This window comes from Varanus komodoensis, unplaced genomic scaffold (genome assembly GCF_004798865.1).
Source record: "Varanus komodoensis strain SLA01 unplaced genomic scaffold, ASM479886v1 scaffold1, whole genome shotgun sequence".
Lineage (NCBI taxonomy): Eukaryota > Metazoa > Chordata > Lepidosauria > Squamata > Varanidae > Varanus > Varanus komodoensis.
In genome coordinates, this window is record NW_025335268.1 from 113,078,450 (window position 1) to 113,150,538 (window position 72,089).

The 72,089-nt window shown below is 40.3% G+C and overlaps 2 protein-coding genes across 3 annotated transcripts in view; both read left to right on the forward strand.

The window, feature by feature from the left end:
• Positions 1–3,953: 3,953 nt before the first annotated feature.
• On the forward strand, positions 3,954–18,599 carry FPGT (fucose-1-phosphate guanylyltransferase). Its single transcript, XM_044440834.1, has 4 exons — positions 3,954–4,041; positions 9,055–9,222; positions 14,666–14,758; positions 16,403–18,599. The coding sequence occupies exons 1-4, from the start codon at positions 3,963–3,965 to the stop codon at positions 17,845–17,847; spliced, it is 1,785 nt and encodes a 594-aa protein (XP_044296769.1). The 5' UTR covers positions 3,954–3,962; the 3' UTR covers positions 17,848–18,599.
• A 15,236-nt stretch (positions 18,600–33,835) lies between these two features.
• The window catches only part of LOC123028671 (serine/threonine-protein kinase TNNI3K), a 133,991-nt gene continuing 95,737 nt past the window's right edge, over positions 33,836–72,089 (forward strand). For both annotated transcript variants that reach the window (XM_044440811.1, XM_044440821.1), the window contains exons 1-5: positions 33,836–33,985; positions 34,542–34,650; positions 44,114–44,199; positions 44,652–44,749; positions 45,858–45,968. In XM_044440811.1, coding sequence (XP_044296746.1) covers positions 33,946–33,985; positions 34,542–34,650; positions 44,114–44,199; positions 44,652–44,749; positions 45,858–45,968 — 444 coding nt within the window. In that variant the 5' untranslated portion in view covers positions 33,836–33,945. The remainder of the gene's footprint in view (positions 33,986–34,541; positions 34,651–44,113; positions 44,200–44,651; positions 44,750–45,857; positions 45,969–72,089) is intronic.

Here is a 72,089-nt window from a genome sequence, read left to right on the forward strand (position 1 = left end):
GGGTCTCAAGTTGACCTGGAGGGCGATAACATACCCCCACTGTCAGGTCTCTTTCCCTTTCAAAACCCCTAAGTTTCACCCAGACTGCCTCTACTGAATCCCCATCTGTGCTGCATTCTATCTCACTGCATCCTATCCCTTCCCTGATGTATAAAGCCACGCCCCCACCTCTCTTTCCCTTCCTGTCCTTTCTAAAAATGTGATACCCTTCTATGTTCACATTCCAGACTTGCCCTTCATCCCACCAAGTTTCTGTGATTCCCACCAGATCATACCCTCCTATTCCCAGGAGAGCTTCAAGCTCTTCCTGCTTATTACCCATGCTCCTGGCATTGGTGTACATGCAACTCAACTCCTTCCCACCACTTCCTTTCCTTGGAGTTCCCAGCCTCCTCCTTCCTCCCATCCTCCCTGATACCTGGCCCCTCTCTGTAGGAGTCCTGTCAGTCCCTGCAATACCTCTAAAACCCTGCTCCCAGAGCCCTGATCCTCTCCCCACACTTGCCCAGTACAGACCCATTACTGGGGAGCCTGAACACCCCCCCCCCCGGCTCAGTTTAAAGTCTTCTGGACAAATCTCGCTAGAGCATCTCCAAAGGACCTTTTCCCCATCCTCGTGAGGTGTAACCTGTCCCTTGCCAGAAGTCCATTGGCAAGAAAACGAGTGCCATGGTCGAGGAACCCGAAGCGTTCCTTTTGGCACCACACCCTAAGCTAATGCATTCCTGAGAGTAGTAGATAGTGATTTCATTAAGAACTGCATGGTTATAAGTAACAGAGGGAATGTGCCGATAAGGTATATTGTTTTAGTTGGGTCAGTTTATCTGCATCTACAATCATTAGGCACATTGAAGAAGTAGAAGAGCTGCATATTGCAGTGACTGTCAAGGTAAACGTTTCATTTTTTTCCCCCTTTTATTTTCCAGAGAGATAGATTCCAGGTTCAGAATTACAAAAGAATTTTCTGCACTGCAGAAACATGAAAGGCACTACAACTGCAGAAACCATATTCTTGAAGGTGTATGAATCAGTAGAAAATCTTGATCTGAGTTGGAATAAACTGAAAAGCATAACAACTGATGCTACAAGAAATATGACAGAAAATAAAACTGGTTTAGGTACAAGAATCAATTGAAGAGATATTGAAATTAAACATGCAATTTCACTACATCATCTATCAGAAAGCCTTGTGTGGTAATTCTTCAGTAGGAAAGTGTGATGTGTATTGTTGTATCCAACATTAATTACATCAGGTATTGTGGCCCTTTTCATTGTCAGTTTCAAAATTTTCTCTCAGAGGTAGATGCAGAATAGGGAGATGTACCATGTAGAAGCCAGGTGGCTTAGCAGAGCCAAAGTACTCAAACAGTTTTTTCAGTCTTTGTCATGAAGCTGACTTTTCCTTTCTCCTTGAGAGAGACATCAAGTAGTACTTTCTGACCCTGGATGGATTTTTGATTTGGCTTTCTTAAAAGGATATCACAGAGCATCTAAACACATTGACCTTAAGGTTGCAGGGAAAAAGAAAGCTTCTGTGTGACATGTATTCTGAACTGAAAGCTTTTGAAGCGAAACTAAACATTTTTGTGAAGCAAAGTAAAGTAACTTTTCAAACTTCTCATACTGTAATGAACTAAAATTTGAGAAGGACAGGAATTTACAATTCAGTGTTGAAAAACACACCAAAATCACTTAACCTCTGGCAGATGGAACTGAAGAAGAGATTCACTGATTCCCATAAGCATGGAAAGGAAATAAAAATATTTCAGAATCCATTTGAAGTAGCACAAGAATATGGAAGTAACTTTTTTCAGATGGAATTAATTTGATTTGCAAAACATCAATAATCTCAGATACATTTTATGAAGAAAATAGTCTATTTAATTTCTATTGTGGTCTATCTGGTGTCAACCTAAAGAAATCTGCTTCAGATATGTTCACAGTATTTCACACTGCATACCACTACCAACAAACTTTTTGCAAAATGGAAATTGTGACATTCAAGTGTAGGCCAAGACTTAAGAGATGAACATTTACATGACATTTTAAGGGTGTCTGTCACAAACCTTGACTTGGCTAATGGAAAAAAGCCACAAAAATCACACTGACTAGGCAAGCATGTATAGCTAGATAAAAGGATTCCACAGTAAAATATTGTTCCAAAATGGACTGCATTCAAGTTAACATTTCTTCACTGACCTCTGAATGTTTACTTTTGATCTAAAATGGTAGGTTGATAATTTTGTTACATTTTTATTTAAGATGTGGCCCTCTTTAGGCATTGGGCACTCTAATGTGGCCCCCATGTCCCAGAAGGTTGGCAACCACTGCTGTAGTATGTTGGGAATATCCTATTCTATTAGGATATTCCCTAATAGAATGTTATGTTGTTATGTTAGTTGCAAAGTCGTGTCCAACCCATCAGGACCCCATGGACAACATTCCTCCAGGCTCTCCTGTCCTCCACCATCCCCTGGAGTCCACTAAGCTCTCAACGACTGCTTAAGTGACTCCATCTAGCCACCTCATTCTCTGCCATCCCTTCTTCTTTTGTTGTCAATTGTTCCCAGCATTAGGGTCTTCTCCAGTGAGTCCTTCCTTCTCGTTAGGTGGTCAAAGTATTTGAGTTTCATCCAGTATCTGGCCTTCTAAAGAGCAGTCAGGGTTGATCTCTAAGACTGACTGGTTTGAGCTTCTTGAAGTCCAAGGGACTCGCAGGAGTCTTGTCCAGCACCACAATTCAAAGGCCTCAACTCTTCAGCGCTCAGCCTTCCTTATGGTCCAACTTTCACAGTCATACATTGCAACTGAGAAAACCATGGCCTTGACTATACAAACTTTTGTCAGCAGGGTGATGTCTCTGCTTTTAAGTATGCTGTCCAGATTTGCCATAGCTTTCCTCCCAAGGAACAAGTGTCTTTTAATTTCTTGGCTGCAGTCACTGTCTGTGATCTTGGAGCCCAGGAGTCCCTATTCCATATCCTATATCTAATAGAATATATCCTATCTGACTATACTTCAGGTATCTGGGGGCCTAAACTACTCATTAAATTAAACATGCTTTTAAACAAGCATGCTAATTTCCTCCTTCTCCTAGCACCAGGACAGGAGAGACTGGACCACAGTGCTATGGCATCCCCAGATAAATCACAAACCAAGTTTTCTGGTTAACCACAATTTTCACTGGCCTAGAAAGGGCAGCAATCTCATTCTCTCACCCAGACTCTTAACCTGGGTGTTACAGTGATCCTGCTCAAGAAGAGGCCAAGCAAGAAGAGACAGCCATTCCTCACGTCTTTTTCCTGGTAGCAAACACTGGGCAAGTAATTGTTGCTGCAGCCTTTAATCGCTCACTTGCCTCTCCCTCTGGAAGGCTCTACCTGCTCCCTTTGACTCATGAAAGACAAGTGAGCGAGAGACACCGGTAAGAGGCGGCTGCTTCTAGAGTGAGCGAGAGGGCATCAGAGGCATCCTTCTTCTGCTTACATGTTCCCCCACAACTCTTCCAACAGCAAAGGGTACAACTATTGGTGGCAGGGTCAGGGGCTTCTTGGCTATACGCACAGCTCGCTCTTCCCCAGTTTCTCGCAGGGGACGGAATAAAAAGATTTTTGTTGCTTGTTCAAGCACATTCGCTGCCTTCCTTCCCAGGGAAAAGCCACCAGAAGCTATACGCCCCAGCTTAGAACTGTCCCGTGGCCTTGGGCCGCCCAACAACCCTACAGTGGCTACTCTCCCAAAGGCTCAGCTTCCAAGCCTTCCTGCCCCCTCCCCGATCTCTTTCCCTTTTCACTCACCGGCTCCCCTCAAGGAACCCTCCCGCACCTTCACTCGAGCGGTCTCCATAGGGGACGGCGCTGCGACTTGCGCGCCTCCCAGTTACCCAGGCAACCGACCTCCCAGCCCAGCCAAGGAAGAAGCAACCGGAAGCGAGCGAGCGACGCGGCGACGGCGCCACCGCGATGCCTCTCGTAGGAGAGGCGGAAGCTTTCCTCCAACGAGCTACTCGGGAGAGACTGGAGAAGTTCGCCCGGCTGAGAGGTGGAGTTGAGCTGCTCTGCGGCGCAGCGACGGGGCTTGGCTGGCTTGGGATTGTGGCCACTGGTCAACTGTTCACTGCCCAGGATTTTTGTTTGGGGGAGGGGAGGGCAGGCTGGAGAGCTTTTCCGCGGCCTTGCGGCTGTTAATGTGACGAACTCTGAACTGTCAGAAACCCCACGGGTGTCTCATCTCCAAGGCACCGTCGCATTATCCCAACAAGCAGGGAAGATTGGGGAATGCTTTAAAGGTGCCCTACTATGTATGTTGTAGAGGAGTCCTATGATTCCTAGCATGCTGGAGTGCTGGCTAGGGCTTGCCGAGAACTGCAGGACTTTACCCCCCACACACACACCCCCAACACACACACACACACAATCGAAACATGCATAATATTGCGCCCTTAAAGTGTCCGTCCCTCGATACCTCGAACCTATCCCGATTTCGACAAGCAACACTAGCCATGTTTGTGTGGAATGGAGCGTGCACATTACTAGTCAGATAAACCTGTTTGTTCCTTTGCTGCGCCTTCACATTTCCACGCCCCTGGGAAAAACCTAGGCTGGATCTAAGTTCGAAATGTGCGGGGGAAGGACTTGTACGTTTGTTTGCTATCCAAGCAGCAGTGCAACTCGTAGAGAGAAACTCTGCAGAAAAAAATGCGATGGAGTAAGAGTACTTCCGAGTATAGAGCGTGCTTAGTCCCTCTCCGCCATTATAAGTCTCTATTGTCCAGGCGTCTCGATAGCAGCCGCGAGAATGAACCACGGATTCGGTGGGGAAAACCCCTTTCGTCTTGAACCTCAGCAGTTTATTGAAAGATCACTCAGGCACTCTGCAGAGAAACCCATATTTACAATAGCACTATCGGATAGATGCCAGACCATCTCTACAAGCTTCCAGATCATATACAGTGTTTTATAGGTTCTGAGTCACATGTTATGGCAACTGGTCAGGTGATCACAAAATAAGGGGAACACAGTGAAAAGAATGTGAGAGCTCTGCAGAAGAAACTTAATACAATAGTGTTGATTACAAGAGATTAACATAATGATCACTGAGGCACAAGGATTATTGTGGGTCTTGGCATGTAATTGAGGATGATTGCAATAATGCTAGAAAAACTTATCTGGCCTCCTTATCAGTTTTGTTTGCTGTTAGCCCGAGAATATCCAGGGATTAATTTCCCTTGGGAGCCACTTTCTGCAAAGGCTTTTCCAACCAAAGGTAGTATCCATCTCTTAAAGGAAGAGCTTTATAAATAATGCTAAACAGAAGCCTGCCTTGAATTCTGGTACTTTCTGAGAAACAGGCACGGAGATGTTGCAAGTTTGATTTTACAGCACAAAGGCACAAACAATCAACCTTTTTTCCCTAACACTGTTCAAGGAGTACTGTAAAATTGAAAGACAGGAGTTAGGAGAGGCAGTTGCAGTGAGCAACTGGAAATGCTTCTAGCTGAAGAGAGATGATAATCTAGTTTCCAATCATCTTGCTTGACTGGAATCTTGCTTGATTTCCCCACTGGAAAATCACCCTCCCATATCTGACTTGGCAAATAGATAACTTACTGGAGAAACTGCAATTATTTCTTCATCTAAAAAGGCTTCACTTTCTAAGGACATCTTGCTTGCAGGGTCCTCTTAACAGAAAATGTAGCTATACACTCAGTGCAAATGTTTCTAACAGTATCCTATATGAAGAAAATCGAAGTGTGTTCAAGGAAACAAATTCCTAGACTGTTGCCTAGTTGTGTCAGTAATGTCACAAAGAAATGTAGGATTACAGAACCGTTTTTCTCTTACTTATGCTAGAGCACAGAACATAAGCAAGCAAGATGCCCAGAGTCTCAATAATTTTGTTCACAATTTTTCTCCTATTTATTAGGATGAGGTAGGAGACATTCATACACATTCTTGTAGATGTCCAATGAAGACAGAGTCTGGGTTTAGCCAACACAATATTCCATACTCAAGGCTTGACTGTGGCTTGAGTGTGGTTTGTTATACCCATAGCTAACAAACTATGACTTGTTAACCACACATAATCCATGAAGAGAAACTATAGCTAGTTTTTGGGTCATGACCCTCATCATGGTTTGCTACCTTGGGTGGATTCCGGCAACATGATAACCCGTTTTTCAACAATTTAATGCCAACCCATACTCAACCCTTGTCTGAACCATATTAGCTTCTGACAGCCATTATATACTGACACTCTTCGGGTTACAAGCAAATTCTGTTCCTGATAAAATCTTTAAGTTGAATTTGTTACTAAGTTGAATCACATATATATGACTTGTATTGAGCATGAGTAAGCCAAATGTTGGTATACATATATATTTATGTATGCATGTATATATTTTCTATGCATATAAAACACTTAAAGAAACACTTCCATGGGGCATACTGTGAAAGTGGAAAAACCACAAATATCTCTACACCGCCCCCCCCCCAACCTTAATTCTTAATATTGTTGAATATACATGTACTCAATTGCTTCTCTCTTTCTCAGACCTTGGTCTTATCCAGCAGGGCCTCTCCTCTTCATTTATTGCATCTGTATGTTCCTATTCCCTGGTCTCCCTTTCACTGACCAGTCCCCGCTTTTTGCAGCAAGGAAATACTGGAAAGATTTCTCTCTGGATGAGCAGGGAAAGAAGGCATGCTTTGGGGGCCTCCCTCTCTCCCCTTTTGCTTTCTCTCTCTATGGTGGTAATGATTTTCCACAGTAGGCCACAAAACTTTTTTTAAATCCGATTTAATTATTGATGGCAAACTCACAAATACTCAAATCCATGAAAGTCAAAGTTTGCTTGTATACTAAAACATCTTAAACATAATAGAGTACTGTGATACAAGTTACAGAAGACAACACTAATTGCACATGACATGTAACACAGCAATGAACAATCAACACCATGGAACATTTTCATGAGCAAACAAACTAGTTCTGGTTTTCATTACTATGTACCATTTGGCTTTAACTCAAGTTTTTAAATTAATAGGTTTTATGACAGTTTTTTCATAAGTACAGATGTTCGTAACTAAGATACTTGTAACCCAGAGACTTGCTGCATAATGCTGAGATAAAGAGCATTGGTCCTCCAGATATTGGGGGAATGGATCTCCATCAGCTCTGGCCAGTAAAGCCATTGGTGAGGGATGATGGAAGCTGAAATCCAACAACATTTGGAAGACCACACATCCCCCATCCCTGATTTATAGTATGGTTTTTTTATCTCATCATGTTTCTACAAGTTCTCTGCATCTGTATTGCTGTTAGTAAAAAGTGAATGCATTTTTCTTACTATGGTATCAAATCATTAAAGCATGTTAGTAATGAAACATATACTAATATTTTACTAAATCGATGTAGAGGAGTAAGCAAATAGCTCCACATATACCATTGAGGAACATGAGGCTGTAACAGTGATAAAGTTCAGCAAGTCTAAGTATGACCAAAGGTTAGAGAAAACCTGGAAAATCCATGTCAATTGTTCTAAGCATCCAAAAAGAGGAGTAAATGCATGTCTTCTGTCTTCATCGCATCCTGAACACACTATAAATAAGTTTTTCAGTCTTGTAGTCTCTGGAAGAGCATCCCAGTCATGTCTCCTTGCTACAGTGTGGATGTCCTCTTTTTCTGGTATTTAGGGCAGACGGAAGCAAACTACAAAATCTTCCTGTTTGCCCCTGATAAACACTGGGCAGAAGGGAATAGAAACCAGAACAAAAAGAACTAGCATAGACACAATAAACATTACTCCTCTCAGACAAGGACCTAGATCTACTTTGAGTCACCAGGGTTCGTTCTTCTTCAGAAGAAAGGAAAAGGCTGAAGGTGGGAGAGTGTTTTCAGTCTTGTCTTGCCTTTTGAGGTAGCTGTGGAAGGAAGCACTTTGGGTTTCTAAACAGACTTTTAGCTATTTTTTTTAGGTTTCAGTCTTTGCTCTCGCATTAGTAGACAAATGAACCCTCTCCTGATATCTCTTCCCAAATCCCTTATCTATACAAAAGCCTGCAGCTTTAGTTTTGTAATCAGCAGGTGCTTGATTTTAACCAGTCAAGTTTTCCTTAGACTGAACTTCAGCTATTTTAAATGACAAATTTGCATGAATCTTTATTTTTTAAAAAATCTGCTTGTACCATCCTTGCCAACTCCACTTTAACTCACTTAATAATTATTATTAAGAAATAATTCTGACCAAGTTAATATGATGAAACCAAATACTTTCACAGTCCCAGCAATAGCACAAAAATAGTTTACCCTTGTACCATCTTACTCCTTTCTGTCGCACATTCTTTTCATTCACAGTCATCCTAACCAGGGCAAATCTTGATATTACAGCAACCAGAAGTAGCCACGTGTCCCCCACCCCTGTCCAAACTTTCCCATCCCAATCACCAAAGCAAATGTGGGGTAGGGAGACATTCTAAGAAACTGCTATGTGGTACTTGCAATAAAATTGAAACCCTGTCTCTAGAGCACACCAGGAAGTAGGCAGAAACTTTCAACCAAAGTTTCCTGCAGTGCTCTATGAATGTTTCCTGCATATGGCATGAAACTGCCAGTTTTTAATTCTCTTCTTTCTAGTACCCTTGTTTATTTCAGTGGTGACAGATATTGGGGGGTTTCACACAGGGCTTGGGGTGTCTTCCCATGAATCACAGTTTTTGTACCTGCTCTGTGAAGAAGGTGAGACTCGCTGGAGATGGCAATCACGATAGGGAAAGTCAAAGGCAGAAGATGAAAGGGAAGACTAAATATGAAATAGCTTAAACCCATAAAAGAACCACAGGCTTGAATCTGGAAGAGCTGAATGGAGCCGTCATGTACAGGACATTTGTGTGTGTGTGTGTGTGGGGGGGGGGGGGTTCATTCATAGGGTCACCATAAGAAAAATATGATGGCATATAATGCGCACACTATGGTCTTAGATAGTTTGGTAATTTAAAGCATTTTGGCACTCTTGAGGTTACATTTCTTGTAATAAAATGTCTTATGTTCAAACAGGTAAAGCAGCACAGATTGGAAAATTCTGGGATGTTGTTGTAATAACAGCAGTTGACAAAAACCAAGAAATAGCTTACCAGCAACAACTGTCAGAAAAACTGAAAAGAAAGGAACTCCCTCTTGCTGTTGATTATCATGTTTTTGTTGATCCACCTGGACCAAAAATAGGTAGGTTCTTATGGTGTTCCTTGTTAATATTATAACTTGACAGAGAAGTTATATGTGACAAAAGAAAAAAAAAGCACAATCCTAGCTGAAATAAGGATTTACCTATTGAAATATTTAGGACTCAAAATTTGTCTGAATTCTGTCTGCAAGTCTCAAACTTTTCAGTCATTTGGTTACCAAAAACCAACCAGTTTGTGGTTTACATACTCAGTATAATTTGATTAAATTTCAGACAGATAAAAAAAGTTCTCCTTCTGGTGCATGTTATGACAGATGTATCTTTTCACTGAAAGATTTCCATTATAAGCTGAAACACATTGATTAAACCCCTCAAAATGTTCAAATACTATTATTATGCTTCTTTTGATTCAAATGTGTAATTCCCATCATTATGAATTAGTTGAATGTTCTTTTCGATAGCAAAAGTTGAATAGATTCCTTAAAGTTTATCCTAGTTTAGCTATTGTGCCTGATGCATTCTCACCAGATTTTATGAGGTCCGTGATTTTGAAGTTCTTTTGTGTTTCTTACGAAGCAATTGTAATCAAGTACCTATCTACTTGAAGGTAAGCACCATTAAATTAAATGAGAATGGATCTGAGATTTTATTGGACTTGATTACATTGGTCTACAAGGAGAAACCCCTTCATGGATCACTGCCTTGTTGTGGCAAAGGGGCTTGTGTAGCTCAGTGAAGCTATGAGCTATGCTCCGCAGGGGATCCCAAAATGGACAGGTCATAGCAGAGAGTTCTGACAAAAGCTGAACCACTGGAGAAGGAAGTGGCAACCCACTCCAGTACCCTTGCCATGAAAACCCCATGGACAGTACCAAAAGGCAAAGAGATAATCACGCTGGAAGATGAGCTCCTCAGGTCGGAAGGTGTCCAGTATGCTACTGGGGAAGAGCAGAGGGCTACTACTAGTAGCACCAGAAAGAATGAAGCGACTGGGTCAAAGCCGAAAGGACACTCAGTTGCTGAAGTATCTGGTGGTGAAAGGAAAGTCCAATGCTGTAAAGATCTATACTCCATAAGAACCTGGAATGTAAGATCCATGAATCAAGGTAAGCTGGACGTGGTCAAATAAGAGATGACAAGACTGAACATTGACATCTTAGGAATCAGTGAACTAAAATGGACAGGAATGGGTGAATTTATTTCAGATGACCATCAGGTATACTACTGTGGGCAAGAATCCCCCAGAAGAAATGGAGTAGCCTTCTTAGTCAATAAAAGAGTAGGAAAAGCAGTACTGGGATACATTCTCCAAAATGATAGAATGATCTCAGTTCGAACCCAAGGCAAACCATTCAATATCACAACAGTCCAAGTCTGTGCCCCAACCACTGATGCTGGAGAGGCTGAAGTTGACCTTCAGGTTTATGGAGACCTGCAACACCTTCTAGAATTAACACCAAAAAAAATTGATGTCGTAATGATCATGGGGGATTGGAATGCTAAAGTAGGAAGCCAAAAGATAACCAGAATAACAGGCAAGTTTGGCCTTGGAGTACAAAATGAAGCAGGGCAAAGGCCAGAAGAATTTTGTCAAGAGAACATGCTGGTTATAGCAAACAATCTTTTCCAATAACCCAAGAGACGACTCTATACATGGGACATTACCAGATAGTCAACCCAGAAATCAGATTAATTTATGTGCTCTGCAGTCAAAGATGGAGAAGCTCTATACAGTCAGTAAAAACAAGACCAGGAGCTTAACATCCCTGATAACCACAATGGGGTGGTCACTGACCTCAAGCCAGACATCCTGGAATGTGAAGTCAAATGGGCCTTAGGAAGTCTTAGCAACAACAAAGCTAGTGGAGGAGACAGTATTCCAGCTGAGCTATTCAAAATTCTAAAAGATAATAGAGTTAAAGTGCTACACTCAATATGCCAGCAAATTTGGAAAACTCAACAGAGGTCACAGGATTGGAAAAGGTCAGTTTACACTCCTGTTCCAAAGAAGGGCAATGCCAAAGAATGTTCGAACTACCACACCATTGCACTCATTTCACATGCTAGCAAAATTACGCTCAAAATCCTACAAGCTAGGCTCCAGCAATATGTGGACCGAGAACTACCATAAGTACAGGCAGGGTTTTGAAGAGGCAGAGGAACTAGAGATCAAATTGCCAACATATGCTGGATGATGGAGAAAGCTAGAGAGTTCCAGAAAAACATCTACTTCTGCTTCATTGACTATGCTAAAGCTTGTGATTGTGTGGATCACAACAAATTATGGCAAGTTTTTAAAGAGATGGGAGTACCAGACCATCTTATTTGTATCTTGAGAAACCTGTATGCGGGTCAAGAAGCAACAGTGAGAACTGGACATGGAACCACTGATTGGTTCAAAATTGGGAAAGGAGTTCGGCAAGGCTGTATACTGTCGCCCTGCCTATTTAACTTATATGCAGAGCACATCATGAGAAAGGCGGGGCTAGATGAATCACAAGTTGGAATTAAGATTGCTGGGAGAAATATCAACAACCTCAGATATGCCAATGATACCACTCTAATGGCAGAAAGTGAAGAGGAACTAAAAGCTTCTTGATGCGGGTGAAAGAGGAGAGCGCAAAAGTTGGCTTGAAACTCAACATTAAGAAAACTAAGATCATAGCCTTCCGTCCTATCACTTCCTGGCAAACAGATGGGGAAGAAATGGAGGTAGTGACAGATTTTATTCTCTTGTGCTCCAAGATCACCGCAGATAGTGACTGCAGCCAAGAAATTAAAAGACGCTTGCTCCTTGGGAAGAAAGCTATGGCAAATCTAGACAGCATACTTAAAAGCAGAGACACCACCCTGCGGACGAAAGTGTGTATAGACAAGGCCATGGATTTCCCATTTGCAATGTATGGCTGTGAAAGCTGGACCCTAAGGAAGGCTGAGCACCAAAGAATTGAGGCCTTTGAATTGTGGTGCTGGAGAAGACTCCTGTGAGTCCCTTGGACTGCAAGGCGATCAATCCAGTCAGTCCTAAAGGAGATCAACCCTGACTGCTCTTTAGAAGGTCAGATACTGAAGATGAAACTCAAATACTTTGGCCACCGAATGAGAAGGTAGGACTCACTGGAATAGACCCTAATGCTAGGAACAGTTGACAGCAAATGACGAAGGGGACAGCAGAGAATAAGGTGGCTAGATGGAGTCAGTGAAGCAGTCATTGTGAGCTTAGGTGGACACCAGGGGATGATAAAGGACAGGAAGGCCTGGAGGAGTGTTGTCCATGGGGTTTTGATGGGTCGAACGCAACCTCGCAACTAACAGCAACAACAAGGAGAAAATCTTGGAAATGAAAGTAACTAAATTTTTACCAGAATTGGGTCAGTTATAAAGGAAATTTAAGTGCTATGTACTAATTGGCTCCAGTTTCCAAGATACAACTTAAGGTCAAAATTACATCAAAATAATTCAAAATTATGAGGGGGATGTGCAATTATGCTGCATAACTTTTCTTCAAAATATGATAGAGCTATGAGAATTGTGTCACACCAATCATTTTAAATTTTCATGCTTTTTATATGAAAAACTGGATCAGCTGCATTCTGCTTATCATCTTGGTCAGCATCTTGAGTGTAGAAAATAGGATTCTGGTGGATCTGGAATTGGCAAGTCACCACCATGGGGTATAGAATGCAGTGTTTTGATATTCCAGTGTTCACTTCTTCTTTCTTGAGATCCCTTTTGCAACTGGGGGAACCATGCAGAAACAGCCACTACTGTGATTGGTAGGTTCACTCCACACCATTGGGACTGCAAAAGGCATGGACTTTTTCTTCTTGTTTAGCCAATGATGCAAATAAGTTGCACATGTAGTGCAACAATAATGAGGGACTCAACTCTTGTCCTGATCCCTATTTTGCACCCAAAATATAGGTGGTATGCCTTTTTTACAACTGCCGTCATACTGCACTTTTGAAATGCAAATGTAACCTCACCACAAATGTAACACAAGTTATCTGCATTGTTTACACAGTTTTGAGGCATCTCGGCTTCCAAGGGAAAATACCACACAACTGTTCCTTGGAAATGTTAGTCAATGACTCTTTCACAATCTACCAGATGTAACTGTATGATGCATAGATCAGACCAAAACAAATATACCCTGCAATAAAAGAAAAATAAATACAGTTATGTAATAATCTTTAGTCTCAAAGTGAAGATAAATTTATACACTTCCATGTGGTACCATTTTCATTATTCTACCATACTTTGTTGAGAAGTTATGAGGCATCATGATCATCAGATGCCTCCCTCCCTTGTAGGCAAATATACTCGCCTTTGTATAAATCTTTATTGTGAAATATCTTGAAAACTTTAGCCAAACAGCACCTTTATCACCTGTTTTCTAATTCAGCTAATCAAAATATGTAAGAATTAGCACATTTTATCTCAGAGATCGATAATTTCCCAAAATTTGTAGACCAGTGTTAACTAGTGACTCTGCTACACCAATCATGGAGCTGCTGTTTGAATATTAGCCCTATGATCAGTTTCACATCTGGTTTGAATCCCTAAGAAATAAGAATTCAAATGTGTTAACAACATCACTGTGGTATTTTCAAACCACTCTAATTTCAAAGTTTTTCTTTGAAAAATGTCAAAACATTTCTCAATGAGTTCTAATTTTACAGAAAAGAGTACTGCACACTGCAGTGAATCATTCAGATCTTGAGAAGATTGTTGTTCTTCACATTTCTTTCATGACTTGAAAAATAGCTGACTTTTACATGGCTGACATTTGATTTTAGAACTGAGTGAGAAAGAAGTCACAACCTTGTGAGTCCACATGCGAGAAACCAAGGCCTATCCTGGCCAACTGTGGATGAGTAAACAACCCATGGGTGCTGGGACTCACGATTTCAGCCATAAAAATTGTTGTGTCCTTTTTTGAAATATGTTGTATGGTTATTGTATTCTTATGTAAATGTTGTATGGTGTAAAATGATGTAAAACATCTTGTACCATTGGTCTGATGATGAAATTGATCTGTAAAGGTACATATTTGAATTAACTGCCATGAAAAGAAGTTGCCTTTGTATCAATAGACTATATAGGTCTAAAATCAGACTGATGTATCAACAAGAGCAGTGCTTTAGAAGAAAGTTTCCCTTATATGAAACTTTATTTTATTTAAGCACATTTGCATCCTATTGTTCTCTCCAAGACCTCATGAGTGCTCCCATTTTAACCTCACCATAACTCTGAAGTCAGTTATGCTGAGATAATTATTGGTCCAGGTTCAACTGATAACCTTCATGTGTTTGTGAGGATTTGAACTAGCCTTGTTTCCAAAAGTAATACATTTCTCATCAACATATCTCCAGAGAGCCTAAGCCTTGTGCTGCAAATATGTAAACTGAATTTCCATGGCATATTAATCATCTCTTGCTGTTATTCTTTCTAAATTGAAGTATGTGTTGAAATGTTTTGTAGGAAATGGCGGATCAACACTTCACGTCCTTCAGTGCTTAGAAGAGCATTATGGTGACAAATGGGATACTCTTACTGTCATGTTAATTCATTCTGGTAATCTTTTCCTTAAAATTACCTGGTCATGTTATATAGGCTTTTTTATAGTGAAGGTAAATTGGATTTTTCTCTTCTCTAAAATTAAACCTAAATTGGGTTGGTTTATTTGGGTCAAATTTTCCCTAGGATCAGAAGCTGGAAAGCGAATTAAGATTGTACTAAAACATCCTTGCCATATATGGAAAGAATGGACATAGAACGATCAGTATCAATATCCATTAAAATCTCATTGAGTGTATAGTTCACCTGACATTAGAGAGGACATTGTATAACTTATTTATGATGCATAATACTGTGAGCTCCTTGGAGCATAATGAGTTTACAATGCACCAGAAAGTAATGTTCACTATGTTAGACTGTCTATGTGATGACATAATATGCATAGCAACATCCACTTTAATATGGGCTTGCCTTGGATCAGAATATATGGTAAAATGTGCATATTGCTAGGAACCCTTTTCACATATTGAATATCATGAAGGCCATGTAAAGTATAAATGTTTAATTCAAGGAGTTAGTTATAGTTAAACAAGTAAGGGTATAATTCTCTGGCTACTGGACACTGGTTAGATGACTTTAGGAAAAGTAGGCATCCTAGTGCTGACCTCAGAAAAGTGCTTCAGATATTCCAATTCAATATTGGAATTCTGACTTTACTGAGTTCTTTCTCTGCCTTCACAATCACTTCTTTCCATGCTGGTTATGGCTCTGAAGTTGAAAAAGTGACTTTAGAGCTGGTGCTTTATGTGTGTTTGAGCAGGCGTTCCATGAAGCCACAAGAGAAGGAGCAAGGCACCACTATCCTATGAGGAATCGTAGTGACAGCTCCAGCCCCTCTCTTTGCAAGCCTGTCTAAAACACTTCGACATCTCAAGTTGGACATATTAGGTATTTTGGAGAATGAAGAATGGAGACAATCTTCAACTCCATGCCCCTTCCAGCATTTTGGGGTGCCTATAATTTGGATGATGCTATAAGCACATTGCCACTTACTCTCTGAGCAACATGCCTGAGTTTCTGATCATGACATAGGCTTGGAGTATCAGAAAAAAGTTATTAACACCCCATTTTTTCTATCATTTTCTCCCTGTGTTCCTAAGTAGTGGTACATATATTAAAATGTATTTTTTTAGACAGCTCTTATTTAAGCCATAAATTTGGTACTACAAGGTGTAGTACCTTGTGTGAGTGTGTATGATAACACTATCTTAAAGCATGCATTGTGTTACAGTTTCTAAAAGAAAGATTTAGACATGACTGATAAGTAAAAATTCTAGCAAATTCTTAATCTATATAGGTTGAGGTGGCAATTTAAATAGGGAATATCAAGATTGAATCTATGTTTTATTAAACATGGACTGAGATCTTGGGAATAGGATGTGCTATAAATCTAAATAAATTCCCACTATATCTCATGGCTTTCTGCCACAGATTTCAAAGATTTAATGTTCTAAGTTTTTCAAGGATGTGTTGAAACCTAGCATGGGTGTTTTTTTACAAGAACAATTTATCCAGTAATGTGGACATATGCAGTATTATGTGTATCAGCCCTGACTAAAATCTCTAAACTAAAATCTGTGTTTAATTAGTAACACATGTGCATATTAAACATTCTTTTATTTGTTTTTGTTTTTTGTAAAGGTGGATATAGTCAACGTTTACCAAATGCAAGTGCTCTGGGAAAAATTTTTACTGCTTTGCCTTTTGGGGATCCACTTTACCAAATGCTGGATTTAAAATTGGCAATGTACATCGATTTTCCCTCCCATATGAATCCTGGCGTTTTGATAACTTGTGCAGATGATATTGAACTTTATCATATTGGAGCAACAGAATCCATAAGGTTCGATCAGCCTGGATTTACTGCATTGGCTCATCCTTCCAGTCTGACCATTGGTACAACTCATGGTGTATTTGTATTGGAGCCACTGTTGCATTTATCGGAAACAGGAGAACTTGAATACAGATCTTGTCATCATTTTTTGCACAAGCCTAGCATTGAAATTATGCGTCATTCAGGAGCTGTATATAAAAGAAGTAATTATAAAGCATCACCTTCTGAAGGACTGGCAACTTCAGTAGCGGACTCTGAGTATGTATATACAGATAGCTTATTTTATATACATCACAACACTGCAAAACTCCTGTTGACATTTTATAAACAAATAGGTATGCTTTGCTGTGAAATAGATGCCTATGGTGACTTTCTTCAGGCATTAGGGTCTGGAGCAACACAACACTACATAAAAAATACAGGAAATGTCACAAAGGAAGAATCAAGTCTAATGGAAATAAGGCAGAAGATATTTACTCTTCTAAAAGGATTGCCTCTCAATGTTATAGTCTTAAAAAACTCCAAATTCTATCATATTGGGACTACTCATGAGTGTTTGTTTCACTTCACTTCTGACAGAAAGCTAAAACTGGAAATGAGTTTGCTATCAAATGTTTCCAGCATCTGTCCAAGCATTCCAGAAGGCTTGGGGAAATCAGCATGCATCATTCATAGTATAGTCAGTTCAAAGTCTTCTATTGCACCTGGCTCTTTAGTTGAATATTCTAGACTTGGACCTGACATTTCAGTGGGAACTAACACTATTATCAGTGGCTGTTGTATTAACACTAAAGCAGACATACCACCAGACACTTTTTTAGCTACCCTAAGCGTGAGGATTGATGGGGAACTAATGCATGTGAGCATGGTGTTTGGTATAAATGACAACTTGAAAAAGCATGTGACAAATCTGGCAGATACAGACTTGCTAAGTTTTTTTGGAATCAGGCTTGGACAGTGCTTAGAGCTCTGGGGTCTGAGAGTTTCAGACAAGCTCTTTTCTGGTGACAAGATGGGTTTATGGACAGTTCGGATCTTCCCTGTTTGTTCCGTTTTAAGTGATTCAGTGGAACTGTCATTAGGGATTTTGTACTCTGTACAGAACAAGTCACCTTTTACATTGAATTGTTTTAAGCTGTTGTCTGTTGAAGAAATGCTTTGCTCCAAAGACGTAGAAAACATGTTGAAATTCAGGCAGCAACTTTATGAAGAAATCAATCTGCATAAACTGAGAGAGAAATCTGATTTATGAAACTGTTGAAAAGTGGTACATTCTCCCCATTCTTTAATTTGAAGAGGATTGATTGCTTTCATGCTTACAGAAATCCAGAAGCAAGCACTATACACATTTTGTGTGTTTCATTGAAGTAGAAATAATGAAACTGCACTAACAGTGTTATTGTAGCATAACATTATTAATGCAACAATGCAGATAAACTATTCTTTTGATGGAAAAATTAATGAAATATTTCAAATCTATAAAAACACAAAGAGGCAAATTTTCTTTGCTTCCCATTATTATTATTATGTTTTCCATTTTTATTAATTCAAGTGGGGACCAGAATTTATTAATTAGCAGTCTGATTGGAAACCACTTAAAAGTTTTTCAAAGAAGAATGCTACCTCTGGCAACATTTTTCCACTTTTCAGGTTTGTTTTAAGAGGGCAAAACATTTAAACATGTTTTTTACAGCTTTGCTAGTCGAGACATCAGAATGACAGTGAGAATGTTCACAGTACATTCAATATACAATCCCAACTCCATCCACAGACCTATTCAAGGTAGAGGGCAAAGGAAGCAAATAAAGTTAAATGAAGAAATGCTTCCCATCTATTGGTTCAAAGGTTACAGTAATTTTGATTAATCAGAAATGTTTTCTACATGATTATCATACTTTAAGTTTGGGGTCATATTCTCATAATTGTGAACTGTGATAAGTTTAATAAAGGAACGCCTTTTTCCCTATATGCCCTCCCGCCCTCTAAGATCATCAGCAGAGGCCCTCCTCCGGGAACCCTCTTTGAAAGAGGTCAGGAGACAGAGTACTTGGAGAAGAGCTTTCTCCGTGGTGGCGCCCTGACTATGGAATGCACTCCCTAGAGAGGTCCGCCTGGTGCCATCATTATATGCTTTTCAGTGCCAGGTCAAGACCTTTTTATTTGACCAATATTTTAAAGTTAATTAATTTTAATTGTATATTTATTTATTCATTTAATTCATTTAAACCATGTTATTTTATGCTCAGTCGTGGTGTAGCCAATTTATTTGTTTAGGATTGGATATTGCATTTGGGGTTTTATTGTCTGTAAACCACCCAGAGAACCCTTTGGGCTATTGGGGTGGTATATAAATGCAGTCAATCAATCAATAAAATTAGATGTTCTATTTTTATAATAACTTAGATGTTCTATAGAAATATCTACCATATAGTACTAGTTATATCATGAAATTTTGCGTTTGCCTACTTATAGAATGTCTGACTCCACTTGTGTAGTGTTTGCTTATAAGCAGGTTTACTTTGAAGTAAAGCCTTCATAGTTCCATCACGCTTGCTCCACAGGAAGTGTGGATAGAACTACAGCTGTACAGAGCATTCCTACTTACATTTAGGAGTGTAGCTATTGGAAAGAGTGCAATGCTAATGGACAGCTTTTATAAAAATCTAATAAATAAATTTAATCAGAAGTATGTTCCACCAAGGTTGTTATGATTTGCTTCCTAATAAAAATGCTTAGCACTATAGCCTTAGAAAGTAATCCTGTAGACTCTAAACATCCTCTAAGGAGCCATAGGATACTTTGGATTCCCCAATCCAAGGTATGGAAAGAGCACCTGTAACATGTGTATATATCAATATTAGCACCAGAACAATAAATTCCCAGCTTGCAATTAATCTAGCCCAGCCTTCATCTATAGTACCTGGCAAACACAGACAAAAGAACTCACCTCTTACATAAAGGAACAAGCATTAAGGCTATCAAGACACTATCAAGTACCATTCCAACAGTTAGCATAAGATTGGGAAGCTCTTCTTTTTCCAAAAGCCACTTGTTCAGAGAGAAATGGTATAAATAGCAGGGCATTAGAGTGGAGACTCTTTCCTTTCTCCCCTGCAGGTGTTCTAGTCACACAGGCTCTACTGCTGATGGGCAGATAATGCCTTTCCCTACCCTTCTCTTTCTGGTAGTCTCTTTCCTGTTAGGCAAGAAGGTATTTCTCTATGTAGAAACAGTAAGATTGGGTTGTAATGGAAATATTTGCTGTCTGGACCACATGAAGCTAAAGCTTATGCCTGTTCTACATTTTTCTGATGAATAAACATTCCTTTTCCTTTCTAAGTGCTGTGCATATCAGTGTGAATTCAAAACCAAGGACTTATTCTTTCTGATCATGCATGTTAAACCCCAGCAAAAGGTCCCAAACCTTTCAGTGCAAACTGGAGGGCATACACCTCCTCTTGGGGTATAGTATTACCCAAAAGTACATGGCATAACACTCCAACCACACTCTGACCCTCCTTCCCACTTGCAGCTAATGCAGAAAAACTGAGCCATTTCCCTCTGTAGGATTGGGAACTCAACCTCATGGGTGAGAGTTTTCCAGTGAGAAGGGAGGAAAGGAGACTACAATATATCATGTGTCCTCTGTGGCCTGTTTCCCTTCCCCTCTAAAGCACTTCAACTAGATGACCAAAAATGGCCATTTAGGCAAAAATGCAGAGCAGGTTGGTGAAGATCATTTTCACTGTTACTCCCATTCTGCATTGACTTGCTGTCAGCCTCTATGTTTGGTTAAATCATCTCAGTTGGATTGTACCCTTATTCGCTAAACTCTTTGCAGGTTTCAGTTAAGCATTATGGTTGGGAGTCTGGACTTCTGACTTTCTGATGCAGCTGCTTTGTGAACTGCTATGTGTAGTTATTGTATCAACTTTAGAATGTATTTAACTGTCTTGGGTATTTAAGATAATAACAATATCCCAGATGTTTTTAGACTGCAGCTCAACTCAGTTAACATCATTGTTAATTATTGGCCATTCTAGCTAGGCTGATGGAACTTTGAATGCAACAAGATCAGGAAGGCCACAGATTCGCCAACACTGCATTAAGCAAATCACTATTTCTGTTTCACTTCACTTGCACAATGTTCACATTTATTATTTTATTCTTAAACTTCTATGCTAAATGCAACATTAGTGGTTACTGAGATTGGATAAATTTTAATTTACACAAGATAAAACTGAAGGCAAAAATCATTGATCCTAAACAAAGCATACTAAATGGAGGAGGAGGAGCAGGAGGAAGAGACATGGCATTCATATCTTATCTGTCTGTCATTAAGGAGAAACATCGGACCTCAGCTTCCAAACATCCCACCCACCCAAGCCTGAGGCTGACCCGTGCTATGATGCCCTGACCTCAGGGGATGCCAGCCCAGTGTCAATCCCCACTTTACCCACACTGCTCCACACAGCCCAGCAGTCCTGGAAGGCTCCTGCGGGGCCACTGGCCACCTCACACAGGGCTGATTTCACCTACAAGGTGACCATCAAGGCATTCCCTCTCCTGGTCCAGCACTTCAAACCCAACTCCATCATTGTGGAGTTGATGCAGGGTATGCCCCAGAAGGATCAGTCTACTATGGACTAAGGAACTGGGCGGGACCCCTCCCCCCCGGATGAGGGTGGGTCTGGGCTCCCACCGACTCCATGGTGCTGAGCTTTGGAAGTTTTTCCAATCAAGGCCTTGTACTCTGCAGCAAAGCCCATGTGTGTGAATGCACAGATGACCACTTGAAGAACAGTTACAGGTAAGTAACCTGCCTTTTCAGAGAACTAAAACAGTCATATCTGGACTATTGCACTACTGTAATTTGCTGTGCTGTGCTTTAAAGACAACTCAGACACAGAATACAGCCACTTAAGCCCTTGCTGGATATCATATTACATCAATCCTGTATCTGAACCTTTTTTGTGTATTTTTACTGTATTTTAACTATTTTAAATTAATTTTAAATTCTTTTGACGTTGTTTTATGTTATTTATATTGGGTTTTTGTTTGGTTTTTTTGCATTATACATTGTGGCATACATTGTTTCAAACCAGAGAGTTTTGGCTATGGGGCAGTATAGAAAAAATATCAGATAAAAAGGGATGAATATAATTATTTCAAACATATATATGAAATCGCTACTTGAGCAAAGGAATTTTTCATGGGCTCTGTGTATGTGTGTGTGTTTAATCACCTTTGATATAAATGAATGCTGGATAGTACAGTTTCAGCAATGAGTTTTGCACTGTGGCTTTGGCCAACAACTCGATTCCAAAGTGAAAATACTAATCTTATGCAAAGTCTTGGATGAAGCATGACTCCAAGGTGAAACTATTTAGAGATCCTCCAGATAAAGGCAGCCTAAACTAGTCCAAGCATTAACAGAATATTACTTTCAAATCATGAGAATTAGTAGTTCCTCTATACTCCTCACTAGTCAGACCTCACCTGGAATACTGTGTCCAGTTCTGGGCACCAAAATTTAGGAAAGATTCAGGTAAATTAGAAAGGGTCCAGCGGAGGGCAACAAAAATGAACCAGGGTTTGGAAACACTGCCCTAGTAGGAGAGACTGAGAGAACTGGGCATGATACTCCTCTATAGGTACCTCAAAGGCTGTCACAAAGAGGAAGGTCACAATCTCTTCTTGCTAATGCCAGAGTGTAGGACACCGAATAATCAATTCAAGTTGCAACAACCCAGATTCAGCCTGGACATCAGGAAAAGCTTCCTCACTGTCAGAGCAATACAACAGTGGAACCAGCTGCCTAGAGAGGTGGTGGGCTCTCCCACACTAAAAGGTAAAGGTTTCCCCTTGATGTTAAGTCCAGTCATGTCTGACTCTAGGGGGTGGTGTTCATCTCCATTTCCTAGCCGAGGGAGTCAGCTTTTGTGGTCATGTGGCCAGCATGACTAAACAACGAGGTGTGCAGAATGCTGTTACCTTCCCACCAAAGTGATATCTTTTTATCTACTTGGATTTGCATGCTTTCGAACTGCAAGGTTGACAGTAGCTGGGACGGAGGAACAGGAACTCACCCCATTGTGCAGATTCGAACCAGCGACCTTTTGATCTACCAGCCCAGCAACACAGCAGTTTAAACCACTGCGCCACCTGCATTCCATTCTCCCACACTAGAGACATTCAAAAAGAAACTGGAGAGCTATCTAAGAGGATAGTGTAAATTGGTGTCTGCAACAGCAGGGGTTGGACCTGATGGGCTTATGGCCCTTCCAACTCTACTATTCTGGGATTCTATGCTTCTGTATCCAGGCAGAAATCTGTACACCATGCATCTAGTATTGGACCTAGACCTTCTTCCTTCCATGTTCATTAAGTCGTATACATGCCTTTTCTTATATATGAAAAAGAATGAGTATATCTATAGGCATCTCTGTGATGTTTCTCATTGTGATTTATAATGACATAATACAAAATCATATTATTGTATTAAGACTACTTGGCTTGTCCCTTATCTATCTCACTGCCTGGGAGTGGTACAGTAATTTACCAAACTTTCCCAGAAGCCAAATATAGGTACCAATTCCAAGTGAAAGTGCAAATCCTGAAAAACGGTTTGGGGCAACAACTTCCAAGTGAACTAAATCTACCAAATTCACCAAACCACACTTTGTTTGTTTGTTTGTTTAGAGTATTTGTATGTCGTCCTTTCACATAGCCTCAGGACAGCTTACATAAATAAGAGGAATAAAATAAAACATAATACAAATAAAATCCAGATCTACCCTGACTGCAGATTAAAACCTATATAGCTAATATTAAAAGTTATTAAAATATTGTTGAAATAAAAAGGTCTTAGCCTGGTGCCGAAAAACAAATAATGATGGTGCCAGACGGACCCCTCTGGGGAGCGCATTCCATAGGCAGGGCGCCACCACAGAGAAAGCCCTCCTCCAGGTACTTTGCCTCCTAATGTCTTTCATGGAGGGTTCCTGGAGGAGGGCCTCTGCTGCCAATCTCAGGGAGCGGGAGAGCAAATATGGAAGAAGGTGTTCTTTTAGGTATCTAGGTCCCAAGCTGTTAAGGGCTTTATAGGTAATAACCAGCACCTTGAATTGAGCCCAGACTTTGATGGGAAGCCAGTGAAGCTGGTAGAGGATTGGGGTTATATGAGAGTAATGCCCAGTCCCCATCAGCAACCTGGCTGCTCTATTTTGCACCATCTGAAGTATCTGGACTGTCTTCAAGGGCAGCCCCACGTAGGCACATTACAGAAATCCAACCGGGAAGTAACCAATGCATGTGTCACTGTCGCTAGGCAATCGTCCTCCAGGTAGGGACGCAGCTGACGGATTAACAGAAGCTGAAGGAAAAGGGCTCCTCGCCACCGCAATCACCTGAGCTTCCAGAATAATGAAAGCAGCCTTGATGGCTCCTTCCAACTCTACTATACTATGATTCTATGTATATTTCACCTACTGGCTAAACTGAAAATACACATTTTTCAGGGGGCTGCATATTTTTGGGAGTGCAAATGTGCATAAATGCATGTAAACACATTTGCACAAAATCTAGTTTGGTCAGTCAGTGAATGAAAACTGCTATGAAACACAGAACGAATGGATTTTATGTCATCTGTATATCCCTACTCAGAAGTAATTCCATTAAGTTGAGCCTTAAAGAGTGTTACTAAATGTGAACACATACCAGGAATTGCAATGTAGAGTTTGTTTGGGTACTGGGGCTACCAATAGTCTTCTCAGTTTGTATGCTTATATAGACTCTTGGGACAGATTATGTGGTCAGAGGAGACAGTTGCCACATCTCCACACAGGGAAGTGAAGCTGTCTCCTGAATCCTGTTGTAAAATGCATTAGAGTTGTTTACTAATACTTTTTTTAACATTACTTCCACTCCAGGCATGTAGCATGGTAGACAGGTTTTGTGAACACAGCCCTTTTACATAGCCAAAGGGTATCTATTAAATCTCACTTCAGATTAAGGGATGATCCTATTTTTGATTTGACTCTGTGCTCCTACAATCTGCACAGGATTCCTGCACCCAACTGTGAGTTTCATAAGCCCATAAACAGACTCTTTGATATGGACAAAAATACCCAAAGAAATATCATCCCAGGCAAGTGATACATAGAGATGTTAAGTCAAAAACAAAAATCATGACTACAGAAGAATTACGCAGCTTTAATATCAACATTGAAAACATTGAAATTGTGAAAGATTTTGCATACCTTGGTTCAATCATCAGTTCAATGAAGACAGCAATGAAGGAACTAGAAAATATTAAATGTATGGATGTTTCACTCAAGACCAAGGCCAAGATCATTTACACCATTGTATTCCCAATATGTATGGGTAAGAAAGCTGGACCTTAAAGAAAAGTGACAGGAAGAAAGTTGATTCACTTGAAACATGGTTCAGAGAATTTTGAAAATAACCTGCACTGACAGAAAGACTAACCAGTGGATCCTAGATCAAATCAAGTCAGAACTTTCCTTGGAAGAAAAAATGATGAACTTGAATCTGCCATACTTCTGGTATATCATGAGAAGAAATTAATGCGGGAGGAGGAGGAGGAGGAGGAGGGAACAAAAATAAGATGGATCACATCCTTATGTTTAGAAAAGCTGAACAGGTCTGTCAAGAACAGGAAAGTTTAGAGGACATTCATTATCAGCATCAGCATAAATCAGAAATAAATCGATGGTACATAAAAACAACAAAAAGTATTTCCAAAGGCCACTTGTTAAAAAATGGAAAGTTTCATTAAATACTCCACCCATTGTGTAATAGAATGAATTGGAATCTATCTTTCCAATATTAGTCTTTTAACTTTTTATGTTGATCTTGCATTAAATTCCAAGAGATAGGTAATTCAAAAGAATATGTGCATTCTTAAATATTAAAGGTCTTTCCATCACAGGATGTATTGGAATAATTACCTCTTTGCTGGAAGCTACCATTGGGCATTGCCAAAAGATATGAAAAAAAGTTTTAAGAAATACTGATTACAGGTGTATTCACATGGTTTGTTAGACAGGTAGAGTATTTGCATCCTGAACTGACACATACAAATGGGCTGTGCTCATGATGAAATTATGTTATGCAGACTTGTGCAATTTTAAATAAAGCCAAGATTAGTGTTCTATTCATGTCAGCTTCCTTAAATTAGTCTTGTTGTGCTGGAAAATAACAGGGCTCATAATGAACACCATCTTACTGATTTTCCTGAAAGGTTTTGGGAACATGCCCCAATAAACAGATTTAAGCATGCTAACATTTAACAAGATGACCCTGGAAAGAGAATGGTATCATTGCAGCAACCTCTTTGGCAGGAAATTGGAATCTGAAAAACAGAGCCCTTATTAAATGCAGGCAATGCAGATTAGAGAAACAGACAAAAGCTGGATGGATAAGAGCTAGAGATCTGGGAGGAACTGAGGATGCTGATTCTTGGAAAGCACTGAAAATAATTTGGATAGCAAAGGAAAATCTGTGGATTGGAGAGGGAATGGATTTGTTGCAGAAAAGCTTGCTGACTCCATCCTCTTCTTGTCCCTGAACTTCAGCACTAATTTTTTTGCCAGTTTAGTGGATGGCATCTAGAAGAGTAATACCTGTGCAAATGGCATTCTTATGGAGTAGTAACAAAAATAGCAGAAAAGGCATTTTGTACATTTATTTTAATCTGCCATCACTTTTGAGATGGTGTAAACATCTGTTTAGGTATAAGAGATATGGATTCTCTGAATATCACTTTCTTCATGTGTTTCATTTTAGAGTTTTGGTACACCAAATTATAACTAGGACACAATCAAAATTAAAGTTAAATCACATCTTTTACATACAAGTGATGGCTTGATACAGTTGCAGATCAGAAAGGAATATAGTAATATTACAAGATCAGTTCTCCTGTAATATTGTTATATAGTGTAATGTTTTAACCAACATAAAACCAGAAATGAAAAGTCAGCATCAATGGAATAAATAAATTGAATTATAAAATTACATCTGCAACCTATATGCTTTCAGAAACAAATTAATCTTTAAAAATTATCAGAGAATTGCATGAGTATAAACACATCCATTTTGAAGATAAGTTCAGTAATAAATATTCTGATAAATATCTATTAGAAAATGCTCTGGTTTTTAAATAAAGTTCTTTTGACTGTTTCCTGCAAAGTTTCTGAAAAGTGGGAGAAAGTGTCAGTTGTACAGTGCCTTGTAAAAATAGCCAAAATAATTACCTGACTCACTTTCTGTTCTCCTTACATTCTTAGAAATGCTGTGATGAAATTAATAATTAAGCACGTCAAATACTCCTCTAGCCTTCTTTAAACATCACTGGGCACTTTCCTTCACTGAATTCACATTTTGTTCTGAAATTCACACACAGTCCTACAATCTAGTCTTTCTTGGATATTGTCATCCACACAGTAATATACTATGTCCCAGAATTTCAGCCACCAACTTTTTACATTTCTTGGGCAAAAGGTATCTCTAAATCTGCATAACAATGGCCACAGAGGTGTTTTTGTTGTCCCACACATTGCAAATATAATGAGGCAAAAAATGTTACATGCATTTCTGAGGTTACTGTAAGACATCTTATTTTGTTTTGAATGCCAAAAGAAAAACAAATTCTCCTTGACCCAAAAAATATGAACCTGTAAGGCTTTGTAACATCTGAAATCCAACATTAAGCTGATTGGAAGCTGAAGAGGGAAAGCATTGTTGGAAGCCGATGATGGAAGCATAGACACATGGAAAGGAGATTGGTCTAGTCCAGCATTCTGTGCACACAATGACAACCAATTGCTTGCAGGAACACTCAAGAAGAATGGGTGCAAGACCTTCACCTGCCTGAGCCCCTCATCAGCTGCTGTTTGCAGGCATGTCACATCTGATGAAAGAGGGAGCATATAACCAGTAATGCCAGTAGCCACAAATAGTCTCTACTTCCATGAAACTGTGTGATCCTTTTTTAAAAGTCTTCTGGTTTTATGATTACTAGATTACATGATTACTTCCCTTGGCAGTGCATTCCGTAATTTATATGTTGTGTCAAGAAGTATGTTCTCTTGTCTGTCCTAAACCTTCCCCCAGTCTGCTTCATAGATTCACCCTGGGTTTGGGTGTTGTGATAGAAAGAGAAAAATGTCTCCCTCTCCTTTTTCTCCACTCTGTGCATGATTTTAAACATTTCTATCATGCCACCCTTTACTCATCTTTTTTCTAAACTGAACGTTCCCAGTTTTTGCAGTCTTTCCTCATGGGGGAGATGTCACAGCCCCATGATCATTTTCACTGTCCTTTGCTGTATTTTTTCCAATTCAATAATGTCCTTATTCAGGTGAACTGACCAGAACTGAACACAATATTCAGTGCAGTACAGTGGATTTGTATAAAGGGAGCCATATCTTGACAGGTCTATTTTCTATTCCATTCCTAATTATGCCTCACATAAGAAAGATTCAATCTCAAGTGAACTGACCTGTACTAGATGAAACCTAGAATTCATTGTTAGATTGATTGGAAGTTGTTGTGGGGAAGATTCAATCAAATGATGATCTTTCATGGTAACACAGAATGATGGACTCCACTTATAGGAAACCAGATTCTGGCTGAACATCAGGAAAACCTTCCTGACTGATAGAGAAATATGACAATGGAGCCAATAACTTAGGAAAGTTGTGGACTCTCAATGGATGAAGAAGGATGTCCACAACATCCAACGACCCCTCAGCTTCCCTCCCTGTGAGCTTTAGGTTGCCATGCCAGTTTAAACGGGGAAAACAAATCCTATATCTCCAAACATGCCCCAACCACAAAGGCTGACTTTCCCCCTTTAAATAAAATGCCCCAAATGGAGTAATCCTTTTCTTTAACGGCCAAATCATCCCAGCTCTTGTTACCCTTGTCTCTTTTGGATCTTGGCCGAGCAGCAGAGGCAGAGAGGGTGTGCAGAGAGTGGCCAGGGAACTAGCGAAGGCAAGATAGGAGCTTGGGGGGTGGGGAGCAGGAGCAGTGGAGACAAAGGGAGGCAGGATTAGAGAGACCAGAGAGGCCCAGGAGGAAGCAGAAGGGGCAGGGCCAGCAGTCTCTGAGGCTTATTAGACTGAACTCAATGGATGTGGTGCCAGTGGGCATCATTCCTTGTCTGTGTCCCTTAGCAGCAGCCCAGGCTGCCTGGGGACTCACTTCCCCTAGATCTTTGTTGTTATTGTTGTTCTTCTTGTTGTATTTAATCGTTTGTTCTGTTTTTCTTATATTATTTTGTATATTATTATATCTTATATTATTGTTGTATTTAATTGTTTGTTCTGTTTTTCTTGCTTGGCTTTCCTCCCACCTAATTGGGAGAATTAGGTGAGGAAAGCCAAGCAAGGGTAGGGTAGATCAGACAAGGTGGGGGAAGAAGGTAAGGCCTGTGAGGGGTGGCCTATGTCAGGCCAGGAGACAGCCATGGTGGGAACTGCAGGAGTTGCTGCCAATGTGACACCTGTGTCATGTTTGTGCACCTCCCTCAGGAACAGCAGGGATACATTTGCCCTAGGTGCAAGCTGGTGTTCCTCCTAGAGAAGATGAGGGGTCTGGAGGATGCCCTCACCCCCCTCTGGGAGATAAGGGTGGGTGAGCGATTCCTGGACATGGCCGAGTGAGTTCTGCAGGCTGACTGGAAGCAGCCACTTCTGGGCAGAAGGATGGGGGAGGGCCTGAGTGGGAAACATGGAAGCATGACACCCACAGGAGTCCTAGCACTGACCTGGAGCTGGGAAACAAGTTTTCACTGTTTGGGGAGGCTGGGACTGAAGAGGACATGGGGAACCGACCTGTTCGGAAACTCCAGCCTGCAGTCAGATGAGGCCAGGGGGCCACTGCAGGAGTGGTGAGGGGCAAGCCATGGCCATCTGTCACCACTGGGAAGAGATGGTGATGGGTGATCAGCATCAGGGATTCCCTGATAAGGGGTACTGAGGCAGCACTGTGCCACCCTGACCCTGAGGTGAGGGAGGTCTGCTGCCTGCCAAAAAGCATGCATCCAGATTGCAGCATCTCCTTCCTTTGGGGTGGGTCACTAGCTGCTTTTGGTGATCCATATGGTGATGAACGACATGGCCAGGTAGTGGGTGGGTGGGAGTGCTAGGGACTTCGAGGCTCTGGGCAAGAAACTCAAAGACCTAAAGGCCCAGGTGGCCTTTTCCTCTATCTTGCCTGTCTGGGGATTTGGGCCAATTAGGGAGAGGAGGGTTGTGTAGATGAATGACTGGCTCAGGGAGTGGTGTCGGAAAGAACACTTTGAGTTCCTCAATCACAGCACCCAGTTCCTCACTAGTGGACTTCTGGCAAGGAACAAGATGCAACTCACAAGGATGGGGAGAAGGTCCTTTGGAGATGCTCTAGCGAGCTTCATCCAGAAAAGTTTAAACTGACCTGGGTGCAGGGGCTTCAGGCCCACCAAAACTTTCCTGATTGGACAGGTGTGGGGAGAGGATCAGGTTTCAGGGCCAGGGCATTGGAGGTAATGCAGGGGAAGGTTGGACTTCTACGATGAGGGTTCTGGTACCAGGGAAGGAAGGAAGGAGGAGGAGGCTGGGGAACCTGAAGAAAGGGGGTTGTGGGAGGGAGCTGAGATGCATGCATACTAACACTAGAAGCATAAGAAACAAGCAGTCGATGTGGTTTACCTGGATTTCAGCAAGGCCTTTCATAAAGTGCCACATGATATCCTGGCTGAGAAACTGAGGAGTCTTGGAATAGACCAATGCACAGTCTGATGGATTAGGGCAGGGGTCCTCAAACTTTTTCAACAGGGAGCTAGTTGAAAGGTGCCGGTGCTGGGCATGGGCCAGCAAGGGGGTGGGGCAGGGGTGGGGGCACAGTGAGTCCCAAACCTCTGAGGTGGGCCGAATAAATGGGCATATTGAATTGTATTATTATATTTTATTAATTGCAGCCAGAATGGGTCATCAATTTATTTATGCTGTTAGCCATCCAGAGACGTTAGTAATTGGACAGCATACAAATTTTATAAATAAATAAATAAATGTTAAATAGATATAAAGCAATGGTTTTTGCTCAGTGAGATTTAACCTGAGATCCATGGGCTTTTCAGATACAGCAATTAAAACAGTAATCTGTTGGGACAATCCTCAGGAAGGAACTTCTAGATACAGCCAGTGGAGATGATGCACAGATATTCATAGAACTATGATCTGAATCTTTACAGGATGCATATTAATGCACAGCAAATATCTAATAGCTCAGTTATTTCCATGCCTTGGTCTAGCTAGTTTAGCAAGTGTGACTACATGTGAGGTTGGAAAGAATCCTGCATATAGAGAACAGGTCAAGAGTAATGATGAACCAGGCCAAGGATGCCTGCCATAAGGCAAGGCAAATGAATGGTGTAAAGTGCTTTTGATCAAAGGCTGAAAGCCTCTGGATAACTGAGCACAGACTGCAGTTGTTAGAATGCTCAATAAATGCACCAAGTTGAAAAGAACCTTATGGCTCTTGTGATCTTAAGATGCAGAATGGAACAGTTGCTGGGGGCAACAGTCCTGTGCTTAGCAACAGTTGCATCAATACAATTACAGTTTAATCTGTTTATTAAGCTAATACAATTAGTGTAAACACACAGGCATTATGCTACTAAATTCATAACTCTTCAAGTTGCCTAGCAACTATGTGTTAGGTATATGTTATACATCCTCTCACTTTCCCCTTCTCAAATGTTTAAAAAATAACTAAATGGCTTTGTAAATTACATGTTACCATTGGTTTATGAGCAGTGAAGCACTAAAATACCAGTGCACTTGTTTTATGAAACACATGCTGTATAGAAAGCAAGGACCTCTTTACTGTTGGTAGGGGTATAATATTGCAAGTTCCCATTATCTTGGTTTGTATCTTTGAAGTGAAAGCTTTTTATTCCAAGCTACTATCAAGGTCAATGTTTCTAACATTGACTATTGTCATTTTAAATATTTTATCTAAAAAGTCTAGCATAAATAATAAAGACCCAAACAAAATATTAATAAAGTATTAAGAGTAAGGAAATGGTTCATACTATCCATATGTGAAAGAAAAAGTAGAATCCCAAGCCCAAATATACATGATCTTTTCACATTGTAGTATTAATGCAGAAATGGTAACACTGCATTCATATCTGACAACAGACCAAAATCTTCACTGCATTGTCCTGTGCATGATGCAGGAGCAGATAAGCAGCATTCCACATGCACAATAGCTATAAAGTTAAAAAGTGTATTACAGGCATAGACAAGCAAATATTAATATACGATAGGGTAAATTATATAATAAAACACACATCAATGCTTGCCACTAGCTATTCATTTGCAGAATACTTATCAATAGGGGTTCAGCAGAACTTAGATTGTACTAGCAGATGTTTAGGTGGTTTGCAGTTGATAAGCAAGAGTTTCTGATGCATGATTGTATAATAATAGAAGCAACTAAAAACCTTTCCCTCTAAATTAGATCACTAGAAAGGAACTTTTGTAGAAATCATAAAGTAGAAGTGTTGGAATGGGCCAAGAAGGCCATCAAGTCCAACCCCCTGCTGTTGTAGGACACCAATTTACTCCATCCCACTCAGATGGTTGTCCAGTTTCTTTTTGAATAGTGTGAAAGATCCCACCATCTCTCTGGGCAACTGCTTCCACTGTGTTATTGTTCTGATAGTGAGGAACTTTTCCTGATCTAAATCTGTGTTGTCACCACTTGATTTGATTATTCTGTGTACTACACTCTGGTATCAGCAAGAAGAGATCTTGACCTTCCTCTTTGTGACAGCCTTTGATGCACTTTCAGAGGGATATTTTCCCCCTCAGTCTTCTTATCTCAAGGCAGAACATGTCCAGTTCTCTCAGTTTTAGCTCATATGGCAGTATTTCTAAGTCCCAGATCATTTTTGTTGCCCTTTCTAATTTTTCTACCTCTTTCTTAAATCTTGGTGCCCAGAACTGTGCACAGTGTTCCAGATGGGGTTTGACTAGTGAGGAGTATAGGGAAACTACTACTTCTCATGATTTGAGAATAATACTTCTATTAATGCATCCCAAAGTAGCATTTGCCCTTTTTGTGGCTTCATCACATTGTTGATGCATATTTACCCTGTTGTTCACAATTACTCTGAGGTCTTTTTCTTTTTCTTACTTTCTTTTCTGTAGAGCCATGTATTCCCCATCTTGTATTGATCCATTTGGTTTCTTTTTCCTTGGTGGAGGACTTGCCTTACTGAATCTTATTCAAGTTTATCAAGATCGCCCTGGATCTTCCTTCTGTCTTCTAGGGTGCTTGCTATTCCACCCAGTTTTCTATCGTCTGTAAATTTTATTCTTTCCTTATACTTCCTCATCCAAATCATTAATATAGATCTTGAAGAGCACTGGGCCTAGGACTGAACCCAACAGCACTGCACTAGTTACCTCCCTAAATTATTCTGATGGGATTTATTTTTGATAAATCCATGCATTTTTAAAAACCACTACATTTTGTTCAAGATGCTTGCAGACAGATTTTTTAATAGTGGATCTCTGCATGAAAGGACTTATGAGATTGGTTCTTTTACTGATCAGGAAATACTGAGCTAAGCATGTGTTCCATAATGTTCTTTTCCTTAATGATAACTGTACATCTGCCTACGTGAGCCTCCATTTTGCATCTTACTCTAGATGATAGATCTCAGGTTTCTCATAAGAACCAAAGTAGATCTCACTGCTCTAGTAGAATCGGTTAAAACAGATCCTGCAGGAATAACTTCTGTCCATTCTTAACTTACTTAATACACTTGGGCAGCTTCCTTCAACTTGATGCCCTCCAGATATTTCGAACTGCAGCTCCATTCAGCCTTCCTAGCATGGCCAATGATCAGGAATTGTTATTCAAAACATCTGTGCAACACCATATTGGGAACTTTAGAAAGCTATTTCACCATGTTTGAACCTTAGAAAGCTATTTCTCCTTATAATTTGATCTTGAAGCAAATTGATAGTAGCGTTCTAGGTATGTACTATATATGTATTCAAAACAGATGAAAGCAAATACTTTCACCCAGCAGTGTATTCCAATAGCAGATTAGTTACCTTTTATGTTCTACACTTGATAGTGTGCACTGTTTTGCTCAGTGTTATTGTTGCATGACATTCCATTAGACACACAGTTTATTTTTAGGTACAAGTCTATCAAACAGTTTCTTTTTTCCTTCCCTTCGTAGTGGGACTGTGAGTGCTCTTGAACAAGGAATCATATTACCACAAGAATCTTGTGGAAACAAAGAAGAAATATTGAACAAATGGGGAACTATAAATCTAGACCAACCCAAACCTGTACTGGTAATTAATCTTACTACTTTAAAAGAAATGCATTACATAATGAAGAAATTTTTCTAATTTACTCTGAAGTTCTGATGCCAGGTATATATTGTGTCTAGCCTGCTGAGGAAGAGCACAATTGCTATCAGGCTTTCTTTGAACTTGAAAGACAGGGTTACAGAAAAGTTAGTGCATATTTTTAATCATTGTTATGGTTCATGTTCAAATGAATTTTATGTTCCTTTAATAGGCATTTCTTGAAAAAAATATTTTTAATTCTATCCTTTCAGTCAAAGAAATCAAATAATTACTAACAGCTAAATGTTCTTTGGACTTTTTATATTAGTGTAGAAACTGATAGATAGCATATTATCTTCTTACATATTCTTATGTAATATTCTTACATAAAATATTCTTCTAACATATTGTAAGATATTCTTACATAATGACATAGAATTATCTGAAGGAGGAATTAAAGGCCGAATTCATAATCAGTTGGAGCTTTTCTAATAAACTTCAATAACTCTTGATCATGACATTTATATCATTTTGCTCCCTTTTCTTTCTTTTCTTTGAGACGAATGGAAGAAAAAGGTTAGCGAATCATATGCTATAATCATCGAAAGATTAGAAGATGACCTGCTAATCAAAGAAAAGGAACTTACAGAACTAAAGCATGTCTTCAGGTAAATAATTGTACTAACGTTTTTATTCAACTATTTAAGAACAGCAATTAACCAAATCCATGAAGTTATTGTGAGCTTAAGGTACAATCCAATCAGGATGACTATGGCACTCCATACCTGAACGTTTGCAGATAGCCTATGCACAGAGGCACAGAGGCAAAAGTCATTGGGTGATGGAGTCTATTGTTAGAATTGTTGCGCATGTTAGTTTGTCACATTCCAGTTTTCTGATCTGGGGAGACTAATTTGTATATTATATAAAAGAAAAATGTTAACTCAGAACTTTTATGCTAGTTTTGTGCTGAAAAAAAACCACTATGGTTTCTAAGCATTTTAAAATGCATTGCATCTATACGTAAGTCAATGGCACAAAAGGCAATTTGAAGGAATGGATATGAGATGAGAAGAGGCCAGAAGGTCACTTTGTAGTTAGGCCACATTTGATTGGCCTTTTCTGTGACCTGTGGGGATGGTGTGTGTGTGTGACAGAGAGAGAGAGAGAGAGAGAGAGAGAGAGAGAGAGAGAGAGAGAGAGATTTGACAGGTAATTGATACCCCTTTCTGACAGGAACTGAATAGATGTGGTGATTGGTAATGGCAATGACAATTTCTATTGCAGCATTTTAAAGCAGGCTCAAAATATACTGGATTATGTTTTATTTTTATAAAGAAATATGGAGGAAAATCTGCAATATTGATTACATTAGCAGCACAGGGGGAAGAAGCATTAACACCTTCTGTTCACACTGTCTTGGCTACTACCCACTTAACTACTCACTTATACGAGTGCTCTATTTTCCTTCCATGAACAGAAAAGTCACTAATCACCTCCCTTCCCCACCTTCTTCTATAGGTTAACATACAATGGAAAATGGGATTGTGCTCCTTTCTCAGAAAACAATTTAATAGTGCAGTCCCTACTCATTTCTGTATGAGCTATGCCCAAACTACATGTTTATCTTAGTTCACTAAAAATAAAGGAAAGTATCCTAATGCCATCACATTTGTTTTTTTCCCCCTTTTTAATTTTTTTGACAGGAAAAAAACCATAAATGCAATCACAACAAAAATAATATAACAAGAACACAATAATTAAAAAAGAATAAATGAAAGAGTGCACCCACCAACCCAGAGACCAATACTACCACCATACACATACTATAACAATTAATAATATATAATATACTTCACTTATACCCATATCCCCTCCAGAAATTCATATAATCTTGGTTGGGTTTACAGCCTTTGTCTTCTATCAGTACTGCTTTTTCAAAATCTTCCCTAATTTCATTATATTCATTTGCTTTCATTAACCCTTTTTTAATTGTTATTTCTGTTGTCACTTTATCATTAATTACCATATTCCAAATTTCATTATACCATTCATGCCTTTGCAAAACCCAATTCTGTTTGCAACCACATTTATTTTTGAAATATATTGCACAAGACGTGATGAACCATCGGTCAGAAACTAATAGGCAGGTAATAATATCACAGATAATATGGGCTTCCTAGTCAGGGATTACAAGGACATCAAGGAATAAGCAAACTTATCTAGAAGATGTAGGTTAGCATCTACAATATTGCTACATTAGTTACATGACTGTAATTATGCAAACTGGCTGTTTCACCAAACGTTTCTGTTGCCCTGGCCATCAATGCTGAAGAATCATCCTCTCTCTCTTGGGCAGCACAGCAATATCAAACATTTCCTAAACCTAATTGGAATAAAAATAGCTCATCGCAAATCTTATTATTCTCTTTTCTTAATTACTATGGAGCTTTTAAAATTGCAAGCAAAATACTCAGACAAATAGAGTAGTAGTAACAGGGTCTAGTAAGAGGCTACAAAAGAAGAGATTTTGAAACAGATGCCTAACTTATTGCCAAATTGGTAATTTTTGAAAAGGAAAACGAAAACTCCTTGTGAGTCCAAAAATGATTGTTTTAAACTTTTCAAAATTATAGTCTTCTATAACAAAATATTTTGGACACATTGCAAACAGCAGCAATATTCTCCACCAACTTTAAAATTCATTTTCAAATTGAGCCTCTAATTCAACCCTGCTGCAATTTTAATTGCTTCTCCTCCTCCTACTCCCTCAGCATTCCAGGCCTAAACAATGAGTGAGAGAAAGGGGTGCGGGGAAGCATCTGGTGTAACTACTTGTAATATGATATACACATGCCTTGTGTATGTATTTTTAGTAGTTGATGAACTTGGTGAAGTTCCGTTTACTTATTTACTCTGTTACTGGCTCTTCTAACTTTATTCTTATTAAGGAATTCTCTTTTGCTCTTCTGACATGCAGTGGTGGAAAAGAGGTCAGCAAGCACAGTTAATGAATCATTAAATGGCAGATTCGGTAACATTTTTAGTATATCTTGCATTTTTGCTAAAGCATGTTTGCATCAGGTGCAAATCCCACATTTCATTTTTTAATGAGGCAGTGTGGCTGTTCATCATATTTGAGGGACATAATATTAGAAATGGATGAGCAAGAACGGCTTCATTTTAATTATTCATTTCATACACATATGTCCTTGGTAGGCACCATGAAATTATTAGGCAATATTAAAATGTACCATGGCATTCCAGAATATGTGTAGAAGGAAATTACAAAATAAATTGTGTTTTGAACATACCAATGAGTAAGTGATAATTAGTGGCTTGAGAGTATGACATGCACACATGTGGTTCAATTAGTAAGGAAGTGCAAAAAATGAAGAAAATTGTATTTCTCTGTTAAGATTGATGTGGCTTTAAAATGAATCTCTCAGTTACATGTATGAAACACAGAAATGCTGTACTTTAGATTAATGGCAAGTGACAATGGAAAGTCTACAAATGTTTCTAAATGTGGTTTAATAAATCCACATCCTAGTTTTTTTCAAAAGCAAAACAAATAAATAATGCAACAATGTTCCATTTATTTAGTGTTCTTGGGTCTATATTCTCTCTGCATGGGTCATTATGGTTTTAAATTAGTCAAACATTGTGGAGGAGAATGTGTTGGCTGTGCTAGGGATGTTTCCTAATAAGATATTCTTAGTTATGTCATTCTGGGCAACATTGGTACTTGGTATACATTTAAAAAACTCTCATGTGCATTATGCAATGCCCTTTTTTCCCTTAGTTCCTTTCAACCCAATGAAAAGTCCCAAACAATATAGTAAGCAAATAATTTCTAATGACTAATTTCTAATAAATAATTTCTAATGAAATTATTTAGGCACAAGTTAGGAAAAAAGTCCTCTTTTTCCTAGGAAAAAAGTCAGCTGCCTTACCCCAAACATATTCAGCAGTAGAACAACCAAAGTCTCTTATACTGGCTGTATAAGCACTAGGTTCGGGATGAATCCTTTTGGAATCCAACTCCCAGAATCCATTCTTGGCTCAGCCCTGCAAAGCAGGCCAAGCCACGAGGAAGTCCACAAACACTCATAGACCCTCCAACTGCACAACTGGTAACATTCCCCAGCTGCCATTCCCAGTGGCCAAACTTCCTCCCTACTTGCTGCTACCATCAGCAGTGGTTTACACCTATGGAAAAGGGATGAAGTAAGCTGGCAGGCAAGCCACCATTCCCAGTGGTCAACTTTCTTCTTTATGCACTGCTGCCAGTGGACGAATGGTGCTGCTTGAGCAGTGTGTGAGGCACAATTCCTGGCAAGTGCCCTACAATCTTGAGGTGCACTCACCAGAAACTCAGTTTCTGGGACACTGCAGAACAGACTGCAGTCCAGGAAGCTGAAACTAGGGAATGCAGGGGGTGTTCCACTCAAAACAGCTTCCTTGCACCTCCCTAAGGAGCACATCATGCTTAGCTATGGCTTAATGCTGTGCACAAGAGCAGGAACAAGCCACATTAAGCTGTGGGAAATCATGGAGGACGGGGAAGTGCCAGGCGACTGCAGGAGGCTTAATGTTTTCCGTTCCTCAAGAAAGGAAAAAAAGAAGAGCCTGGGGCAGTCAGTCTGACATCCATCCCTGGGAAAATTCTGGAGCACATTGTAACACAGCCTGCAAACACCTTGAAAGCAACAGAGTGATTACTAGAACCAATGGGGATTTCTCAAGAACAAATCCTACCAGACTAATCTGATTTCATTTTTTGATTGGGTAACCTCTGTGATGGACTGTGGGAATATATAATATGTCTTGACTTTAGCAAAGCTTTTGACAAAGTGCCCTATGATCTCTTGATTAGTAAACTAGCCGAATGTGGGCTAAATGGAACAATCAGGTGGTTCCACAGTTGGCTACAGAACTGGATTCAACGAGTGCTCATCAAAGGCAACTTCTCAGACTGGGTAGACACAACAAGAGGAGGGGTACCAAAGAGTTCAGTCTGGGACCAAGTGTTCTTCAAGATTTCCATTAATGTTTTGGATGAGGAAGTGCAGAGAATGCTTAGCAGATCTGCAGATGACACAAAACTGGGTGGGATAGCTAAAGACAGAACCCTGGAAGACAGAAAGAAAATTCAGGGTTGAAATGCCATGCTAAAAACAACAGAATGAAATCAATAAGGTCAAATGCCAAGTTCTGTACCTAGGAAAAAGAGTCCAAATGCACTGTTACAACAATACTCAACAATACTGCAAGTGAGAAGGAATTGTTGTAGACCACAAGCTGAATATGAGTCAGTTACAGAAAGCTACAGAAAGCCAGATTCTGGCTAGGTATCAGGAAAAATTTCCTGATTGTTAGAACAATTGTTAGATGGTTGAAAGCTGTCCCAAGGCTTATGCGAATAGGACGGCATACAAAAACTCCAAATAAACAAACAAACAAACAAACAAACAAACATTACAACAATGAAACCAAATACGTAGGGAGATTGTGGGCTCTCCCATACTAGAGACATTCAAGGTACAACAGGACAGCCATCTGAGAGGGGTGCTTTAACCTGGAGTCCAGGATGGCCCTCTGGCCCCTTCTAAGTTCTCTGATTCTCTGAATCTTGCAAAGTACATTGACTCTGTCCCATTATTCTGGGAACAGGCTAACATGAATTCTTTATTTCCTTCTGCAGAAGAGATACTTTTTCTGTTTCAACATTCATACTCTTAAAACTGTGTTGAAGTAGGATTCAGGTCCAGCAGGTTATAAAACACACATATATACCTATACCAAAAAGGATGCAAAAATAGCTTGCTGAGAAATTAATTCTGAGATAAAAGGTATGGGACAGAGATAGGTATTATAGAAGTTACAGAAACCGTACATGAAAACAGCATATTACATTTTTTCTTGTACTGCATGGATTTCATACTCCATTAATGCTCCAGGTACAGAATGCTCCAGGTACAGAATAACAAAAAGGATGAGATAGTTTGAATAACTGAAATCCAGTGCTATAAAGCAGTCAGTCTTGTAATTAAAACTGTTAAGTAAGTTTTACATGGCCCTCTGACACCTTCCAAAACTATTATTTTATGATTCTATGTTTCTAGAGTTCGTATGATCTTCCTCTCTTCCCTTCCTCTAATAAAAGCAATTCAGAAGCTTTAGCTTCTGCATTTGTTTAATCCAAGATTGCCATGCAGTCTGAACCTTGCATAGTATCCTATATGAACTATGGTTAGTTTCAACAAGTCAGCACCACAAATCCATTTCATTCATTCATTCATTCATTGAATGCATTTTTATACTGTCATTTAGCCACCTTATTCTCTGCCATCCCCTTCTTCTTTTGCCATCAATCGTTCCCAGCATTAGGGTCTTCTCCTTCTCATTACATGGCCAAAGTATTTGAGTTTCATCTTCAGTATCTGGACTTCTAAACAGCAGTCAGGGTTGATCTCCTCTAAGACTGACTGGTTTGATCTACTTACAGTCCAAGCAACTCACAGGAATCTTCTCCGGCACCACAATTCAAAGGCCTCAATTCTTCAGTGCTTAGCCTTCCTTATGCTCCAGCTTTCACAGCCATACATTGCAACTGGGAAAACCATAGCCTTGACTACACAAACTTCTGCTGGCAGGGTGATGTCTCTACTTTTTAGTATGCTGTCTACATTTGCCATAGCTTTCTTCCCAAGGAGCAAGCGTATTTTAATTTCTTGCTGCAGTCCCCATCTGCGGTGATCTTGGAGCCCAAGAAAATAAAATTTGTCACTACCTCCATTTCTTCCCTATCTATTTGCCAGGAAGTGAGAGGACCGGATGCCATGATCTTAGTTTGCCATAATCTTAAACTTAATGTTGAGTTTCAAGCCAACTTTTGCACTCTCCTCTTTCACCCACATCGAGAGGCTCTTTAGTTCCTCTTCACTTTCTGCCATTAGAGTGGTATCAACTGTATATTGAAAGTTGTTGATATTTCTCCCGGCAATCTTAATTCCAACTTGTGATTCATCTAGCCCCGCCTTTCACATGACGTGCTCTGCATATAAGTTAAATACGCAGAGTGACAGTATGGAGCCTTGCCATACTCCTTTCCCAATTTTCATGGGAATAGTAGAATAGTAGTCCCATGTCCAGTTCTCACTGTTGCTTCTTGACCCGCATATAGGTTTCTCAAAGACAAATAGGATGATCTGGTACTCTCATGTTTAAGAACTTGCCACAATTTGTTGTGATCCACACAATCAAAGGCTTTAGCATAGTGAATGAAGCAGAAGTAGATGTTTTTCTGGAACTCCAGAAATTGTATGTTGGCCATTTGATCTCTAGTTCCTCTGCCTCTTCGAAACCCTCCCTGTACTTCTGGTAGTTCTCGATCCACATACTGCTGGAGCCTAGCTTGTAGGATTTTGAGCATAACTTTGCTTGCACGTGAAATGAGTGCAATGGTGTGGTAGTTTGAAGATTCTTGGCATTGCCCTTCTTTGGAATTGGAATTGGAATGGAAACTGAACTTTTCCAATTCTGTGGCCACTGCTGACTTTTCCAAATTTGTTGACATATTGAGTGTAGCACTTTAACTGCATCATCTTTTAGGATTCTGAATAGCTCAGCTGGAATACTGTCTCTTCCACTAGCTTTGTTGTTGCTCAGACTTCCTAAGGCCTTTTTGACTCCATATTCCATGATATCTGTCTCGAGGTCAGTGACCACCCCATGGTGGTTATCAGGGATGTTAAACTCTTTCTTGTATAGTTCTTCTGTGTAATCTTGCCACCTCTTTTTAATCTCTTCTGCCTCTGTTAGGTCCCTGCCATTTTGGTCTTTCCCATTCTATAGTTTTCTTCTATTTCTTTACAGTGTTCATTTAAGAAGGCCTTCTAGCTATTCTCTAAGATTCTGAGTTCAGTTGGGTATATCTTTCCCTTTTTTCCTTGCCTTTCGCTTCCCTTCTTTCCCCAGTGTAAAGCCTCCCCAGAGAGCCGCCTTGTTTTCCTGCATTTCTTTTTCTTTGGGATTGTTTTAGATGCTAACTCTTGTACAATGTTGCAAAACCTCCATCCATAGTTCTTCAGGCACTCTATCAGATCTAATTCCTTAAATCTATTTGTCACCTCTACTGCATATCCAGCAGGAATATGATTTAGGTCATATCTGAGTGGCCTAGTGCTTTTCCCTACTTTTTTCAATTTAAGTCTAAATTTTGCAACAAGGAGATCATAATCTAGCCAAAGTCAGCTCCTAGTCTAGTTTATACTGACTGTATAGAGCATCTTCATCTGATGACGTCCATGTGTAGAGTCATCTCTTGGGTTGTTGGAAAAGAGTTTGCTATGACCATCGTATTCTCTTGACAAAATTCTGCCAGCCTTTGCCCTGCTTCATTTTGTACTCCAAAGCCAAACTTGCCTGTTATTCTGGTTATCTTTTGGCTTCCTACTTTAGCATTCCAATCCACCATGATGATAAGGACATCTTTTTTTTTTTTTTTTTTTTGGTGTTAATTCTAGAAGGTGTTGTAGGCCTTCATAGAACTGGTCAATTTCAGCCTCTTCAGCATCAGTGGTGGGGTCATAGACTTGGACTACTGTGATGTTAAATGGTTTGCCTTGGATTCAAACTGAGATCATTCTGTCATTTTGGAGATTGTATCCCAGTTCTGCTTTTCCTACTGTTTTATTTACTATGAAGGCTACTCCATTTCTTTTGAGGGATTCTTGCCTGCAGTAGTATACCCGATGGTCATCTGAATTAAATTCACCCATTCCTGTCCATTTTAGTTCGCTGATTCCCAAGATGTCGATGTTCAATCTTGTCATCTCATGTTTGACCACATCCAGCTTACCTTGATTCATAGATCTTACATTCCATGTTCCTATGAAATATTATTCTTTACAGCATCGAACTTTCCTTTCACCAGCATATACATCCGCCACTGAGTGTCCTTTCATCTTTGACCCAGTCACTTCATTTTTTCTGGCACTACTAGTACTAGTCCTCTGCTCTTCACCAGTACCACATTGGACAGCTTCCGACCTGAAGGACTCATCTTCCAGCATCATATCTCTTTGCCTGTTGATACTGTTCATGGGTTTTTCATGACAAAGGTACCCTTCTTTCATGGCAAGGAAATGGGTTGCCATTTCCTTCTCCAGTGGATCACCTTTTGTGATCCATGAAGGGGTGCATACATTTAGATGGAAAGAAATGGAACTAATTATAGGAAAATGGAAATATGAGCCCTGACTTGGGGTGGGGGGAGCTTCATCTCAAAGACAAGAGTGTTTGTGTGAGTAAAAATACTCAGAAACCTACACTACTACTCTATTGCTTGCATAGAAGAAGGGTATGAAGGGGCAGCTGTGGGAGATAGAACTGTGCTGGATTATTATACTTCTTAGCCAGAGGTGAGAGTACTAGTCTAGAGAAAGGAGCAAAAGCATGGGCTCTTCTGCCTAAGGATGTAGGACTTGTTCACATTTTGATAAAAAAACATATCACATTTTCAAATCAGTATAAGAACTAGAGTACAATTATCCTTTGGTGTTTGCTCTTTTCAAAATTTTGCAATGTGTTTCTCTTAACAAAATAAATACATAACAAAGCTTAAACAAGGGAAGAGTGCACCAACAGGGATATATTTTTGGAGAAATGCATAAAACAACATTATAATAAGGAAAATGATTTACAAAATTAGTATGTATGAAGTAATTTCCATAAAATGCGTAGACAGGTTTATGCAGAGTTTTTTAAAAATGAAAACTTCCAATGGAACAAATAAGAGAAACAAGAATAATATTTTGACAAGTCATTCATCATCTAGTTTATGAACCACTAAAGTTCAGGGGTCCATCTTGTCCTGTCTTAACCTGTGATAAAATAATATCCTGATATATGAAACTTGCTGTTAGCCCTTGCAACAGGGTGGGATGTAAACTGAAATCAGTGACTATGTTTCAAATTCAAAGGATAATCAATTTTGAAAGCTGTGTGAGCAGAGCTAGAATCTTGCTGTGTCTGTACAACCTTATTAGCTTTCCAAAATAGTTTCTCAGTAAAGTATTCTACAAGATGCAAATTGTGTTCTTCTGTAAAATCTTTGTTTTTCAGCTCCAATGAAGCCTTCAGCAAAGTTAATTTGAATTACCGTACAGAAAATGGGCTGTCTCTTCTTCATTTGGGTTGTATTTGTAATGGTAAGTTTTCGAGCTAGGATCCTTTATTGTCATTTGCTTATTTTTACTTCTTTTTAATAAACCAAATCTGTTATTACTTTTTAATTTGTTTGCCTCTTTGGCACTATTCCTGTTGAATAGTATCAGGTATAATTAAAAATGTGCAAAGAAAATAAACCTATAAGGGTAGAACAGTCATACTGTTCAGATAATACAAAAATGAGTTCTTAGTAATTATAATCAAGGAATAATACATTAGTAGATATTAGAAAGTAATATTTAAGGGACATATATAATATTTTATTATATGTTTCATTTTCTAATATAGCTTGATAGCTTCTAATTAACTGTACAAGCATATATAACTCTGAGGTGAAAATACGCTATGACATGTTTTCTTCATTTGATGCTGGGTGTTTGTTTTTATAATGTATTATTTTAAGACACTTTTATTTCCAATATTTATTTTGCAGGTAATAAATCACACATTAGGACTCTTATGCTGAAGGGGTTACGTCCATCTAGATTAACAAGAAATGGCTTTACAGCTTTGCATTTAGCAGCTTACAAGGTCAGCAGACTCTAATTAATTAATCAAGCTAATTAATCAGCTTGATTGATTTACAGTCTTTTTTTCTGTCTTTCTCTGCCTCACTGGTATTCCCTCCATTATCCAGATGTATACCCATTTTGCATGGGTTAAAACCATAGAGAAATTGCCTTCTCTTCCCCCTCACTGCTTTCAGAGTGGTAGCAGCAAAGTACAGTGAAAGAGCAGGCAACTGAGTGTGAGTTTTAGATGGCACAAAGAAAGGGAGGGAAGAGCTTTTCAGAATACACTCTGAGTTAGAAAAGTACTGCTATGGGAAGGAGGGTTGGCTTGTCATAATTCTTGCTGGAGTTCAGCTGCTGGAGTTAATAATCCAGGCCTGGGATTATAAATGCTCTGTCTCTGTTACCAAGAGACTCAAGCAAGGAACACATTTTGAACTTGAACATATGTACTTGAATATGGCATGTTTTGTAAGAAGTGCTCTTTCATTAGGTTTGTCAATTAGACATTCCTGGGGTTTATTTGTTGGGAATTGCCCTACAGGTGATGCAATTGACACTCAAACATTAATATCTTTTTGCACTTGTTTTCCATATTTTAGCTACTTTATCAATGCTGTGAATAGTCATGGGAAATTATAGCATATTCATTAAGACAATTCATTTTTAGAACCCAAAATTCAAAAGGTATTATTTGATACTGATTAGTTTTTCTTGAAGCTTTTTTAAAGTCTTTTGTTCATATAGTCAGAAGCATCTTGTTTATATAATGCAGCTGGGAAAAAATAGAACGGAATCAGGCTGGTTAGATTAGTTTATGAAAGAGTTTGATCACTGAGCTACTTCTAGGAGGTTTTTTCTCAAATGTTGATAATGTCTAATCATGGGGAATATCTAGATGTTAATAATATGATCATAGGAAGGTCCCCTATACTGAGTCAGACCATTGTCATTCTAGCTCAGCACAGTACACGATACTGGAAGCAGCTCTCAGGGCTGCAGATAGATTTCCTAGCCAGCCCTAGTTGGAGCTGCTGGGAATTGAAACTGGGACTTTTCTGCATGCACTATGCTAGGGCCCTTCCCAAGAATGACTTTTTAATACAATGAGACTATCTTTATTTCAGGACAATGCAGAACTTTTAACAGCTTTGCTGCACAGTGGAGCTGACATTCAACAAGTTGGCTATGGGGCACTTACAGCTCTCCATATTGCTACAATAGCTGGTCATCATGAGGTATTTCTCTTTTGCATGAACTGCTACAATAATTAGAGGCAAGGCAGGACACATATGAAAGTTATGACTGGCCAACATGAGAGGGAAGGAAGGGAAACTCTGCTAAGGACAAAGGAAGTTTTGTTTATGGATATTTTGTGGCCCTTTGGAAATGTTACTTTTAAAGAAACTAAAACTATATATGTGACAATTAAAGAAAGGCAGCTTAAAATCATGACCCTTCTTCCCCTAAGACTGTGTATGAAATGCCTTAGAAAGTACTGATATCTCTATTCTTTCACGTATTTTGATAATACTCTGAAGTAAATGAAAGATATTGTATGAAATCTGTCTTGAATAATATTTCATACCTATAGTTCAGTGGTTCCCAAACAGAGCCCTAGGATTCTGCAAAAGCCTTTTAGGGGTTCCATGAAAAATCTCAAAAATCAAATTTAAAATGGATTCACAGGAGGCCAACTATTCAATTAGTTGGTGTCCAAGCAGCAAACAAGGAAATGCATCACATCATTCCTTATTTGGTTCCTAGGACTCTATTGTGTAGTGTTAGGAATAATTAAAAGAATTCATTTGGGATATTACCATATAATTGCTTTATTCATGCATTATTTTTAAAATGCTGCATAACCTACTATGTTATGCAAAGCAGGCAATATGAGCAGCTGAAAGAAGGAAGAATGTCATGGGTTCACAATGCTTAGTAAAAATCAGAGACAAAGCTAGAATTCTACAGGGAAAAAAATGTCTTCAGAAAGGTTCCATCACCAAAAAAGTTTGGGAACCACTGCTATAGTTATCACAAGTATTTGGTCTTTTCAAACCGATGGAGTATCTTTAGGAACCGTACATTGAAGCATAATATTCCAAATATGCAAACTTTATCCACATATCTGAAAAGCTAATTGTCACCTGTTAATTGTCCTTGCCCTTTGGCACCTGGGTGTGTTCACATGTCACAAAAACCAATTGTGCTAAAATTCTTTGATTCTTTCCCCTGTGAGCCGGTGTAGTGAAGAGAGTTAAGAGTGTGGGACTGGGACTCAGGCAATTTGGGTTCTAGTCCCTGCTCAGCCATGGAACCAAGCGGATGACTTTGGGCCAGTCACAGACTCTCCTCTCACATGAGAAGAGTCCCACGACTGCTCCATTCTTTCCAAACTGCTCCGTTGCCTTGGGCTTTCTACCATGATGGGTTCATACTACACAAGAAGCTATCATGGTAAGCTGAGATTATGCAACGAGCTATTGTATCTTATCTTGGTTTCTGAGGGCAAAAATTGCTATGATGAAATAACACAACTCAGTTCAGATAGTACCACCATGGCTTTTCATGTCATACAAACTCAGTAAGTTAATTTTTATTAATTCTGTAGTTTTCCAAGCTCAGCCTATTTTTTATGACTCCTGTTTCAAGAACCAGCTAATGAACAATAGAAAGATGTTAAGCACTATATGCTATTTTGCACAGCAGGAATTCCTGCAGCATGGTTTATATACTTTTGCTTTACATTTATGAAGATACATTTTTGTTTTGCAGTGTGCATCATCCTTTGCCACTATTTCTGAAGAACTCTCTCTCCTCTCCCCTCCTCTCCTCTCCTCTCCTCCCCTCTCAATGGGGCATGTTTCAGACAAGGCTTTTATCAGACCAACACCCTTCCCCAGTGACAGAAGTTTACAGGAGGTCCAAATATCAGAATTATCTTTTAGTTGTAACCCTCCTATGCCTTTCCGTTGCTTCCTTTGGCTTTTTTTTTTTTTAAGTACAAAGAGTTATGTTAAGTAAAAAAAGATTGAACAGTTTTACAATGCTTCCTAACCTCTACCTGGAAGCAGCCTAAGTTTACATGCTTATCAGGACAGGGCAGGGCCATCTTAACACATGGGCCTGATGGGCACTTGCCCGTGGGCCCCATACTAATCTGTGCATGTAAACCCATGGAAAATTGGAAAACTTCCAAAATTAACAGTAGTTGTAGTTGTTGTAGGGGCCCCAGTACACTGCTTTGCCCGGGACCCATAATGCTGTTAAGACAGCCCTGGAACAGGGTGCATTTGTGCATCAGTATAAGTCCAAACACTGAGAAGAGTACAGTTGTACACTGATTCAATAATGGAATCAGGGTATTGCAATTCTGTTCAGACTATCATGGAAAAGAATTGTGCAAATAACAGGCTGGGCCATCCTAGTCTACAATGGAAATAACTTGGGGAACCTGTATTATATTCCCAAATTTGTTTCAGGCATTTTGCAAACTAACTCTTCTCCTGAACCTACTCTTAGCTCCTGAGTTATGGTCCATTGCAACACATGATAGACTCATTAGATGGCCCAGGAGGCCCCTTCTGACTCGCTCTGTTTCTGTGTTTCATTGAATTGCGTATAAAATAATAATGTTAATATATAATTAAATATAAATAAATATTATTGGCATTAATATTTAAAATAAATGGTAATATACATTATAATTATTTGTAAATACCAAAGTGGGCACCTTTGGATGAGAGGTAAACACCTATGTAAACAGATGAATGCAAGACTTATTGCCGAATGACCAGAGTACATACACAATGCATGAATAACGTCCTAAGGGATAGGGGATATAGGAAAGGGGAATCAATGTAACTCACAACGGTACCCTGGAAGTGATTGAACCCAAAATTTCTTGGATTGCAGGGAAGGCAAGTGCCAACACCTTGGGTTGGGCTGGGTTGGGCTGGCAGCTGCAGTCAGTGTGACTACTTAACTGGCAATTGCTTATGTATCATACAAGTAAAATGACTACCTCTTGAATCTAGGCACTGGGAAAGGCAAAGGGTTTATGGACAATGACATGGCTAGATCAGTTTTCACAGAATTAATCCAAAAATTAAAACTCAGCTTTTGGAGTTTATATATTATAAACATATAATGTAAGTTTCAGTATATATTTTCTCATAAGTCACTGAATTTCCCAGGTTTCACAGAACAAAATTGAAAGCATGCAGCTATACTTACACATACTTACACATATATATTGTTCTATAAAGTTTAATGGTTCAATATACGTAAGCCTTCATTCATATGCAGTAACATGCTTATGAAATAGCTCATTTGTTCCTGGGCCAACCCTAGTGTGGTTGCAGTAGACACGAGACATACCTTAGTAGACATTAAAGCGCAAGTGCCTTCATGGCCTTAAATATCACAATCAAAATGTCGCTGCAGTATGAAGCTATAGCACAGATGCTAACACCAAATTAGGTTGTAAGATACTAACACACCCTCCCTTCATTGCTTTTCAACCCTTTTCAACCAGAACTAAAGCCTGGTCATAGGTAGATTCTAACAAAAGAATAGATGTCCACAGCTGTACATACCATTTTTTTGTTTGTGAGTATCTCTACTAACACTCCTGTGTAAATTCCAGATTCCAACTCTTATGGTTACACTAATGAACTGTGCTTTTGTATGGGTTTGTTCTGGTAGGGTTAATCAAAGGCAGTTACAGAAAGACAAAGTTATTGCAGTTGTATATGGATTTTACAAAGAATTCTGTGGTCTTTCCCTTAAAATTTCCTGTATGGATTTCCTGTAAAGTACACAATAGCCAGCATCCTCTAATTAGAATTCACTTTTATTTTCATGTATACAGAGACCTCATTTCAATCACTTCAATCTCTTTTGCTTGTTGACTTGGAAATGCTTTGTTTCAGTCTAATTTTATAGATATACACATGATATAGTGAAAGCATTTAATGTCAAGAAGAGAATTACTTTTATAATGGAGGGTTGTTAAGTTGTACATATAATCTTAAATGCACATCTACATGTGCTCATTATTCATTTGGCTAAATCAGTCAGCAATAACTAAAATTATTTGTATATAAAAACTAAAAGAACTGGTAAAAATGGAAAAAGAAACTGTAGAAACCTGTTTAATGAAAATAAGTGGTGTTTTTCAGATGATAAAAGAATAACACAGGAACACTGAAAGTTGTTTTCATCTCTGCCTATTTAGTAAGTACAACATGACTAAAATGAAATTTCTGGACAAGCTTGTGACATTTGCAGTAAATTACTCATAGAATAATCGAATAGCAGAGTTGGGTTATGAAGGCCATTGGGTCCAACCCCTGCTGTAGCAGGACACCAATTTACACCGTCCTGCTCAGATGGCTTTCCAGTTTCTTTTTGAATGTTTCTAGTGTCAGAAAGCCCACCACCTCTCTAGGCAGCTCGTTCCACTGTTGTATTGCTCTGACAGTGAGGAAGCTTTTCCTGATGTCCAGCCTGAATCTGGCTTGTCACAGCTTGAATTGATTATTTTGTGTCCTACACTCTGCTATCAGCAACAAGAGATATTTACCTTCCTCTTCGTGACAGCATTTGAGGTGCTTGTAGAGAGTTACCATGTCCCCTCAGTCTTCTCTTCTCAAGGCTGAACATGCCCAGTTGTCTCAGTCTTTCCTCATAGGGCAAGGTTTCCAAACCCTGCATCATTTTTGTTGACCTCCACTGGACCATTTCTAATTTTTCTGCATCTTTCTAACATTTTGGTGCTCAGAACTGGACAAAGTATTCCAGATGGATTCTGGCTACTGAGCAGTATAGTGAAATTATTGTTGTTGTTCTTGTTCTTAGTTGCAAAGTCACATCCGACCCATCATGATCCCATGGGCAACATTCCTCCAGGCCTTCCTGTCCCCCACCATCCCATGGAGTCACCTTAAGCTCACACCGACTGCTTCAGTGCCTCCATCTAGCTACCACATTCTCTGCTGTCCCTTTCTTCTTTTGCCATCTATTGTTACCAGCATTAGGTTCTTCTCTAGTGAGTCCTTTCTTGTCATTAGATGGTCAAAGTATTTGAGTTTCATCCTCAGTATCTGGCCTTCTAAAAAGCAGTCAGCGTTGATCTCTTCTTAAGACTGACTGGTTTGATCACCTTGTGGTCCAGGGGACACACAGGAGTCTCCTCCAGCACAACAAATCAAAGGCCTCAATTCTTTGGCGCTCGGCCTTCCTTACGGTCTAGCTTTCACAGCCATACATTGCAACTGGGAAAACCATCGCCTTGACTGTATGCACATTTGTCTGCAGGATGATGTCTCTGCTTTTTAGTATGCTGTCTAGATTTGCCATAGCTTTCTTCCCAAGGAGCAAGCGTCTTTTAATTTCTTGCTGCAGTCCCCGTCTGCGGTGATCTTGGAGCCCAAGAAAATAAATCAATGAAGCAGAAGTAGATGTTTTTCTGGAACTCTCTAGCTTTATCCATGATCCAGTGTATGTTGGCAATGTGATCTCTAGTTCCTCTGCCTCTTCCAAACCCTGCCGGTACTTCTGGTAGTTCTCGGTCCACATATGTCTAGAGCCTAGCTTGTAGGATTTTGAGCATCACTTTGCTAGCATGTGAAATGAGTGCAATGGTGCTGTAGTTCAAACATTCTTTGGCATTGCCCTTCTTTGGAATTGGAATGGAAACTGACCTTTTCCAGTCCTGTGGCCACTGTTGAGTTTTCCAAATTTGCTGGCATATTGAGTGTAGTTCTTTAACTGCATTGTCTTTTAGGATTTTGAATAGCTCAGCTGGAATACTGTCTCTTCCACTAGCTTTGTTGTTGCTCAGACTTCCTAAGGCCCATTTGACTTCACATTCCAGGATGCCTGGCTCGAGGTCAGTGACCACCCCTTCGTAATTATCAGGGATGTTAAGCTCTTTCTTGTATAGTTCTTCTGTGTAATCTTGCCACCTCTTCTTAATCTCCTCTGCTTCTGTTAGGTCCCTGCCATTTTGGCCCTTTATAATGCCCACTTTGCATGAAACATTCCCTTCATATCTCCAATTTTCTGGAAGAGATCTCTGGTCCTCCCCATTCTATTGTTTTCTTCTATTTCTTTGCACTGTTCATTTACGAAGGCATTCTTATCTTATCTATCTATTCTCTGAAATTCTGAATTCAGTTGGATGTATCTTTCCCTTTTTCTCTTCTTTCCTCAGCTATTTGTAAAGCTTCCTCAGACAGCCATTTTGCTTTCTTGCATTTCTTTTTCTCTGGGATGGTTTTAGTTGCTACCTCTTGTACAATGTTGTGAACCTCTGTCCATAGTTCTTCAGGCACTCTGTCTATCAGATCCAATTCCTTAAATCTATTTGTCACCTCTACTGTATATTCAGCGGGAATATGATTTAGGTCATACTTGAGTGGTCTCGTGCTTTTCCCCACTTTGTTCAATGTAAGCGTAAATTTTGCAACAGGAAGCTCATGTTCATGGTGCAACAAGCACCATCATATCTCCCCTTAATCTTCTCTTATCAAGTTCTATATCACTTCTATAACACCCAATGGCCTAAGTTTATAACAGAACTTAAAAATATTCACATACCAAGATATATGAAAAATGAAACTCTGTTTCAAAATGTTGGGTGGTCATATTTTATTAACAGACCACACTTTTGGTTTGGGCTACTTACATCATTTAATTTACAATGTCACAATATTGGGTAATCTTTTCCATGTTAAGCTCTAGTTTTCTTTCGACATTTTCAACTGTTGTTTGTTGTGTCCACGATCAATTTCATTAATTTGTCTAGGAAATGGAAAGCTTGTATTTTATAAGCAATCCAATATTCAGTTTTTCTTGTTGCCTTAAAAAATGGACACTTATTGAGAAGAAAACCGCATAAAGTGCTGTGCTTGTCTTTGTTCCTGGCTTTTAAGCTTCTGCTATTCCACAATCTACGTCCAGTAACATTTTGCAATCTACAGTAAAAGTGAATTTTGGGAATTGGGGAATGAATAACTTTATAGTCTGCTGTAAATTACTTTTATGGATGATATGCCATATGTAATCTATATAGCATCCAGACAGAACTGGATAAGTGTTCCTAAATTGCTTTCCAAAGCTGCTGCAAACTGACCTGTTGATAATGCCTGCATCTACAGAAGGAACTATCCTTCTTAAAATGGGAAAGCACAATGTTATTTTAGTTACCTTTCTTGTTGCTGTATTTGCAGATAACCAGTAAATCCACCATGAATCTTATTCACTTCAGGGGACTGGATGTTTCAAAGGCACCAGGCCCTGACAGGTTACACCTGAGAGTACTTCAGGAGTTGGCAAGGATACTCTTGTTTCCACTGGCCACCATTTTTGAGGCCTCAAGGAGAACGGGTGAAGTTCCAGAGGACTGGAGGGTGGCACCAGTGATCCCAATCTTCAAAAAGAGTAGCAGAGGGGACATGGGGAATTACAGGCAGGTTAGTCTTATGTCCATTCTGGGAAAGACAATGGAAAGGCTCATAATAGGGAGAGATCTAGAAACCCTAGGTAGGGAAAGGAGATTAGCAGCCATCCAACACAGCTTCCTCAAAAACAGCTCCTGTCAGATGAAACTATGTCAAGTTTTCGAGATTGCTAGATGGAGGGGACGCAGTGGATATGGTTTACCTGGATTTCAGCAATGCCTTTGAAAAAGTGCCACATGATATCCTGGTTGAGAAATTGAGGACTTTTGGGATAGACCAATGCAATGCTTAATGGATTAGAGCATTATTGATGGACCAGAAGCAGACCAGAAGTAATTACTAGTGGGGAATCATCAGGATGACAATGATGAACAGCCAGTTACAAGTAGAGTCCCTCAGGGCTCTGTCCTGGGACCAATCCTCTCCAATCTTTTAAAAAATGACCTGGAAGAGGGGATGACCAATCTGCTGATCAAATTTGCAGACAATACAAAAATGGTAGTGCTGGCCCCAGCTGAAGAGCAGGTACTCTGGATCCAGAAGGATCTGGACAGACTGTGGAAGTGAGAGAAGGACAACAGGATGGTGTTCAATGTGAATGAGTGCAAGCTCTTGCAATTGGGGCATAGGAATGTGTGTTATCAGTACAGGTTAGGGGACAAGTGGCTGGAGATCAGCACTTGTGAAAATGATCTCGGGGTACTGGTCAATTACAGGCTAAACATGAGTCAGCAGTGTGATGCGGTGGTCAAGAGGGCGATACCACTCTAGGATGCATAGCCAGAATTGTGGCTTCTAGATCATGAGAGGTATTACTGCCACTCTATGCAACTCTGGTGCACCCCGAGCTGGAGTATAATGTTCAATTTTTGACCCCTCATTACAGGTAAAAAATAGCCAGGTTAGAGTTGGTGCAGGGAAGGGCCACATTGCATCCTCCTCCTCCTTCTCATCATCATCATGGTTGCTAATGAGTACTCAAACCACTACCACACATTTAAAATATGACACCTTATTTTCAGTTTTGGAAGTAAAAGAAGTTTATTCCCATGAGCACCACTCCTAAACTTCTATCTATCTAGGAACCAAATCTCGGAGCATAACTGACTTGTGAAGGCTTGTAATATTTGAAGATTCCATTTGGCATCTATGTTTATCTTCACAGCCCCTAATCCCTGTGTAAAAGGAAACAGCCCCTGAAAGGTGATGTGCAAAAATGGTGTTATGTATACTGTTGCTCTGATATAAGGGATGGGGTGCAATGGGATAGAATGTGGTGCACTTGGGGATCTGGTAGAGGTGGTCTGGGTGAAAATAAGGGGCTTTGACGGGGAGGAACCTGACAGTGGGGGTATGTTATCACTCTCCAAGTCAACCTGAGACGCTGGATGAAGCCCTGACAGAGGAGATTTGAAAAATAATTCAGGAGGGGGGCACAGTAATTATGGGACATTACAATATCAGATACTTTGGCCACCTAATGAGAAGGAAGGACTCCCTGGAGAAGAGCCTAATGCTGGGAACAATAAATGGCAAAAGAAGAAGGGGACGGCAGAGACTGAGGTGGCTATATGGAGTCACTGAAGCAGTTGGGGTGAGCTTAAGTGGACTCCGGGGGATGGTGGAGGACAGGAAGGCCCGGAGGAATGTTGTCCATGGGGTCGCAATGGGTTGGACATGACTTCGCGACTAACAACAACAACCACAATCTCCCAGATATTGGTTGGGAGTATCACTCGGCAAGGACAGCCAGGTCTTATCGCTTCCTAGACTCTATAGAGGGAGGGTTTTTCACACAGAGGGTCCGGAAGGTGACTGTGGGAGGAAATATCCTTGACTAGGTCTTGACAAACAGGGAGGAGGTGGTAGATGGGATGCAGATTAGGGGAACTCTGGATGCAAGTGATCACAATCCTTTGGTTTGAGATGAGAGAAATGGGGACAAGCAGCAGGTTGAATATTAGAAGCTGGGACTTCACGAGGGCCAACATTGGTGAATTGAAGGCCAGAGTATGGAAAGTATCCTGGGACAGCATACTGGAAGGCAAGGAAGTTCAGGAGGAGTGGATGGCAATCAAAAGGGAGGCCTTGGAGGTGCAAACCTTGATGATACCACTAGTTAGTAAGGGAGGGAGGGAAAGGGGAGTGCCACCATGGATGTGAAAGGAGGTGGTAAAAGGGATTAGACGTAAGAGGAACATCCATAGGAAATGGCTACTGGGGCAAGTACAGAAAAGGGTATACCAGGAGGAGGAGGCTCATTGCAGAAGGATTCTTTGCAAGGCTAAAGCTGGTTACACCTGAGGATACTTAGGAAGTTGGTGGGGGTACTCTCACATCTTCTGGCCTCATGGAGAATGGGTGAGGTTCCAGAGAACTGGAGGGGTGGCATCAGTGGTCCCAATCTTCAAAAAGGGTAGCAGAGGAGACATGGGGAATTACAGGCCAGTTAGTCTTATGTCCATTCTGTGAAAGACAACAGAAAGGCTTATAATAGGAAACACTCTGGATTCCTTAGATATAGAAGGTTGGTTGATGGTCACACAACACAATTTCTGCAAAAACAGGTCCTGCCAGATGAACCATGTGGAGTCCTATGTCAAGTTTTCGAGATTGCTAGATGGAGGGGACACAGTGGATGTGGTTTACCTGGAATTCAGCAAGGCCTTTGACAGAGTACAGCATGATATCCTGGTTGAAAAACTGAGGAGTTTTGGGATAGACTGATGCAGTGTATGATGGATTAGGGCATGGCTGACAGACCAAAAACAGAGGGTTACTATTAGTGGGGAATCATTGAGATGGCAGACAATGATGAGTGGGGTCTCCAGGGCGCAGTCCTGGGACCAATCCTGTTCAATCTTTTCATCAATGACCTGGAAGAAGAGGTGACCAATTTGCTGATCAAATTTGCAGATGATACTAAAATGGGGGCAGTGGCTTCAACTGAGGAGCAGGTACTCTGGATCCAAAAGGACCTGGACAGACTTTGTAAGTGGACTGGGGACAATGTTCAATGTAGATAACTGCAAAATCTTGCACTTGGAGCATCAGAATGGGTGTCATAAGTACAGGTTAGGGGATAAGTGGCTGGAGAACAGAAAAGGATCTTGGGGTGAGTGTCTACTACAGGCTAAACATGAGCCATCAGTGTGATGCACAGTCAAGATGTCGAACACCACCCTTGGTTGTGTACCCAAAAGTGTGGCTTCTAGATTGAGAGAGGTATTACTGCCACTCTATACAACTCTGTTGCACCCCCAGCTGGAGTACTGTGTTCAGTTCTGGGCCCCTCATTACAAGAGGTATATAGCCAGGTTGGAATCAGTTTAGTGAAGGGCCACTATGATGGTGGCTGGTTTGCAGGGTCAGCCATTTGAGGAAAGACTGAGGGGGCTGGGTCTTTTCAAGCTTGAGAGGAGAAGCCTCAGGGGAGACCTTTTAGTGACATACAGGTATGTGAGGGGGTGCCACACAGAGGTAGGTCGTGACTTTTTCCCCCCTGCAGTGGGGGGGAGGACACTTTCCAATGGAGCAAAGCTCAGGGAACCAAGATTGAAGGTGGATGTCAGGAAGTACTTCCTGACAATTAAGGCCCCTAGGGTATGGAATGGGCTTTCATGGGAGGTGGTTGAAGCCCCATCGGTGAGGGTGTTTAAGGATAGGCCGGACATGCACATGGTAGACATCTTATGAATGGAGCCAGCTGGAACCAGGGATCAGAATAGATGGTCCAAGAGGCCCCTTCTGACACACTCTGTTTCTATGTTTCTATAAGGAGCGTATTTATACCTACAATATATAAACAGTAGATCACTCAGTAATGACATCCTAGGTATAACACCCTTTAAAACAACAACACATAACTTCTCCCACTTTGGATCAAGTGTGGGATACCGGCACACCGAAGTATTTGTGTATTTAATTTTTAAGAGCTTGCCTCTTCTTTTCTTGGACTAGGGGATCCACTCTGGCTTATAATCATGTTTAATAAAACTTCTGTGCTTCCAACACCTTTATGAAGAATGAATGAATAATAAAGATTCAGGAGACAATACCAGTCATAGGCATTCAGCTATAAAAGGTTCAAAAGCCACAGGATGAATGGGAATTTATATGTGAAAATGGAAGGATCTGTACTGTAGAAACTATGCTGTAACATTCAAAATCAATGTTTTTGAAATTTCAGTGGTTCATTTCACTGAATTGCTGATAAATTGCAATGTAGAAATATTTTACTTTTTTGTAAAATGTGTACACTGTACACTCACCAATGGGGCTTCAACCTCTTCCTGTGGAAGCCCATTCCATGCACTAAGGGGCATTAACTTTCAGGAAGTACTTCCTGGCATCCAAATTGAACCTTGGTTCCCTGAGCTTGGTTTCATTGGAATGCATCCTGCCCTCCACCACAGAGGAAAGAAGGTCACGACCCACCATATATCAACAACCAGTATTATGGGTTGAGTATTGGTTATCATTAAATTGTGGGTTGTTGTTGAATCATGGGTTGCCATTACCTGCTAACCCTGCACTGTGATTCACAACTCAGTAACAATTATATTGTTTTTATATGATTATATGTATTTATTTATTGTTGTAAGCCGCCCCGAGGCTTCGGTGAATGGGGCAGCATAGAAGTTTACTAAATAAATAAGTTCACAGAGCTGCCACATCACAGTTAGCAACCCAGTGTTAAACTATTGCCTAGAGTTTGAACATAATAACTGTCCATTATTCATCAAGCCATGATTCTATGGCAACCTATACTCAGCCCATACTAATTGATACTCTAGGTCACCATTACATGCAGACAAGGCAAGCAGGTTATGCAAACTGAAAGCAGCATGCCCTGTGACAAATATGGGTTAATTTACCCACAATTTGTCATTGTTACATGTAAACCACATTACAGAGGAGGGAAATATCTTAATTTTGTGCCTGTACTTTTCTATGCAAAAGACAATATATTACATGCAATATTTCTCTAGACTTTATTCCTCCATAAATGATTTATACCTGACAGGTGGCCAGTTTCACTACAGTTTAACCTTGCCATTGTGATGACTGTCCTGTTGGATTCTTAACACAGTTGGAAATTCTTACAGGGTAGCTAAGAGTTAACAAATACTGCCAGTTTTGAGCAAATCATATCCAGAGGACATGACTGGTAGTATAAGTGTCTATTAAACTGGAGAGAATTGGAGAGATCAAAATACAACATGTTTTCGGTTTGATGGCTTAATTAAAACAAGAAATTTAGAAAAGCATCCCAGGTTTCTCAGGGTGTTAACATGGGGATACAGAGAGGCTTTTTCTCAAATGTATGACTTAATTGTTGACTCTACATTTCTCATTTTAATTCACCTACTTAAAAGCCAATAATCATTGATTGAATTTTGTCAAAAGAATTTGTATCCATTATCCTTGCCTAAGAGAGGAAATCCTTAGTTCATCTAATGCAGCATTTGTTGACAACAACCCATAAGTAACCCTTACTTACTTAACCCTTTACTTAACTCTTAAGTAAAGCTTTAACTGATGATCTCTTGAGGAAGTGGAAATAATGTACTTCAAAGTATTTTCATGAAGAATTATTAAGTCAGTAATCAGGAAGGAGCAAAGGTTATATTGTTACTAAAATAAATTGACTAGAAGAACACAAACTGGATTCAGCCTGGTTTGTGTTCCCCTAACACAAGGACCCAATTAATGCTGGAATTCCATTGTCAGTGAACATTTCTTACTTTTAGAACTGTTACCTGTGTATGCCAAATTAGATAACAGGAAAATTGGGTTTAAGGACCTGTCTAAAGTGATACTGTATTTTTAAGTCTATAAGACACCCCCATGTATAGGACACCCCCCACTTTTCTTACCGATCTCTGAGCAAGCAGGCTGCTGCCACACGCATGCACCCGCTGCCATGCCGCCTCTCCGCACTCTCACCCACGATCATGCCAGTCTCCCCCCAAGCATGCCCGCGATTGCCCCAGTCTCCCCCCTGAGTGCCCCTGCGGTTTTCCTCTCGGCCCCCTGTGTATAAGACGCCCCTTCATTTTTAGGTAAATATTTTTAAGAAAAAGTATTGTCTTATACATGGAAAAATACGGTATATTGCAGTGGGAGTGCTAATGTGAGGAAGACAAGGTGGTATATTCTAGCCAAATCCAGGTATCTCTCGGTCCCATTGATCTCAATGGGGTAAATCAAAATAACTTTTAAATGTTTTACTTTGGCTAAAGCATATCTTTATATATTTAACTTTGTTCTGAAATAAATAAGAGGCCTAGGACAGATCACAGTCATATAAAGCAGTATATATGGGTCAGTTAGGACCCAGGAAACAATTTCTTGGATCAGGAAATTCAGGGGAAGTCCATCTCAACTACAAACCTATGGGGAAGGAAGGGACATAGAAGCTAACTTGCTGAGGTTGTTTATGTAAAGTTCTTTCTAAATGTCTATATAGGGTGTCACAGTTTTGTGAGATTTCCTGGAGCCAATCAGAAGCAATATTAAAATAGAGTTAGTAACAGTTCCAACAGTGTGCTGAATGGAAGCCTTGCTCTGAAATGAAGAGCAATGTACAGAAATGACTGGACATGTACTCTGAGAAACAAAGAAAGGGACATGCAGTCTCAATCAATAAACATCCCAAAGTTCTTCAGTTCCTGTTGCAAGAGAAGCAACTTGTATGAGTCACCAATGATTGAGGACACTGAGAGTCTAGAAAAGTAGAAACAGGGCTGCTATGAAGATGCACAAGCCACAAAATGCACATGTTGAATTCAATAAATTCAGTGAGACCACCAGACTCCAGAGTGCAAAGGAGAGGAGTGGACCTCTCTGTTTTGGCCTGCACCTCCCATCATGATTGGCTATGCTGAATGTAGGGCTTGTAGGACTTGTAGTACAAAACACAAGTCACTCACCCTGTCACATTAGATCTCTGTGCAGGAAGTTTTCTCAATACCTGTATACTTAAAGGATTACTTAAAGTGCATTTTAACCTCAACTACCTCAGCCTGGATCTTGCCCTCTCGAGCCATATAATTTGACCCCCAGCTTCAGCCAACTCCACTCATGACATACCTACCATGTGCATGTCCAGCCTAAACTTGAACACCCTCACCGATGGACCTTGAACTGGCTCCTGCAGAAACCCATTCCATACCACCAAGAAGTATTTCCTGGCATCCTAACTGAATCTTAGTTCGCTGATCTTTGCTTCATTGGAACGTGTCCTGACCTCCACCGCAGGGGGAAAAAGGTCACAACCCACCTCTGCATGACAGCTCCTCACATACCTGTATGTCACTAACAGGTCCCCTCTGAGTCTCCTCTTCTCAAGGCAGAAGAGACCCAGTTCCCTCAGTCCCTCCTCATACAACTTTCCCTGCAATCCGGCCAACATCCTTGTGGTCCTAAGCTGCATCGATAACTTAATAGTTTGTTTATTCTTCAATATTTTCCCCACACTTGCCTTCTAATTTAATGAAAATCCTTCTAATTCAGAACTTGGATATAATGGTGAGATTGATCGCATAAGCTTTTCCCTATACTTGTTCCAAATTTATATCATATGCTTAAGAAATAGATTATTTATTAATATCTTATAATATTTTATTATCATGTTTAAGAAAAATGAAACTTCAAACTGATGAGCTTCTATATTTAACCATAGGACCTTGTCATAACTAAAGCTATATGACTTTATACTTTTGAATGCCTAATCCCCTTATCTTTTGTGGTCTATATTGTCTTTTAAATTTTATTCTTATTTTTTTATCCTTGTTGTCTCTCCAAATTTTTCTAAGTGCATTTTAACCTGGTCCATAACTTCAAATGGATACTTTATTATTTAAAAAGTATCATCCACAAATAAACTAATCTTAATTTCATTCTTAAAACCTAAACTTGTTATTGTATTATCATTGTATTATATGTTATTAATTCTATAACTGAAGCAAACAATATCAGGAAAAGGAACATCCTTGCCTAGTACCTCAGCCCAGGATATTTGTTCCATTATATTACCATTTTCTATCACAGTTGCAAAATTTCCTGAATATAATTGATTTATTATAACATTAAATCATATTCCAAATCCTAATGATAACAAAATCTTTATTGTTTGCCATTCCAAATACTCAAAAGTTTAAAAAATACCCAATGATACTATGCCAGCTTATAATTTTTCCTTATAAAAAACCTTTATTATACCCTTCTAGTCAGATCTGCCATCAACTATAAAGCTATTTTGATCTATTTTAATATATTTATCAATAAATTTATTCATTCTGTTTGCTAACTCGATAAAATTTTAGCTTTCTTTTGTTGTGCGGCACTGGCCAATGACATCAAATTTCTACTGCTAAATTCAAAATATTCCCTTTTCAAGTATATTAAATTTCTCTGTATTTTTTAGTTTCAATAGTTTGCAATTTTTTAGCTTGAATTACTGCTAAAATATTTATTTTCTATATAGTTTTTCTCCAATTCCTTTATTTCTACTTCTAAGATTTCCACTTGTTTTATTTTTTGACTTCTTAAATAATAAGCATCTTTAATACTTAACCCTCTTGCAACTGCCTTCATTGTATCCCAAATCAAACTTTCCTGACTACCTTCTCTATCATGAATCTCCCATATTTCTTTTGAGTTTTCCCAATCTATCTTTTATATATTTATATAGCAAAATATTTGCATCCATCTTCCATCTTTTAACTTCTTTATAATCCTTTTTAATGGACCTTAAATATGTCACTTTTATCAAACCTATATCCGAGTTACACACTTTAGAAAACAATCATTAGACATAAATATATAATCTATCTTGTAATATGTCCTATGAACTGAAGAATAAAATGTATACCTTTTTTCATTTTAACTCTTTCCATATGTCTTTCAAGTTAATTTTGCCATTTTAGTCAAAATTGTAGTGCTAATCACTAATATGATTATTAATCCTAATGTTAGGGTAAGGGTTAAGGTAAGGGTTAGGGTTAAAAACTCCAGCCATTATTACAAATCCCTTTCTTATATCTTCCATCTCTTTAAACACTTAACAAAACATGATTTTTGTTCAGCGAATAAACATTAAGATATAGTTCTCCTTGTATTATCAAAATTTTACCTTTTTCATCTTTCTTTATTTAATTCAGCTTTCTTGTATATATTAATTGCCACACCCCTTGACTTAGAACTCCTATATGTTTTCTCATGAATATTTGACCATGATACTTTTAACTGATTAATCCCATCCTTTTTTGATGTGTCTCTTGCAAAATTGCAATATCAATTTGATTTTTATTTATTATAACTTCATTTTTTTCCTTTTAATTACATTCCCCAAACCTTTAACATTCAAAGATAAAACTCTTATAATTTTAACCATAATTTTTATGGATAAAACTCTTATAATTTTAACCAATTAAGAATACATATCCGCACCAGTCCTTCGTGCACCTCCATAGATCTATATAAACAAAACAAGCAAATTTTTAAAAAACCAAAAAGAAAAACACACTTACCCTCATTATTTCCCATCCCCTCAAAAAACTCACCTTTACAAGAATTTCTACTTTCCCTCTTCTTTCTTCAGGATAACATTATCCTGAGCATTACAGACAACTTCACAGGAAGTGGGGAAGGGAGAAACCACCAGTTAGTTTGGCTCCAAATATCTAATTCCAGCCACCTCCATACCACTATTATCTTAACCCTTCCTATTAAAGCCACCAGTTCTTCAACTCTTCAAATTTTCAAAATTACTTTCCTCTATCATGAATTATTGATACCCCACCTACCCTACTTATACAATGTGATGTTAATAAGATAATTTGGCACATTTACCCCCACATCACATAGAATTTATAATTCACATGTTCAAGAATAATAAGTTTTATTCCACCAAATTAAAAATGACTATACATCATTCATCCAGCAGAGGGAGCTCTTCAACCATATTGAATCAATGGCTTCCTTGTTACCATTTCTCTTTCTCTAGACTCAACAATCTACACCAGCAGTTCAGGCATTTACTTTGTTCTTTCTGTGTCTTATCACAATCTCCATTATTTATAAATTTTTAAATATCCATGTAAATCTGGCATACCCACACTTTTTATTCATGATACCAGTGATGCTTGGGGAGCAATGGGGTGCCCCAATGAAGGTGATTATGGGGAGAAGAAAGTATGGTGCTGGGAGGGTGACATGCCAACAAAGGAGAAGAGGGTATAGATATCTGATTGCTATTCCCTCTTCTGGTCACTCTCCAGATCTGCCAACCTCTGGCAGCCTTATCGACCTGCCCTCAGGCATCATGGTACTGTGCCTTGAATGCTGGGTCAGTCAAAAATAAGACCACTCTCATTCGTGATCTGATCATGGATGAAGGGGCCAACCTGTCCTGCATATGGTGGGGGGAGAGGAAGGAATAGCTCTGTCTCAGTTGCCCCCTCCCTCCAGGCACACTGTTCAGCACCAATATTGCCTGGATGGCTAGGGGGAAGGGGTGGTCTTGGTCTATAGAAATTATGTTCCCCTTTCAAGGCCCCTGTTCACTTGAGAGTGGGTCTTGAGTATTTATGCCTTGCATTGGACTCATGAGTAAGATTAGGGCTTTTGCTGATGTGCCACCCACCCAGCTGCTCAGCAAACTGCCTGCCTGAGTCCCCTGCCACACCTGGTGCTGATGAACCCCAGAATGTTGGTTCTGGGGGACCTCAACTTCTACACTGAGGCCATTTTAGCTGGAGCAACTCAAGGCTTCATGGTTAGCATGACCATCATGGGGCTATCTCAATGTGTCATCAGTCTAACACATGTAAAGGGTCACACTCTAGACCTGATTTTCTTTACAGAACAGGGAGATGGCAATCTGGAAATGGAGGGGCTAACATCAACCCCATTGTTGTGGTCAGATCACTTCCTTTTGAGGCTTAGACTTTCAGCCCCCTTTCCCTTCTGCTAAGTGGGAGACCTATTAAAATGGTCTTTCCTGGATCCAGATGATTTCCAGAGGGCTTGGGGGGTGTTGCCAGTTGATATGGCTGATGCTCCTGTCAAAACCCAGGTCACTCTGTGCAATATGACGAATAAATTAATTTTAATTTTCTGACATACTCCAGTTCCTTCTATCTGTATATCATTCCTAATTGCATTTACCAATACTTCCATCATTAAAGCAAATAATATTGGGTATAAGGGAGAACCCTCTCTTGTCCCTTGGCTTAGGGTTATTGTTTCTGTAATACTATCATTTACAATTATTTTTGCCATATTTTTTGAATATAATTGATGTATTACTTTCTTAAACTTTATTCTGAATCCCATCTTCGCTATTGAGATCTTCATTGTTAGCTATTCTACACAATCAAAAGCTTTAAATATATCTAATTCTAGTATGTTTGCCTTTATTTTTTGCTTTTCAATATAGTAGTTAATATTTAATACCCTCCTTACTACATCTGACATTTGTCAACCTCTTATAAACCCACATTGATCATTCCTTATATATTTATCTATAAATCTATTCAATCTATTTACTAATATTGCTGTAAACATCTTAGCATCTTGATTAATACGGGATATCGGTTTTGCAATGACTATCATAGATTGTTTCCAAGAATTTAGATTCCCCCCCCCTTCCATTATTTTATTAAACATCATTTTCATCTTAGAAACTAACAATTTTTTAAAATTTTTATAGTATGCAACACCAAATCCATCCAATCCTGGTGCTTTACCTATTTTTAGTTTATTAATCACTTCCAATATCTCTTCTTCTTCTATTTGGGTTTCCATGATTTCTTTATCCTCTTCTCAAATTTTACACTTTAAATTCATTTCTATATATATCTGAATTTCTTTAAGTCTATTTCATTTCCCATTTATAACTTTTCAAAAAACCTTTGAAAATTTAAAAGTTTTTCTTTCATCTTATTATATCTTTCCCTTTTTTATTCTTTATTATTCCAATCAAACTTTTTGCTTTTTTAACTTGTGTGGCTCTGGCCAGCATTTTGGAATTTTTATTAGTACTTTCATAAAATTCTCTTTTAAAGTAAATTAGATTTCTTGGAACTTGTTTTATTTCAATATTTTGTAATTTTTCTTTTAGCTATTAATTCTAGCATAATTTTGTTTTCTCTACTTTTTCTCTACTTTTTATCTAATTCTTTAATTTCCTCTTCTAATCTTGTTATATATTGCTCTTTTTATATTATAGGGATATTTTATTCCTAGCCCTCTTACCACTGCTTTCATTGTATCCCATATTACACTTGTATTACTATCTCCTTTTTCATTTATTTCCCATATATCTTTTAATTCTTTTCCCATTTTTTCTAAAATCTTCTCATTTTTAAAAATCCTTAGATCTACCCTCCATCTATTTGCCAGTCTATAATCACATTTTATTTCCATTTCCATTGTTATCATTGCATGGTCTGATATTTTAATTGTGTTTATATCCACCTTAACTATCTTAGACAATATTTCTGGTGTTACAAATATATAATATATTCTTGAAAAAATTATGTCTATTTGAAAAAAATGTATAACTTTTATGGTTCCCATTTAACTCTCTCCAAACATCTTTAAATCTGTTTTTATTAACAAATCTACTTAAATCTGTATTATGTTTTATATCTAACTTTGACGAGTTGGATTTATCTTTTTCTTTATCCAACCCCCCCCCCCTTAACCCATCTTCTGGAGCTTTTCTCCTCCTCACAGCTTTAGGCTTCCAAGCTGGGGGGGAGCGGAGCCTCCCCTATACAGATCCCAGACACCCATTCAACCAATCAGGGCCCCAAATGTGATTTCATTTTTCCCAAGAGCAGGAAGTTGGTGTGCTGTCTGGCCCTAAAAGATGGTGTGTTTTCTAACTTTTGGACTTAATTAATCTTGCAAACCACAGCAAAAGTGCAGAGTGGCACAGGAAATGGGAATTTTGCAATTGATGCTCCATGCACAAATAAACACATTACAAAATGCATTTTATGATGTATTGTATGGGATATGCAATTAATTATGGTAATCGATATTCATTCAATATTCATTTTATGTCATGAAGATAACATGAAGGTGTTGTCCATTTCTCCATACACATTCTGACAGCCTGTTGTGGAAATTCTGTATTGCTCAATGTAACATGTCAAGGGGATGGTCAACAATTTTTCGTTCTGGCCTCTTGGCAGTGCAGCAGAGGCACAGGCTGGGAGAGAGTGCTGAGTGGCCAGGGGACTAGCGAAGGCAAGGTAGGAGCTGGGCAGGGGAGCAGAGGGCCAGGAGCAGCGGAGAGGAAGGGGGCGGGGCCAGAGAGGCTAGAGGGGCCAGGAGGAAGCGGACAGGCAGGGCCACCGGCCTGAGGGACTGATAAGGCGTCGTCCCTTGCCTGCATCCCTTGGCTGCGGCCCAGGCTGTCCGGAGACTCCCTTCCCTGAGACACAGAGGTTTGATTGTTTGTTTGTTTGTGCTGTGCTGTGCTGTGCTGTGCTTTGTTTTTCTTCCAATTTAAATTTAAGTTTATTTTATCCGTGTGTGTGTGTGTGCGCGTGCGCGAGTAGGTTTTTGTCTGGGAGAACTGGGTGAGTGAGAGGAACTGCAGGACAAACAAGGCAGGGGACCAAGGTAAGGTCTCGGAAGGGATACCGATGGCAGACCAGGAGATGGCCTTGGCAGGAGTCACGGGTGTTGCTGTCCACTGTGAGAGCTGTGACATGTTTGCCATTCTCCTCCAGGAGAGGCAGGGACACACTTGCCCTCGGTGCAAGATGGTGACCCTGCTAGAAGAGGAGGTGAGGTGCCTGAGGGCCGAGAGAGCTCTCCAGGCCCCTCCAGAGCAGCCCCCCTCTGGACAGAGGGTTGAGGGAGAGGCCACGGGAGGAGCAGCTGCGGAGACATGGAGGTATGTCACCCACAGGAGGAGGAGGCCAGCACAGCCTCCTCCTTCTCCTGGCACCAATCTGGAGCTGGGAAACAGGTTCTGTCCACTTGGGGAGGCTGGGGCTGATGAGGCCTTGGGGGACCAGCAGGACCCCCAGCCTGGGACGTCAGGCAGCAAGGGGGCCGCTGCAGGAGAGGCGAGGGCCAGGGCAAGGCCACCCACCAGCACCGGGAAGGTACGGCGGTGGGTGATTGTTGTTGGGGACTCCCTGCTGAGGGGCACTGAGGCAGCGGTGTGCCGCCCCAACCTGGAGACAAGGGAGGTTTGCTGCCTGCCGGACGCACGCATCCGGCATGTGAAGGACAGAGTGGAGTGTCTTGTTCACTCTGGGGGTCACCAGCCGCTCCTGGTGATCCATGTGGGCACAAACGATGTAGCCAGGCAGGGTGTGGTTGGGACCACCAGGGACTTTGAGGCCTTGGGGAAGAAACTCAGGGAGCTGAAGGCCCAAGTGGCCTTCTCGTCAATCTTACCTGTCCGGGGATTTGGGCCAGGAAGGGACAGGAGGGCCTCCGAGGTGAATGACTGGCTTAGGGTGTGGTGCCAGAAGGAACATTTCAGGTTCCTCGACCACGGCACTCATTTTCTTGCCAATGGACTTCTGGCAACAGACAAGTTACGCCTCACAAGGATGGGGAAAAGGTCCTTTGGAGATGCTCTAGCGAGCTTCGTCCAGAAGACTTTAAACTGAGCTGGGGTGGGGTGGGTTCAGGCCCCCCGGTAATGTGTCTGCACTGGACAAGTGTGGGGAGAGGATCAGGGCTCTGGGAGCAGGGTTTTAGAGATACTGCAGGGACTGACTGGACTCCTACAGAGAGGGGCCAGGTATCAGGGTGGATGGGAGGAAGGAGGAGGCTGGGAACTCCAAGGAAAGGAAGCGGTGGGAAGGAGTTGAGGTGCATGTACACCAATGCTAGGAGCATGGGTAATAAGCAGGAAGAGCTTGAAGCTCTCCTGGGAATAGGAGGGTATGACCTGGTGGGAATCACAGAAACTTGGTGGGATGAAAGGCAAGTCTGGAATGTGAACACAGAAGGGTATCACCTTTTTAGAAAGGACAGGAAGGGAAAGAGAGGTGGGGGCGTGGCTTCATACATCAGGGAAGGGATAGGATGCAGTGAGATAGAATGCAGCACAGATGGGGATTTGGTAGAGGCAGTCTGGGTGAAACTTAGGGGTTTTGACAGGGAAAGAGACCTGACAGTGGGGGTATGTTATCGCCCTCCAGGTCAACTTGAGACCCTGGATGATGTCCTGACAGACCAGATTCTAAGGATATCTCAGGGGAGAGACACAGTAATTATGGGAGATTTCAGTCTCCCGGATATTACTTGGGAGACTCACTCGGCGGTGAAAGCCAGGTCACATCGCTTCCTAGAAGCAATAGAGGGAGGGTTTTTCACACAGAGGGTCCGAGAGGCGACGAGGGGGGGGGGGGGAATATTCCTTGACTTGGTCTTGACCAATAGAGAGGAGCTGATAGATGAAGTACAGATTAGGGGAGCTCTGGATGCGAGTGATCACTCCATCCTTTGCTTTGAGATCAGGGGACTGGGGACGTGCAGCAGGTCAAGTACTAGAAGCTGGGACTTCAAGAGGGCCAACTTTGGCCAATTGAAGGCCAGACTGGGGAAAGTCTCCTGGGATAGGTTACTGGAAGGTAAGCAAGTTGAGGAGGGGTGGATAGCACTCAAACGGGAGGTTTTGGAGGTGCAAGCCTTGACGATACCTCTAGTCAGTAAGGTGGGGAGGCAGAGGAGAGTGCCACCATGGATGCGAAAGGAGGTGGTTAGAGGGATTAGACGAAAGAGGAACCTCCGTAGGAAATGGGTACTGGGGCAAATAGACAAAAGGGTATACCGGAAGGAGGAGGCCTGTTGCAGAAGGATTCTTCGCAAGGCTAAGGCTGATTACGAGCTGAGACTTGCCAAGAATATCAAGAGCAACAAAAAGGGTTTCTTTCAGCATGTAAATAGGAAGAGGAAGGGGAGACAAGTGGTGGGACCACTAAATAAGGAGGAAGGAGATCCAGTGACTGATATGAGGAAACAGGCACAGATGCTAAATGACTATTTTGCCTCTGTGTTCTCCCCAAAGCAGGATGGGGGATATCCGCATAGGAGATTAGATGAGGCTCGGGACTTAGGGGTACAGATTAGAGTCATCCCCCTTGAAGTCGAGGGGCTCCTCAGGGCATTGGACATTACAAAGGCGCCAGGCCCTGATGGGTTACCCCCGAGAGTACTTAGAGAGTTGGCAGAGGTTCTCTCACGCCCGCTGGCCTACATTTTTGAGACCTCGTGGAGAACGGGTGAAGTTCCAGAGGACTGGAGGGTGGCATCAGTTGTCCCAATTTTCAAAAAGGGTAGTAGAAAGGACATGGGGAATTATAGACCGGTTAGCCTTATGTCCATTGTAGGAAAAACAATGGAAAGCCTCATAATAGAGAGAGCTCTAGTGATGCTAGATAGGGAAGGGAGGCTGACAGCCACAAAAAACGGCTTCCGCAAAAACAGGTCCTGCCAGACAAACCTTCTGGAATTCTATGACATTGTTTCAAGATGGCTAGATGGAGGGGATGCAGTGGATGTGATATACTTGGATTTCAGCAAGGCCTTTGACAAAGTGCCCCATGATATCCTGGTGGAGAAACTGAGGAGTTTTGGGATACACCAAAGCACTGTCCGGTGGATTAGGGCATGGTTGATTGACCGAAAGCAGAAGCTAACCATTAGCGGGGAATCATCGGGATGGCGGCCAGTGACAAGCGGGGTCCCCCAGGGCTCTCTCCTGGGTCCAATCCTGTTTAATCTTTTCATCAAGGACATGGAAGACAGGGTGAACAGTCTGCTGATCAAATTTGCAGACAATACTAAAACCAGGGCAGTGGCCGCAACTGAGGAACAGGTACTCCAGATCCAAAGGGATCTGGACAGACTATGGAAGTGGGCAGGAGACAACAGGATGGCGTTCAATGTGGATAAGTGCAAGGTCTTGCACTTGGGGCATAGGAATAGCTGTCATAAGTACAGGTTAGGTGACAAGTGGCTGGAGAGCAGCACTTGTGAAAGGGACCTCGGGATACTGGTTGACTGCAGGCTAAACATGAGTCAGCAGTGTGATGCGGTGGTCAAGAGGGCGAACACCACCCTTGGTTGCATAGCCAGAAGTGTGGCTTCTAGATCAAGAGAGGTATTACTACCACTCTACACGACTCTGGTGCGCCCACAACTGGAGTATTGTGTTCAATTTTGGGCCCCTCATTACAGAAAGGATATAGCCAGGTTGGAGTCAGTGCAGCGTAGGGCCACAAGGTTGGTGGCCGGTTTGCAGGGGATGGGATATGAGGCGAGGCTGATGGAACTGGGTCTCCAGCCTGGAGAAGAGGAGACTCAGAGGGGATCTGTTGGTGACATACAGGTATGTGAGGGGATGTCACATGGAGAGGGGTAGAGGCCTGTTCTCCCCTGCAGAGGAAGGCAGAACACGCTGTAATGGAGCAAAGCTCAAGGAGCCAAGGTTCCATTTGGATTCCAGGAAGCACTTCCTGACAGTCAGGACTCCGAGGGTGTGGAATGGGCTTCCACGGGAGGTGGTTGAGGCCCCATCAGTGCGGGTGTTCAAGGAGCTGGCTGGTGCCAGAGGTCAGACTAGATGGCCCGGGAGGCCCCTTCGCTCTGTTTCTATGTTTCTAATTTCCTCTTCAATCTTCCTTTTTAATTCAGCAGGATGTATGTGGTACACTCAGCTTTTAAGGTGTCCCCATGGGAAAAAAATCACAGACAGTGGGATCTTGGGAGCTTGGAGGCCATGGAATGTCACCATTGTGTTGAAATGAAACTTACTTTAGCCAGCAATTGTTCACAAAACTGGTGATGCAACATGTGGTCATTGTTTTTGAGTTCCTGAACAATCTGCAATTTGTAGGAATGCAACTTCAACTTGTGCATTATTCTTTGCACACTTTGTTGCCCTAAATATAGTGATGATGAGTGTTGCCAAACAGAGCAGCAAAGACTCCTCACAATGGTAGCTTGAACGGCCTCAATATTCTCTGGTGTGCAGGCCATTTGAACACCACCTTGGGATTCTTTTTAAGGCTGAAACTGTTTCTTTGAAATCACGCACCCATGTTGTAATTGCATAAGCAGACAGGACATGATCATGACATCCTAACTGGTAATGACTCTAAAATTCCCTTTGCACAGCAGTCACACTATCACCATTCTTATAAAAGGCTTTTAGAGTGAACGCTTGTTGTGCTCCCTCCAGTGCTCTGTTATAACTAATGGCAAGAGGTTCTAAACGAGGTCACACTGGTTCAAAATAATTTCCAAAGTCCCAGGGTCACCAACTCCTAGTTCCAAAATTTCCCATTTCCCTGAGCCACCCTGCACCTGTAGTTTCAGGAGCATCGCTGTTGGTCCGACCCACTCCACCTTTCCTTTTAAAATTAATATCCTTCTTTGCATGCTTCAAGGAATTTACTGATGAATCCATGTTCTGGGTGTGGGTGTGTTAGGGCTATTCCATGCAAGAAACATTTGAAAGCAGTGCCCTCTCTCGCCTTTGCTAGTACCAAAAAGATGAAATGACACCATATGTTCTATCAACCTGCTTTGGAGGGTAGGTGGTATGGAAATTCATACTTCTCCTTGACCCAAGCCATGATGTTTTATATGCAACTCATTGACTGCCGACCTCTATGTTGATGTGAAGTTAATGGAGCTACACAAGAGTAGTACTTTAGTACATTTAGTAGGACGTTTGCACTGCATATAAAATGGTTTTCACCTTTTAAAGCAAGAAATAAGTTTATTTTCAATAAATGTGCAGAACAACTGAATTTATACTTCATGTGGGATAATTGTTCATAGTCTAGAGTTATTTTGATCAACAAATTTAAGAAAGAAATCACTTAATATTGTTTA

Excerpts from the sequence above, each read along its gene's own strand:
- FPGT (XM_044440834.1), top strand. The coding sequence starts at position 3,963 with ATGCCTCTCGTAGGAGAGGCGGAAGCTTTCCTCCAACGAGCTACTCGG. Across the intron at positions 4,042-9,054 it reads GAAGTTCGCCCGGCTGAGAG|GTAAAGCAGCACAGATTGGA; the intron begins GTGGAGTTGAGC and ends ATGTTCAAACAG. Across the intron at positions 14,759-16,402 it reads TGTCATGTTAATTCATTCTG|GTGGATATAGTCAACGTTTA; the intron begins GTAATCTTTTCC and ends TTTTTTGTAAAG.